The sequence below is a fragment of the Grampus griseus genome, assembly GCF_964374135.1.
Source record: "Grampus griseus genome assembly, chromosome: 7".
Lineage (NCBI taxonomy): Eukaryota > Metazoa > Chordata > Mammalia > Artiodactyla > Delphinidae > Grampus > Grampus griseus.
In genome coordinates, this window is record NC_139001.1 from 40312370 (window position 1) to 40384458 (window position 72089).

General features: G+C 33.5%; 1 pseudogene across 1 annotated transcript; it reads left to right on the top strand.

The window, feature by feature from the left end:
* Nucleotides 1-4469: 4469 nt before the first annotated feature.
* Nucleotides 4470-54603, top strand: LOC309825356 (3-ketoacyl-CoA thiolase, mitochondrial-like; annotated as a pseudogene). Its single transcript has 3 exons — nt 4470-4640; nt 7021-7190; nt 53595-54603. The product of its transcript is annotated as a 3-ketoacyl-CoA thiolase, mitochondrial-like (transcript).
* Nucleotides 54604-72089: the final 17486 nt, after the last annotated feature.

Consider the following 72089-nt stretch of genomic DNA (forward strand, 5'->3'; position numbering starts at 1 on the left):
TATAAGGTATCCCAAGCAGTCAGATTCATAGAATCAAAAAGTAGAACGGTGGTTGCCAGGGGCTACGGGGAGTAGGAGAGGGGAGCTAGTAATCCCTGGGTATAAAGTTTCAGTTAAGCAAGATGAATAAATTCTAGCAATTTTTATACAACATTGTACTATAGTCAACAATAATGAACTGCACACTTAAAAATTTAAGAGAGTACATCTCATGTTCTTATCACACAAAAAAAGACTATTTAGAGATTCACTTTTTTTTAGTATTAAGTTGTAAATTATTAAAATTATAGCAAAAACATTTTAAGCCTTGAAGTTAAGCATACAGATTTTATTTTGTTTATACGTTTAGAAAGTATTAATAATTACTTTTTGTAAGCTTTGAGCAATGTCTGATCCCATTTACAAACTTAATTAAATATCTTCATTTTTTTTTTTTAAAGAAGATGTTGGGGGTAGGAGTTTATTAATAATTTATTTATTTTTGCTGTGTTGGGTCTTCGTTTCTGTGTGAGGGCTTTCTCTAGTTGTGGCAAGCGGGGGCCACTCTTCATCGCGGTGCGTGGGCCTCTCACTATTGCAGCCTTTCTTGTTGTGGAGCACAGGCTCCAGATGCGCAGGCTCAGTAGTTGTGGCTCACGGGACTAGTTGCTCCGTGGCATGTGGGATCCTCCCAGACCAGGGCTCGAACCCGTGTCCCCTTCATTAGCAGGCAGATTCTCAACCACTGCACCACCAGGGAAGCCCCAAATATTTTAACTGCATTTTAAAATGGAATATATTTGATTCCCTTCATAAGTACTTCAATTGTCTCACTTATCAAACAAAAGTTTTCTGAATATTAAATAGTCTTTAATGTTTGATAACTTAAATATGTAAATATGAGAGAATTAAAATTCTCAAATGCTCTAATACTGTACAAACTTTGTAGTATTTCAATTTGAAATTAAAAGCATGAATTACTTGATTACACTCTTTAAACTGAAGCTATAAGGTTGTCACTCCAATAGTCAAAATTCATTGCACACACATAAAAAACCACTAATTGCTTCTTAAGCAAAATATTAATGTTATGTTATTGATTTTTTAAAACTAAACTCTACACTGAATTATGAATTTTCCTCAGTGAAAAAATGTTTAGTTTACCATCTTTATTATCTAAGGTTCCTGAAGACTAGATATTTTGGGCCTTGCATGAAACTTGAACCTGCAGACATCCAGAGCAACTTCTCTTACTGTCAATCAAGAAAGCTGTTATACCTGCCTGAGTAATTATGGGAGTGACTTTTTCAGTATGCTTGAAGTTAATACAGACCAGGGATGTTGACTGGGATGCTTACCAGAATTGTTAGGTGACATCATTTTATTTTATAAATAAAATCTTATTTATAGAGTTCCTTGTTAATTAATCCATAGCACAGAAGAGAGATTCACGTAGTTTAACTCCTGATATTCAGAATATACACATTACTTGATCCTTTTTTACCTGTAGAATCAGCTACTCCTACCAAATTTGATTATTAAACTGGAATTTGAAATTCTCTGGCTAAGATATATACATTCTTTTTTGCCTTCATATTCAAAAAGCATTTGAACTGGATGGTATCTTAATAAATGTAAGAATATTTTCTGTCCAATGATAAAGACTTTGAACTTTATATACTCTTGCATTCTTTCCTGTTCATTAGATACAACTATTACAGATATTTAAAAAGTAATCAGTTTGAGTTTTGGCTATCTTACATAGCTTTGTCAAACAGTGGTTCAATTTATAAAGATAATGCTACTAACACGAGGCATTATTTCTACAGATTATGAGAAAATTTTAAATTTCCATTGAATCTCAGAATATTGTTTGTTGTGAAAACATTGTCCTTGTATTTTGTATTTGAGCAGTGCCTATCTCTAGGCAATATTTTCAACAGTTTACTTTGAGGTCAAATGCATTCTCTTAAGTTTGTAACAATAACTTAGACTTTGGGATATTTTTCTGCGTTGCACTGATTTGATGCCAAATATGTGCTCCTCAATTGAATTTTTGTACTACAGTAATTCTCTAACTGCAAGAACTTTTGTATAAAATATCTTGAGATAAATCATGGAAACTTAGAATGAGAAGAAAGGGCTAGAGGAGAAAAGCGGAAAGTTGAAGGAATAGATATTTTTAAATAACATCTCCTGTATGGCATGCACTAAACTAGATTCTTAATAAATTTATCTCATTTAATTTTCATAGCAGTGCTTCATGGAGGTTATGATGATATGGATGATTCACATGAAAAAAACAAACAAACAACTTGAGTTAAGTTTGTCTCCAAGGAAAAGTGCTCCCCTACTGGAGCCAAACTTTTGCAGCACCACTTTAGAGATGATCTATAGTCCCAACTCTTTTTTTTTTTAATAGAGAATTGAACTTAGTCCCACAGAAGTAAACTGTCTTGTGCAGATTCATTTTCTATCAGGAGCACACCCCAGTGTTCTGGGAATCATGTAACACTTTTTGCTTTCTATCACATTGGCCCTTTCACCCCCTCAGTAAGTTTTTTGGGGTTTTTCTTAGTATTAAATTTAAAAAAGATTCACATAATGGGAGTCCCTGCCTTGATACATAGTTCAGCAAGTATTTAAACCTTTTCTTAAACAAGAACTCACTAAGCAAGAAAGCCTGTAATTGAACAATAGTAGCTTCTCCCACAATCTGAAACAAATAACTCCTAAAATTATTTTAATTTGGAGTAGAGATAGGTATACTTACTAGATTAAATATCAGCTATCCTTAATGAATATCCCAGGGAACTGAAGGGGAGTTAAAAACCTCTGATAACAGAGTCCTCTACACTAAATAAACTCTGCAATGAGGACAGTGAATGAAGGTTTATCTTAGCATTCTTTCAGGTGTGGTATCTTGGCATTTATGTTGTTGTTGTTTTCTGTAAAAAACGTGGAGCAGAAATGTTATCACTTGATTGTTTTAAAAGTCATCTATATTTTAGTAAATACTTCTTAGTGAAGCTTGCCCAAAAGTTTGAGCTGCCATTAAACAAAATTAAATGTATTTAAAATTAGTAACTTTTAATAAAATGAACATAGTGTTAAACTATGGTTTAGTCTGGTCAGTACTTTAGAATTCTGAGCATTTGAATTTTTAATAGTACATTTAATGAAATTGAGGTTGCTCATATAACATTCTTAAAATTTAGAAGTACTGTAGTTCCTGAAACTCGGGAGGGAGCGTAAATTTTTTGAAGCTGGCTTTGGGTAAATATTAAGTCATTAGACATCATCTATTAGAAATCCCTGAAATGGAGCACCATGGCATGCTGTTTCATAGCATACTGATAAATTTTATTAGCATCACACTAAAAACAACCCCCAGAAAAGCATTTCCTTAAGTCTCTAAGATAGTTATTTGCCTTTGACTTTTTTGTTTGTTTTGATATGAGAAAGGTTCAGCAACCATAATATTGCAGATCACCTTCTTAGGATTAACTTTTTTTTAGGAGGGTAATTTGTTTTGAGCATTTTACATAGTTGTGAAAAAAATACTGCTGTTCTCTGCATTCAAAACTCCAGCTGATGACAATGAAACTACTCATGTACATTGAGGACAGTATGTTTGATTGAGTATCTAAATTCTTTATATCCCTTATAAAATTTTTTTACTTATGAGTAACTGAAAAGTTACTGGAAAACCATTCACCATTGCTGAGCTGTCACTTGATTATCCTGAACTTAGTAATATTGTAAAAGAAGCATAAAATAGCAAGATGGGGGGGGGGGAAAGAGGTTAAAAAAAGAACAGTAGTAAAAACTGCAGTTCAGGGTATTAATCGTGTTGAATTTTGTGTTTCTGACAGCTAATAAACCAATAATAAATGTGCTCTCTAAAATTGCATGTGTATCATGATCTGAACCCTCAGTCTAATTCAGGGTCATTGGATTTTACAATCTCATAAGCTTCCAGGACTTTGCCTAGCACATCAAAACAATTGCTTAATGTGTAATATATTCTACAGCTAGCCATCTGCTTACCCTCTTGACCTTTCAAATTTTATAAAAATCCAAGCCCATAATTTCTCACTTCATGAACCACCAGATTTTTGGAATATGTTATATTCCAGGGTTACTTTATCTTTTTATGAAGCCAAAGAGACTTAATATATTGGATAATATTTGGCAGCAACATGCCTTTTCCATTGAAACGGTTATGAGAGCAATCACTAGAGTTAATAAGATTTAGGCTATTTTTATGCACTATGTAGTGAGAGATGCTCATTTAAACAAGTGTCCTAATTGCAGGATTCTTAAACTAAACAGTAGTACAGACTACAGTAATGATGCTAAAAATAGTTGAGAAACAAGAAAAAATGATTCCAAAATATTTATTTTCATTGATAATATGACTTTATATTTACATGAAGAGAATATTATTTTTATATTTGTGGTTTAGTCCGTGAACAATTTACTTAATCATGTCCTCATCACCCCGCACCGCCGCACAGCAGGAGGTGAGCAGCAGCGAGCAAACTTTCATCTGCCGCTCCCCATGCCCCCGTCGCTGGCATTACCACCTGAACCATCCCCCACCACCCCTGTCCGTGGAGAAATTATCTTCCAGGAAACCAGTCCCTGGTGCCAGAAAGGTTGGGGACCGTTGATTTAACTCATTCACATGAGTGACAGAGCTGGGGGAGATCCCAGAGCTTCTAATTCCTTGTTCAAAACTCCTAGTGTGTACTGACCATGACCTAGCTCTTAGTCTTGAGAAGACAGTGGGGAGGGGGCAGACAAATGTCTAATTAACAGAAATCTTGGTGTTAAGGGATCTTTAATCTTTAGTGATTTCCCCAAGAATCCTCTTTCATCACTTATGACAGTCATATATTTTGATAGAAGATTTGGGGGTCCTAGAAGGATCAAGAAATAACGAGGACTTGCTCACTTCCCTGCCCAGCTTCTTTCTCTCCTCTCTCTCATCTTCTTTTCCCAGAAGAGCCACGGCACTTCTCCCATTACATTAAACAATGTAGTTCTCTCACATTCTAGTCCCCTCCAAATTTATTTTTTTCTTTATGTAAGCTTATAAGGAATTTCTTCTGACCAAATATAATATTTAGCTTCAAGGAAATGCCAGGAAGTGATCAAATCTGAGGGATCTGAAATCAGATAGCTTAGGTTCAAATCCCAGTTTCACCACTTGCTTGCTGTGTAATAAAAGAATACCTATATGGTGGCTTGCCCCTGCCCTCTGTGAAATACTGATAATAGTAGTATATAACCTTATATTATAAATCTTAAAATTTCATATTTTCCTGCTACCTCAACATCCCCCCAAACAAGTTGTGAGCACCCCGCCCAGGTGACAGGTACACCAGAATGATAAGGCTGGCCCCTGTCACAAGTTACCCTTCTTGCCCTCATCTGACTGTGACCTAGTGTCATTCAAATGCACCAATGAAATCTCCTCACATCTTTTGCTTGTGTTCTCCAACCTGACCTCTATTAAGGAACTTGCCCACAGGTTCTGAAGCCCACTCTTTGGTGTTCCCAGGGGGTCATGGGTGACTCTGTCTCCCTAGAATCTGTGAGCATAATAAACATTGTTTCCCTATGCTTCTCATGTGGCCCTTCTTGTGGCCACACTTAGCTGATCATTTCATGAAAGAATACTGAACACACTTCATAGGGACTTTGTAAAGATTATATCTCTCTCTCTTACTCTCTCTCCATATATATATATATATATATATATATATATATATATGGTGTAAAAACTGTCTTTACTTCATTATGAAACTGGTGACTTAACTCAAAGAATGTCAGATAAATAAAATGGATAGAAACCATTTATTGAATGACTACTAAGTATTTTATATGATAGTTTATGTGAATTATTTCACTTAAATTTCACAACTGTTAAAATATTGTTCTTCTGACATTTTCCAAGTATGGATGCATTGTCACCAATGAATTATATATATCAAAGAATAGGTCAACTTATGTAAAACATCTGTATATTATTTTATTATCTGGCTTTGGAAATCAAATATAGAGACTGAGGTTGATAATTAGAGAGAGACTTCAAATTGGTCTAGGCTGATGCATGAAGGGCAGGTAAGACATATCCCATCAATTTTCCACTTACTACTTTATGGTCTATCTGTATTCTGGATTGAAAAGTCTCCACTGAGATTTGCAAAGACATGATCATGACTCTGCCCATTCCAAAATTGAGAATTATAAGATGTGGTCTTCTTTACTTCCTTTCTTCCTTCCTCTTTCATTCTCTCCTTTACTCTTTCCCTCTTTACATTAATCCAAATTGCTTTTCTCAAGAAAAGCATTGAACAAATTTTGGGAGGTTGAGAAATAACATAAAATTCTTTCTCAAGCAATTCCAATTCTGTCAACCATTACACTATTTCAATCATTTAAAAGAAAATTCTTTAAACACTTAGTAAGCATAAAAGTGAACAACCTCTAGGGAACTTCAAATATTCAATCTATTATCATGATAGTCTCATAGAATTATAAGATCTGATACCTATTCTGAATTGACATGGTGTATTATTTATCCTTTTTTAAAAAAGTGTCTTCTTTACAAAGCTATCTGTCAATTGTAGTTGGCTCTGGCCTCTAAAGTATGAAAAATTCTATAATTGCAAAGCACTTACAAAGATTTAGAATGATTTCTCACAGCAAAGGGAAGCAGCATTTAACTGAAGCAGTGGAGCAAAACTGAGAAAATCATTCATATTTCAGCAACTGAAAAACAGGATTAAAATAGTGCTTATTACCATTTCTAACTAGCATTTTCTAACTCACACATACACACACACATGCGTGCACACACTCATACAGGGAATACGTGGAGACATGTAGACCTAGCACTGCTTTCTGTTTTTGTTAAACTCATATTCCAAAGAATAAAGAACTGGATATTACTTGTCAATGTGCTTGGAGGAATACTGTACATCATATTACTGCTCTCCTGTTTTAGTATTTTTTTTCATTTGTTTAAAGATTCCCACTACTTCCATGTATTGTATTGACACAAGGCTAAGAGAACTACAAACCCAATTATTCTTGACAGGATTTGTAGTGACCAGGAAATACATCCACTGTGTATTTGCCAGATGTCAAGTTGCAACTCAGAAAATACATCTTCTGAGAAAAGGGAGTCCTGAGCTGAGGTACAGCATCCAGTTGTGTTCAGAGAGATGCATAAGCCATCACTGAAAATAGCCTTCCTTCATCCTCATGTAAATGAACATGTTCTACTTCTGATTACCTTAATATTCCACAATTACAGTGAAACCATGGAGAGAAGGCACAGCATTGATCTTCAGCCAGGCATAAAATTATTCATTTTCTAATCAAGCTATACAAGACAGGAAAGTAAAAGGAGATAAACACATATTCTTCTATTGTTTTTTTGTGTATCAGTGAGGAATAAAATATAAGATAAACCCATTTTCAAATAAATAACCCACATTTACTCATAACATCTCCCAAATGCAGTAATGAAACCTAAACATAAAGAGGAATTACTTTCCTCTAATATGCCATCATATAAATAAGCCTTACATGATGTCACCAGATGGTAAAACAGTAAGATTTATAAATAATTCCCCTTTGCAAGACAAACGTATCCAAATGTTTGAACGCAATACTATATATAGCGTATTAGAATTCGGTGCACTACACTTTAATTTTGCCATTTTACATCTTTCTAAATCATGCTTTTAAAAAGTATATTTTGCTTTTTGCCTTCCTAATGCCAGAAATATTTGAGGTAGTTGATGCCTGTTAGTTTCATTCATTCATCTATTTATTCATTTAAATTTCCACATTATGCGCAAGGAAGAGCAAGAACTATTTCAAACAATTTCAATGTAATTATACATTATTTTTGTCTTTCTATTGTTTTGAATAGCCTCATCAGAGCTCTTCTAAAATCCATAATAATCATAGTCTAGTAGTTTTCCCCAACTTTAAAGTTTAAATGAGAACATAATGAACAAAGCGAAGAAAACAAAATGTTTTACATGGAACACTATGCTATGTGTTTTAATATGTCATTTCATATAAACATGCCAGCAAACTCACTAATTAAGAGTTTTTATTTTTAAATAAAAAAACTGAACCACCAAAAAATAAAGTAATTTGCACAAATTTACTATTACTATTTCAGGTACTGTTGTTTGTCCACCACTAAGTTCCAAAATGTAGTGGTTCAGGAGGGTTTTTGAACATACTGTTCCTTCAGATTAGAACAGTCTTTCTCCAGATCGTCCTAAGGTTGATGCTCTCATTTCTTTTTTAAAAAATTTTATTAAAATATAGTTGATATACAATGTTGTATTGGTTTCAAGTTTACAGCAGAATGATTCAGTTATACATATACATATATATCTATTCTTTTTTAGATTCTGTTCCATTATAGGTTATTACAGGATGTTGAGTATAGTTCTCTGTGCTATATAGTAGGTCCTTGTTTTTTATCTATTTTATATACAGTAGTGTATATATTTTAATCCAAAATTCCTAATTTTTCCCTCCCCACCTTTCCCATTTGGTTACCATAAGTTTGTTTTCTATGTCTGTGAGTCAATTTCTGTTTTGTAAATAAGTTCATTTGTATCATTTTTTTCTAGATTCCACATATAAGCCATACCATATGAGATTTATTTTTCTCTGTCTGACTTACTTCACTTAGTGCAATAATCTCCAGGTCTATCCATGTTGCTGCAAATGGCATTATTTCATTCTTTTTTATGGCTGAGTAATATTCCATTGTGTACATATACCACATCTTCTTTATCCATTCATCTGTTGATGGACACTTAGGTTGCTTCCATGCCTTGGCATAATAGTGCTGCTATGAACATTGGGGTACATGTATCTTTTTTTTTTTTTCTTTTTTTGCGGTATGCAGGCCTCTCACTGTTGTGGTCTCTCTTGTTGTGGAGCACAGGCTCCGGATGCGCAGGCTCAGTGGCCATGGCTCACGGGCCCAGCCGCTCTGTGGCATGTGGGATCTTCCCGGACCGGGGCACGAACCCGTGTCCCCTGCATTGGCAGGTGAACTCTCAACCACTGTGCCACCAGGGAAGCCCTACATGTATCTTTTTGAATTAGAGTTTTCTCCAGATATATGCCCAGGAGTGGGATCCCTGGATCATATGGTAACTCTAATTTTAGTTTTTTAAGGAACCTCTGTACTATTCTCCATAATGGCTGCACCAATTTACATTCCCACCAACAGTGTAGGAGGGTTCCCTTTTCTTCACATTCTCTCAAGCATTTATTATTTGTAGACTTTTTGATGATGGCCATTCTGACCAGTGTGAGGTAATACCTCACTGTAGTTTTGATTTGCATTTCTCTAATAATTAGCCATGTTGAGCACCTTTTCATGTACTTCTTGGCTATCTGTATGTCTTCTTTGGAGAAGTGTCTATTTAGATCTTCTTCCCATTTTCGTATTGGGTTGTTTGTGTTTTTAACATTGAACTGTATGAGCTGTTTGTATATTTTGGAAATTAATCCGCTGTCAGTTGCATCCTTTGCAAATATTTTCTCCCAGTCTGTAGGTTTTCTTTACATTTTGTTTATGGCTTCCTTTGCTGTGCAAAAGCTTTTAAGTTTAATTAGATCCCATTTGTTTAGTTTTGCTTTTATTTCTGTTACTCTAGGGGATGGATCCTAAAAGATATTGCTGCAATTTATGTCAAAATGTGTTCTGCCTAAGTTTTCTTCTAGGAGTTTTATAGTATCGCGTCTTACATTTAAGTTTTTAATCCATTTTGAGTTTATTTTTGTGTATATTGTTGAGAATGTTGTAATTTCATTCTTTTACATGTAGCTGTCCAGTTTTACCAGTACCACTTGTTGAAGAGACTGTCTTTTCTCCGTTTTATATTCTTGCCTCCTTTGTCATAGATTAATTGACCATCAGTGTGTGGGTTTATTTCTGGGCTTTCTATCCTGTTACATTGATCTATATTTCTGTTTTTGTGCCAGTACCATATTGTTTTCATTATTGTAGTTTTGTAGTATAGTCTGAAGTCAGGGACTCTGATTCCTCCAGCTCAATTTTTCTTTTTCAAGATTGCTTTGGCTCTTCAGAGTCATTTGTGTCTCCATACAAATTAAAAAAATTTTTTGTTCTAGTTCTGTGAAAAATTGGTAATTTGAAGGGGATTGCATTGAATCTGTAGATTGTCTTGGATAGTATAAGTCATTTTGAGAATATTGATTCTTCCAGTCCAAGAATATTGTATATTTTCCAACTGTTTGTGTCATCTTCAATTTCTTTCATCAGCATCTTATAGTTTTCAGAGTACAGGTCTTTTGCCTCCTTAGGTAGGTTTATTCTGAAATATTTTATTCTTTTTGATGCTATGGTAAATGGGATTGTTTCTCTAATTTCTCTTTCTGCTATTTCATTGTTAGTGTATAGAAATGCAACAGATCTCTGTATATTAATTTTTTATACTGCAACTTTACTGAGTTCATTGATGAGGTCTAGTCATTTTTTGGTGGCATCTTTAGGATTTTCTATGTATAGTATCATGTCATCTGCAAAAAGTGACAGTTTTACTACTTCTTTTTCAAATTGGATTCCTTTTATTTTTTTTTTCTTCTCTGATTGCTGTGGCTAGGGACTTCCAAAACTATGTTGAATAAAAGTGGCGAGAGTTGGCATCCTTGTCTTGTATCTGATCTTAGAGGAAATCCTTTCAGCTTTTCACTGTTGAGTATGATGCTAGCTGTGGGTTTGTCATTTATGGCCTTTATTATGTTGAGGTGTATTCCCTCTATGCCCACTTTCTGGAGAGTTTTTATCATAAATGGATGTTGAATTTTATCAAAAGCTTTTTTTGCATCTGTTGAAATGACCATGTGGTTTTTATTCTTCTGTTTGTTAATGTGGTGTATCACATTGATTGATTTATGGATATTGGAAAGTCCTCACATCCCTGGGATAAATCCCTCTTGATCATGGTGTATGATTGTTTTAATGTATTGTTGGATTGGGTTTGATAGTATTTTTTGAGGATTTTTGCATCTATGTTCATCAGTGATGTTGGCCTGTTGTTTTCTTTTTTTGTGATTTTTGTTTAGTTTTGGTATCAGGTTGATGGTGACCTCATAGAATGAATTTGGGAGCATTCCTTCATCTGAAATTTTTTGGAATAGTTTCAGAAGGATAGGTGTTAACTCTTCTCTAAATGTTTCGTAGAATTCACCTGTGGAGCAGTCTGGTCCTGGACTTTCGTTTGTTGGGAGTTTTTAAATTACTGATTCAATTTCAGTACTGGTAACTGGTATGTTCATATTCTCTATTTCTTCCTGGTTCAGTCTTGGGAGATTGTACTTTTCTAAGAATTTGTCCATTTCTTCTAAGTTGTCCATTTTACTGGCATATAGTTGTTCGTAGCAATCTCTCATAATCCTTTGTATTTCTGTGGTGTCAGTTGTAACTTCTCCTTTTTCATTTCTGCTGTTATTGATTTGGGCCCTCTCATTTTTTTCTTGGTGAGTCTGGTTACTGAGGCTTGCTTTGTGGCCCAGCATGTGATCTATCCTGGAGAATAGAAAAAAAAATCAATGAAAGTAAAAGTTGGTACAAAATTGATGTAAATTTTTGATGTACAAAATTTACATCAATTTTGTACCAACTTTTACTTTCATTGATTTCTTTTTTTTTTAGTCTGTATTTCATTTATTTCTGCACTGATCTTTATGATTTCTTTCCTTTTACTAACTTTGAGTTTTGTTTGTTCTTCTTTCTCTAGTTGCTTTAGGTGTAAAGTTAGTTTGTTTATCTGAGATTTTTCTTGTTTCCTGATGTAAGCTTCTGTCACTATAAGCTTCACTCTTAGAACTGCTCTTTACTGCTTCCCATAAGTTTTGGATCGTCATGTTTTTGTTTTCATTTGTCTCTAGGTATTTTTTTATTTCCCGTTTGATTTCTTCAGTGATCCATTGGTTGTTTAGTAGCATATTGTTTAGCCTCCAGGTGTTGTGTTTTTGCAGTTTTTTTCTTGTAGTTGAATTCTAATCTCATAGTGTTGTGGTTGGAAAACATACTTGATATGATTTCAATTTTCTTAAAGTTACTGAGGCTTGCTTTGTGGCCCAGCATGTGATCTATCCTGGAGAATAGAAAAGAATGTGTATTCTGCTGCTTTCAAATGGAATTCTCTAAAATTTCAGTTAAGTCCATCTGCTCTAATGTGTCATTTAAGACCTCTATTTCTTTATTAATTTTCTGTCTGGATGATCTGAACATTAGTGTAAGTAGGGTGTTAAGGTCCCCCACTATTATTTTGTTACTGTCAGTTTCTCCTTTTATGTCTGTTAACATTTGCCTTATATATTGAGGTGCTCCTATGTTGGATGCATATATATTTACAATTTCTTATTCTCATTTCTTATTTCATTTAAATCTGAGAAAATGTCATCTCTTTTCTGAACATCCTATCTGGACTAGCATGTCAGCTCAACTTCCTCACTTTCTGTATTATTATTTTGATCTTTTTCTCCATAGGACTTATAACTACGTTAACTTATAGCATATGCTTGTTTTCTTATTACTATCAGTCTTTCTTGCTAGAACACAAGTTAAAGAAGAGTAGAACTATGTGACTTTTTCTGAAGGCTCTTCAGTGCCTTGAATAGGATGGAGCATATCAAAGTGCAAAATTCATATTAAATATTTGTTGAATAAATGAACAAATCGATAAAGCAATGTTTAGATTAAATAATAATACCAAAAATGTGGGGAGAAGATAATTATTTGGAAATATACATAGAGAAAAGTTAAATAATCCAGATTTAGGAAATAAAAACTAGACAGCAAATGCACAGACCCCTTTCTCCAGCCCTCCTCTTTCTGAGGCCACAAGATGGCTTCTTTCTCCCTACTTGAGATTTCAAATTCCTATTAGAGAGAAACTGATTGGCTCAACCTTAGATCAGGTAACTATACCTGGATGAGACCACTCTAGCCAGCATGGCACAGTCACACAATATGAGCACTGTCACTGATAATACAGTTTCATATACTGTTGCTATTCCCAGGGATGAGAAAGTTTTGAGCTCAGCAGATAACTAAGGAGACAACTACCACTTAATGCTAATCATAAGAAATAAATGGACTCTTAAAATTCCTGTATTTACAGTAGTTTTCATGTTCTAGTGATGAAGTACTTTATCTTTCAGTTTGATATGATTTTAACAATTTCTCTATTAATATATATTCTGGAAGATTTTAAGATCAGTCATTTATTGCTTAGTCACGATTTATTTGGATTAATTGAGATTGTCTTATTACATCAAAAATTTAAGGGAAGTGAATATTGTTAAAAAAGAATTGATTGTATATTTTAGTATACCTTGTTGTTGTAAAGACAAAGAGAGAAAGCAGCTTTAGATAATAGAGGGTAATATGAGAAGTTCAACATCAAATGTATTTCATAAGTTAGAAGAACTATGTGAAGGTTTTTTTGTTTTTAAGTTTATTCAACTGAAATAGTTCACACACTCTTGACAGCAATGTTTGAGAGTATTAGTTTCTCCATATCCTTCCCAGCATAGCTACATAAAGTTTAGTGTACAATAGAGGAAAAACTACTTACTTTAAATTTTGCAATAGCTCAACCAGTTTAGTTTTACTGTATGGCTCAAGCTCTAGTTTTACTGTAAAATTGTAGAAAGTATAAAATGACTATGGAAATATTGATGAAAATTCACAAAGGCAAGGCACAATGTTATGTTGAAATGGTAGTTGAACGGGATAGAAATTGGACAGAAATGGGTTTTAATTTCTGACCTATCCATGTGAGACTGAGCTTGGAAAATACTTATGAGTCTTGAAATACTTATGTGTAAAGTGAGAATAATTAGTCCACAATGATATTTAAAATCATATGAGGTAATATATTAAAAATACCACAATTTTTTTTTTTTGTAAAAGGCAGTTTAAATAAATGACAAAATTAGCTTTGGAATAATACATGAGAAATTGATGTTGCTGGATGCCTCTGGGGAGAAGAACTGAATGAATTTTCCAAGAATGAGAAAAAGAATTTTTTGTATACCTTTGTATACTCTTTTGGTAATGAACCATGGGAATGTATAGCCAATACAAAGACGAATAAATGATGTTGAAAGCCAAATAAAATGTCCCCTTCTCTATCCTTCCTGATTCTTTAGAGAGACCACAAGTAAAAGAAATTTGACACATAGGTAAAATGTCTTAGCAGTTAAGACATTATGTTTTAAATATGTAAGCATTGAATAAAGTTAAATCATTTAGATTATAAAAATATTTTTTCATCTCCTCTATTTAGTCCCTTTTATTTGGGTTTCGGATTAAAGTATTAAGACTGATTGTTAGTAGAAACCATAGTCAACTGAAAATTGCCTATTTTTCACTTTTAATATATGTTAGACTACCTGAAAAGCATAAAAATACTAGGCAAAAGTATTTTTACTATATAAAATGTGCTTATTATATAAAATAGTAACTACCTGCTTTGTTCTTTATGTTTAATGAGTCTTGTGTTTAACCTATTTTTGTCTAATCTTTAGCACAAATATTCATTCAGCATTCAATGTTTTTCTAACAGTTTAGAAAATTAAGAAAAACAAATATTAAACATGTTCATGTTTATTCAGCAGCAGACACCCAGTGCTCTATTCCTGTTAAATGGCTTATCCGTGTAGTAATCAGATTGCTTTTGAAAGGTAAAAGTGCCAGATACTCAGGTTAGTCTTCGTATGTTAAATAATGTGTTCTAGCCTGCAAACTATTTCTTCCTATGCCAAATAACTCAAAAACAATTATTCACAATGATTATGCAGGGAAATTATTTTAGGATATTGTTAACTGAAGCTCAATAATACTTTTAGTTATAAAATAACCTCTCATACCTGTGCAGTGCTTTACACTTTCACATGTTATCATCTGATTTGATGTGATTATCTTTAAATGGCATATGGCTCTTTAACAAAGACAATAGTGATTCAGTTTCTTCCCAGGGCTGAACATGGCATAAGATAAAAATAAAATTTGACGTGAACAAAACATGTAATCCAGCAGGATATGGAGTTTAAAACAGATCTTTTTTTTCCCATTGAAAATCAAATTTGCCACAGACATCGTAATGCCCAAAGGATAATGCTAGAAATGCTATGCAGAGTTAAAAATTTTGTCTGTGTTTTGCTGGCACTTATGTTCAAGTATAGTTGTCTCATCACATTTTAAAACGGGCAAAATTCCATTTCGACAGATGGACAAAAGCAGTAAATGCCAACTTTCAGTGTGTCAGAATCATGTACAAAAGGCTTGCTTAGAAGGCCAAGAGAATGAAAATGTTCTAAAATTCATCTATTCTGCTATTAAAAATAAAACATTGCTACTTCAGTTAAGTCTTGTGGCATTTAGGATTACCAGTTAATCACACCTTCAACATTATGGCAATTATGAATAACCACAATAACAAAAATTGCATTGATTTGATAAATCCAGGGATGGCGTAAGATGCTGCAGAAAGTAGAGAGCATTACAAAGGAAAGTCTAGAAACAAATTGAAAGGGATGCTGAGAAAGGGATAAAAGCATTAAAGGTATTGTTAGAGACCTTGGCCTTTAAAGACTTATTCAGTCTTGAGATTCAGAGACTATATTACTTTTTTCTCCTGTGCAGTTTTGTAGACACTAAGTAGAGCAAAATGATACTACATACAATCCCTAAAATTATTTTGTATTGTAAAAATGCAAATGGCAATTTCAATTTATTTTAGGCTTTTATTCAAAAAATAGGCATCAGCTGATTTTTATATTAAGAATATATATTCCTTGGGGGGATTTTTAAAATGGATAAATTAATGCATAAAAAAGTCAAAAGTTGGGTTAATGTTAGGTTGTAGCATTTTTGACTAAAATTTTTTTTGACTAAATTGCAAGCTATTTGATTAAGAACAGTAAATCAAGCATTTCACCATCCCAGGTGTGTTAGTTTTTGTTTTTGTTTTTTCTCCCTATGGCTGAAATAACAAGTCACTACAAACAAGGGTTGAAAATAACAGAAATTTATTATCTTACAGTTCTGAAGGTTAGATGTTACACACAGATCTCACTGGGCTAAAATCAAAATATTGGCGGAGTTGCGTTCGTTCCTGGGAGCTCTAGGAAAGAATCAATTTCCTTGCTTTTTCCAGCTTCTAGAGATTGCTCCAATTAGTTAAATCGTGCCCCCAACTCCATCTTCAAAGCCAGCAACTTTACATCTCTCTTATTGTTCTTCTATAGTCACATGTGCCTCTGACTCTCTTTTTCTGCTTCCCTCTTATAGTTTTAAGTATCCTGTGATTACATTGAACCTTCCTAGATAATCCAAGAAAATGTCTCTAATTTAAAGCCAGCTGATTAGCAACCTTATGTCCATCTTCAATCTTAATTCCTCTTTACTGTGTAATTTAGCATATTCATATATTCCATGGATTAGTATGTGAACATTTTTTGTAAAGGTAGTTACTATTGTACCTATCACAGTGTGCCCTCTAGGCTGCAAAAATGCATGTCTATCCTACATGAAAAATACATTCACCTCTCATCAAGATCTCCAAAAAGTCTCAACCCATTAGAGCATCAACTCAAAGTGCAAAATCTCAATTTAATCACAGCAGTTAAAAAAGTCCCAAATTTTATCAGCTGAATCATCTGAATTAGATAGATTTGGATGAGGCTTTGTGTGTAATTCATTCTGGAGCAAAATTCTTTTCCATCTGTGGACCTGGGAAACAAGAAAATAAGCTATCTATTCCTAGAATACAATAGTAAGAAAGAAATAGGAGTAATGGTAGATATTTCTGTTCAAAAAAAGGTGAAAATGGGGTTTCCCTGGTGGCTCAGTGGTTGAGAGTCCACCTGCCGATGCAGGGGACGTGGGTTCGTGCCCCGGTCCAGGGGGATCCCACATGCCGTGGAGCGGCTGGGCCCGTGAGCCATGGCTGCTGAGCCCGTGCATCCGGGGGCTGTGCTCCGCAAGGGGAGAGACCGCAACAGTGAGAGGCCTGCGTACCGCAAAAAAAAATAATAATAATAATTTAAAAAGGTGAAAATGGAAGGAAAAAAGGAAACATTAGTGCCAAGCATTATCAAAATCAAGTTGGGTAAACTCCATTAGGTTTTAAGGCCTGTGAATAGCTGGTGCCACTCTGCACTCCAGGCCCATGACTCCACTCACTGAGTCATCCTTTTATTTTCATTAAAGATCACATGTTTGCAGCTGAGTAGTTTTATCAGACTTGCCTTTAGACATCTGAAAGTACAACAGCCTTTTTTTCTTTTTTTAATAAATGTATTTATTTATTTATTGTTGGCTGAGTTGGGTCTTCATTGCTGTGCATAGGCTTTATCTAGTTGTGGTGAGTGGGGGCTACTCTTTGTTGTGGTGCGCGGGCTTCTCATTGCGGTGGCTTCTCTTGTTGCAGAGCACAGGCTCTAGGCGCATGGGCTTCAGTAGTTGCATCACGCAGGCTCAGTAGTTGTGACTTGCAGGCTCTAGAGCACAGGCTCAGTAGTTGTGGCACACGGGCTTAGTTGCCTCGCAGCATGTGTGATCTTCCCGGACCAGGGATTGAACCCGTGTCCCCTGCATTGGCAGGTGGATTCTTAACCACTGTGCCACCAGGGAAGTCCTCAACAGCCTTTTTTTTTTTATTTCACATACTCTCTCTGTCCTTTCATGTCCAAAATGCAGTGTTTCTTCTAGTTTAAAATTCTCAAGAATTTTGTGGGTCTCCTGTGTATGTCAGAGAAATTCACTCCATTGGGGAAGAGATCCCTCCACAGATTTTTCTTAAATAACCTCATATCTATTTTTGTCTTCTGCTGAGATGGCTCAGGGGATCTATTCATAACATACTTAATATCTTCTGATTGCTTTTTCTGCAACTAAATACTCTGACCTTTTGTTCTTTCTGAAGTGCTAAATTTGAAAAAGATTGTGAGGAATTTGGCTACAAGCTGAAAACCTATTGGGATCTTTTGGGTTCAACTATAGACAATTACAGGGCAGGCTTCATGAGAATAATCTGTTCCCCACACACCAGATTTGGTACACATCCAAGGCCTTGCAGTTTTCTAGACTTTCATTCAAAGGCTCAGCACCGCTCGCTTCCATAGGTCAGCCATGTTCATATGCATAGCTGCATTCCTAACCCAGGGGCCTCTATTCTGACACCTTTTAATCAGAGGCCTCAGTTGAGAAAATTCCCAGGCTCCTACACTAAAACCTCATTATTGGAGGCTTTGGCTATCTCCCTACTTCCTAGCTCAAGGTTTCATAAATAGACAGAAGCCTATATTTATCAGGGCTCTTTGACAGTGACGTGATTCTCTTTGTCTGCCCTGTATCCACTTGACTTTCCTGGTGCTCTTTCATGGGGAAAAATGGAACATAAGTGAGCGAGTGCTTCTTTTTGCCCCTTGAGCTCACTGTTGCTGTAAGTAAGTGAAGGCTTATTTGCTACTTTCCGTTTAGCTTGTTGTTCTAATTGACTACCTCAACTCCTGAGTCCTTAGCATTTTCTCTAGGAAGAGTGAATCTCTTAACTGTAGAGTCCTTTGCTACCTAGGAAGGCTGAAAAATTTCTGAATCATCAAGTTCCGCTTTCATTTTTGTTTAATAGTTCTTCCATTAATCCATCTCTTTCCTCTCTCATTTTACTGTGAGCAGTAAGAAGAAACCAGGTCATACCTTTAACACTATGCTTGAAATCCTTTCAGATAAATGTCCATTTTCTCCATTTACAAGTTCTGCTTTCCATATAATAGTGGGACCTCATTCCACTAAGCTTTCTTTCACTGTACAGCAAGGAGCCTCTTTCCCAGACTTCCAATAGCACTTCTCCATTTCCTTCTGAACTTTTACCAGCAGTGCCTTTAGTGTTCATATTTCTATAGTCTATTCAGAACAGTAGGTATTCTCTAAGGCAATACATGTTTTTTCTACCATGCTCCTGACTTTGTTTTTGTTTTTTTAATTTTTAAATTTAATTTAATTTTTATTTTTAGCTGTGTTGGGTCTTCATTGCTGTGCACAGGCTTTCTCTAGTTGCAGCGAGTGGGGGCTACTCTTTGTTGTGGTGCGCAGGGCTTCTCACCGTGGTGGCTTCTCTTGTTGCAGAGCACGGGCTCTAGGCGTGCAGGCTCAATAGTTGTGGCTCATGGGCTTAGTTGCTCCGCAGCATGTGGGATCTTCCCGGACCAGGGCTCGAACCCTTGTCCCCTGCATTGGTGGGGGGATTCTTAACCACTGCACCACCAGGGAAGCCCCTGACTTTGTTTTGAGCCCTCCCTAGCACAGCTGTTAACATCCATATTACTACTAACAGTTTATTCAAGGAAATCTAGATGTTTTCTATCAAAACCCTTGAAATTCTTTGATCTATAATATTTTTCTATAGCCTTGTAACAATTTACCAAAATTTAGTGGCTTAAACCAACACGAATTTATCATCTTACATTTCTGTAGGTCAGAAGTCTGATTTGGTTCTCACTGGATTAAATTCAAGGTGTTGACAGGACTTCATTGCCTTTTGAAGGCTCTGGTTAGGTGAGGGAAGGGAATCCATTTCCTCATCTTGTCAAGCTTCTACAATCCACCTGCATTTATTGGATCATGACCCCCTTCCTCCATCTTCAAAGTGTGCAATATTGTATTTCTCTGACCATTCTTGCACAATCACATCTCCCTCTGATTCTCTTCTTCTACCTTCCACATATACTTTTAAGGACTTTTGTGATTACATTGGATCCACCTAGATAATCCAGGATAACGTCCTCATTTTAAGGTCACTTGATTAGCAACCATAACTTCATCTGCAACCTTAATTCCCCTTTGCTGTATAATCTAACATATGCACAGGTTTCAGGAATGGACATCTGTGAAAGGCTATTATTCTCCCTACTACATTAAGTTTAAGGTAGACATTATAGTTGAAGGTATATTGACTACAGAAAGTAGCAAATCCACTTACTAAATATCTCATGGCATTTCTGCAAAATGGTATCACATGTAGAAATTTTTTCAAATGCCAACACAGAGATTCCCATTCTGTAACTTTAGGGCATGGCAAGTAAACTGGTATTAAAAATATATATTTCAGCCAAGTTTGCAATAAAAAATTTAACAAGGTCTCAATTGTTCTGAGATATATTGTGATGTATCCTTCCATAGAACTTGTAACAGTTGCAAGAAAAAATGTGCAAAGATAATCTGAGCATTACTCATGATACCTAGGTTTCAGGTTGTTTTCTGCCATCAGAGGTCTGTATAGGACCTTGATTTCTCTAACATAAATTTTACTTTCTGGGATGTGGAGAATCTTTGGAAATATGATGAGACAACTATATTGGAAGTGTTTTGTTAACTTAAGTGTGCTAAATTTTTATTATTATATTTTCCTATCTTTAAGCAACCGAAGTTCAAAATTTAACAGCATGGACTTTTTTTTCAAAAATGATTGCCATGGTGTTTATTTAGATCTTCCAACATGTCCACAAAGATGCTGAGATAGTTTTAAGTCTAACTTTTATAAACTAGACACTGCTTCATTGTCCTTATTAAGTTTTTTGGCATTTTGGTAAAGATATTTAAACTATGCTTTAAATATCCCCTTTTCTCAGCCATAACAATACCTCAACTTAATTATGGTGTCAATATCTTAGATCTAAGGGCATTCAATTTCAGGACAATACATTGAAATTCATTACTTTAAAGCTTTCTTGCATTAAATGAGTAATAAGGGAAAGTTTGTTTGTTCACTTGCTTATTTTTGATTCAGTGTCCATGTACTTGCTTAAAACTTGTCACAGTATCACCAATTGCTATTTTCTGTTATTAAAACCTATGACCAAATATATTATATACAGATGTAAAAAATGTTCTTTCTACCCCAAATACATTTTCATCAAAAGGAAAAAAGAAATCCTGAGTAGCAATAAGTTAAACTACAAAACTAGCACAAGTTTTTTGGTAGCATTAACCTAATCAGGTGATTACATATTTAGATATTTACCAGGAGTTACAGAGACAAAAATGTCACCGAATAAGTAAGAAAGCCAGCAAACTCACTTTACCTACAGATTCTCTGATCAGCATATCTTGTATTTCACTGTGGGTGCTAAAGGCTTGCACTATCCACCTCCCTTCCTCGATTAATATTTGAACTGATGCTTGTCCTAGAAGAAAGAAATGTCAAGAAGCGAGACACCTTCAAATTCAGTCTTCATAATTATTGTAGCCAAATTTGGAGGGGATAAGATTTCTTTTAGTATCTTCCCAGGGCCAAATATGGTGTGAAACTTAAAATGCCAATACTATAATACAATTACTACACTATTTACTTCTGGATTTATATTACAGACATTGAAACACGTTTTGAAAAGAGGTGCGAATATTAATGTATTTATGTTGTTATTCCCCTAGTATCAGTGAAAAGATCATGTGCAAAGGGATTAGATGACTTCCAAGATCCCAGAGTGACACTGCACTGAAAGTAGCTCAGTCAGTTCAAAACTATGTTTATTAAAGATCTCCAATACTTGCCTTAAAAAAAAAAATTAATCAAATAGTCAAATCTTATAATAAGACACACAAAAAACCCTTAAAATTTGTGAAATGAGTTCAGGAATTGTAAGAAAAGTAATTGGTATCTTCAAAACTTCCTTTCAAGCATCACAGGACTAAAACATAATAAGAGAGAATGAACTGTGTTTGAACTCTGCAGACTAACACTTTTCATCATTGTTAATATGTTTCACTTACATTAACAGTTCTCTGTGAGTTCCCTCTTGTGGCTAATCTAAAATATAAAAAGACGTTTTCTTCATTTACCTATGATGGTACTGCATTAGGGAGATACACTATAACTGCCAGCTGTATGAGAGATCTCTGTTTCAAATTCTTTTCTGGAGTAGTTTCTTAAATCTGTTGGTGATTAACATATGTATTTTATGCCACTGTTATAGAAAGAAATATATTTTGCCAATTATTTTTCCTAGTTATTTCCAAACATATCAAAAGAATTGTAAAATAAATTATAACTCAAATATTGTCCTAGGAAATAGTAAAAGGTTTTCTATTTACGTGTAATATAGAAGCATATGAAGCTTTTTTTTTTTTTTTTTTTTTTGGGCTCAGAGGAGAAATACTGTTACAACTGTTTTGGAATATTTTGGGGACTTAAGACAATCTATATTTTATGCTTTAGAGCTGTGCTACTATGTGTCCTCATCCTACAACCATTTTATCTCTACCATTCATATCGCATGATTTCCTGTATTAGGATACAATCATTTAGGTTCATATATAGTTTATATTCTTAATAAATTATAATCATCATGCAAGATTCATATGGGATTGAACTCTACACATTCCCCAAACTCTTGGTTCAGTGCCCTAATATATGGTCAGTAAATAATATGAATTCAATTATGAATTCTCATAATCATGAAATTTTATTGGATATATATTATATTTAGATAAATATGAATAATGCAAAATATTTAATTTCAATAAAAAGATGGTCTATCTATATTTAAAAAATAATATGATAAAATATTTTTGTTTACTTTTCATTCACAGTTGTAATTGGTGATTTGTTATCATATGCATAGAAACTTCATGGTAAATTATCTGCACTCGACTAACTACTGGGCTTTCTTACAATAAAACCAATTATGTATCATGACTTCTAAGAATGACAATCAAATAGGATATTAGCAAAGGCTATATTGATTAGATATTAGTGTAGATTGAGTTGTAAATGCACAAAAGAGATTAATTAATAAACATATTATCAATTAACATAAGAGATTAATTAATAAACATATTATCAATTAACATAAGAGATTAATTAATAAACATATTATCAATTAACACAACAAAAGAGCGCATAGAACTTACAGAGTGAAGAGTGGCTCCAAAGGAGGCAATAAGGGCAGAGTACTCATCTCTGACTGAACACAATGATTGCCTGGAGAGCCCCCCTGCTCAGAGATCCTATTTAAGTGACCTGGGGGGTGGCCCTGACATCAATAGTTTTTAAAAGCGTCTGTTCTATACAAACAAAGCTGAAGGCCACTGGTGTAGATTTCAGCATGATGCAGATGATGCAGTGACTTGTCAGTGTTACTAAGGATTTGAAATTCATCCTCAGGCAATGGAAAGTTACTATGGGGTTTTAAGCAGGGCAGCCATAAATTCTCATTTGGTTATTGTAGGGAGAGTAAATTATACAGAAGAAAAGACAGAAATGGAAAAACTAGTTAGAGATCTGGTCCAAAAGAGGGAAAACAGTGGTCTAGAGTAGTATGATGGCAAAGAACAAAAAGAGAAGTATAAGTAATTGACACAGTGGTTAAAGGTACAGACTTGAGTAATTCTTTCTCCATCCTTCTTAGCAGTGTGACCTCAAGTGGTTACCTTCCTCTTTAGCCTCTGCTTTCACTATCTATAAAATAAGAATGATAATGTTAAATTAAATGTGTAGCTATAAGGATTATATGAGCTAACTTAGTAAGATGTTTTGCAATATAGAGTAAACACTTATTTTATATCAGCTATATAATTTTGTTTAAGTGGCTTGGCTTAAAAGATAATTTGAATAACAATGATTCATTGAGATATTCATTCATCTATTAAGAAGAATATTGCATGTACAAAAGAGAATAGATATAAAGCTTTCTCCTTTCTAAGAGGAAGTATATTGGAGGTCTTATTTTGCTGGTCAATATTGATAATGAAAAGTGAGAGAAGCAAAGTTAGGAAAAGATACCAAAATAGTAATTCGAGAAAGACCCCTCATGTAACAACCATTAAGGATTTTGGAATTCAATAATGTAAAATCCCATTACATTACAAATTTATTCCTGACTTGATATTTCTTTCACTTTGACTTATATAAGTTGAATCTATTTTTAAAAGAGCACATCAAAATAATTTATTATAAGATTAAAGAGGTATTTTATTTCTAGAGCATATTATTGTGTGTGATCTATTTTCAAAAGATTTTAAGAAATAATTCAAATTATTTCTTATAATAATGGTTACTTTGAGATCAGAAAGAAATGCTAAAGAATGATAGGAGGGAGTGGCCAATCAGTTAAGAGGGAAATTACAAACATTAAAAGGCAGGAAATCTGGAGTGATATCCTTAAATAGGTAAGAGGAGGAAAAGATCTACTACAGAATAGAGGGACTGGCTTTCTCCAGAACCGCGGACACCTTGTGCACAGGAACAAGTACAAAGCAGAGGACATGCCACAGATGCAAGTAGTTAAGATGTGTGTGTGGACAGGGGAGAGGAAGCTAGTTGTATAAGTTTACTTCTGATTACTTCCATTTTTATCAATGCAATATACACATAAGACCATCAGTAAAGATGGGGGAAGAGGTGTTGGAAGTTTAAAGAAGGCATAGAAACAAATATATGTCTGAATTCTCATTTTCAAAGCAAACTTATTTTAACTACATTTTATATACACTTTATTTTTGATGATTTTTTCTTATTACACAAATGTTGAGCATATTTAAGTGCAATATATATTTTAAGAAGTTTTTAATTAAGTAAAATGATTTTATTACTGAAAATATATGTTTATAAAATAAAAAGTACTAGATATTTAGATCTTAGCTTCTTTGACTTTTCCTCAGCTTTCCAGAAAAATCTAAATTGACATTTCTGTGATGTCCTATTAACCTTTTGTGTTTTGAAGAATATATTTGTAGTCCAGAGATTTAAAAACTGCACTGATGTAGCACTAGGTAATGGTCATCAACAGGAAAATCATATAGTGTCCCTTAGTATCCATGAGAGATTGGTTCCAGGAGCTCCCATGAGTATCAAAATCTAGGGATGCTCGGGTCCCTCATATGAAATGGTACAGGAGAGTCAGCCTTCCTTATCCGTGAATGCTCTGCATATACTGAGGGCCGACTGCACTATATTCTCCAAATCAGGAAATATTTGAGTGAAAGGAGGCACTGGTAATAATTGAGCTGGAGCAACAGGTATAAATTTGGGCTGTCCTAGGCTAACCAGAATCTACATTCAAGAGCAAGTTTTAAAAGGTATGGGGTTAGAGATGATCTCTGATACTTAGTTATGAAGCTTTATGGAGAGAAAAACAATGTTTTGATTTGGTAAGACTCATTAGTACTGCACTGTACCATGAAGAAGGCTATATTTTTTCAAGATTTTTATAAATTCTCACAGCGACATATACTACAGTAAAGAACTAGGCTTCCTTTAGGCAGTAACAAAAAGGGAGGCAATAGATCTAAATCAACAAATTCTCTCCAGCCTATAATAAAATGGATATCCCAGAATAGCATTCTCTTACGATGGCAAAAACTAAGCTGTGGCAAAATTATGTTTTCAGAGTCCTTTTCTGTTTTCTTTATGTTATCTTAGTGTAAAAAATTAATTTATTAAATGTTCAAAGTGGAATTGTACTCTTCTTCTTCTTTTTTGATTATAAAGATTTATATTCTGATGTCTTGGCTAGTTAACCCCACTATTGAAAGGATTCTATTAATTGCCCAGAGTAATCACATTCTCTGTACGCTGCAAGGGCCTTTTAGAAAAACTGTAATACAAGTTTAGCATCAATAAATTATTATAGAAATAGCTTTTTTTCATGTTATGAGTGCATGTCCTAAATCAATGATAGATCAATATTAGTTCCAATGGTTCATAATACAATTAACATATTATCATCATCAATCATCATCACGTAACATAGAAAGTAATTTTTGATAAGTGTGTATAGAAGCTTAACACTGGTGCTTCTACATGCTATTACTATTGTATGCAGTATGTCACCAAAAGTTACCACTATCTCCTCACTGATGCTTAACTCCTTTATCTCTCTTCAACCTCATACCTAGCCAGTTAGCAAGATTGTTTAATTGGCCAACAAACCTTTCTGTAATCCACCTAATGATCTTCTTTCCGTTGGCCCTAACTCTAGATCACTGCCATCCCTTTTCTATATTAGAGACCATTACATTTCCTCCCTGGCTTCTGTCTTATTCACAGCTGCTTCTAAGGGAAATTGTCCCGCTCTTTGGCTTTATTCATGTTGCAAATATGTGTCCATAAATGTTTACCCTCTAGATAGTTATAGTTTATCTAATAGGAATAACCATTGATTTGAAAGCAATTAAGCTATAATTTTTGTTGTCATTAAAAGGCAAGTTAGATTTAGCAATCTCTCTTTCTCAACGTCTGTTTATCCTTCTCTCTCTCTCTCTGTGGACTCTAATCTGGGAAATACTTAGATCAGTTAATCCTGGGACCTGAAACTGAAATATGCATAAATAGAAGGAAGCTATAAGATACACTAGGAGACACAAAAAGATCCCGATTAAAGCAATGGCATAAAATCAGAAGCTACGTGCAAAAAGAAATGATAGTATAGAAAAGACATAGGGTATTAAAACAATCATCCAGCAAATTAAAAAGGAAACGAGGGTAAAGAAAATTAGTGTACTGGGGAAGATCTGTATTCTCTTTCTACTGAGCTTTTTAGAGTTACCCATCTTCTGCAGCCTCCATAAGACCTTCCTTCATTACTGTTCTCATTTAGGGTTACTCATGAGACTTTCTCCCTTTACAGCTGGATATTTAGCTTTGCAGGTACCAAGATAACTCCCTTCCCTTGCTTGAGTTAGTCTAAGGGACTTTCTATTCCTTGCAAACAAGAAAACCTAGCTAGAACACCATAATCCATACTGCAGCCAGAGCCACCCTCTTTTAATACCGATCTCATCATGCGTGTTACGATAATACGATTTATAAACGCTTCATGATACGACACAGATTACGTATCAAACCTCACTCTTTATACAAGAGTCACACTATATTTCCTCACCGCCCTCTTTTATCTGCTATACTCTCATTCATTTTTCAGGTATCAAATTATGTGATATCATCTCTGGGAATTTCTACTCGATTCATGACAAAAATCTGCGTGTGTGCTTCTGTTATGCATTCATGTAGGTTCCAGTGGTTTCCCCCTTAAAATTTATCACTTTTTTATTGCAGTCTACTGTTGACATGCCTGTGTAAGGATTTACAGAGTTTTGCATGAGAATTCTAGTAAGGCTGTTAATCAGACTCAGGCAAAACCTATAATCAGAACTGACATTATACTACACTGTCCTCAAGGTTATGTGAGCTGACAGCTCCCCATCTCAGGATGGGACTTTTGGAAAGGAATAATGAGTGAATAGAGCAGGAGAAGGAAGAATTAGAGTCAGCATGGCATTCAGGGGTCTATGTGCAGATAAATGGGAAAGGTTTGAGCAGCTGCTAAAACACGCATTTTATTAGTAAATAATTGTGATTATTTAATGACATAATTTTGTTTTATATTCTGTGTTCAGTTTTTCTCAAATGACTACTAAGTTGTTAGAACATAAATCCTGATGAAGTTGTTTGTACTTAACTATTTAATAATGCAACATGGATACTGTGTATTTATTTTGTTTTAGGAACATAAGGAAAAAAATCTTACCCAGACACTAAGGATAACATGAAATAAGAAAGTTTAAAAACTGTTTTTATCTGCTTATGAAGGATCCAGGGATTCAGCTTATTTTTACTTCCTTATGTCTTGGCTTCCTCCTTTCCATTTCCTTTTCTTTTCTTTTTTTCTTTTTTTTTTTTTTTTTTGCGGTACGCGGGCCTCTCACTGCTGTGGCCTCTCCCGTTGCGGAGCACAGGCTCTGGACGCACAGGCTCAGCGTCCATGGCTCACGGGCCCAGCCGCTCCGTGGCATGTGGGATCTTCCCAAACCGGGGCATGAACCCGTGTCCCCTGCATAGGCAGGCGGACTCTCAACCACTGCGCCACTAGGGAAACGCCCTCCTTTCCATTTCCTTATCTCTATTTCACCTAATTTTATCTTATATACAACTATTTATTTCTTCTTTTGTTTGGCAAGGTACGGGACATTTGACAAGCCTGAGCCTCCATGTTTTGAGAGATCTTTGTCACTTGTCTCACATGCTTTATTATTCAAATGTGTTCTGACTTGGTCTCACTGAAACTTTGGACTTGTTACAATAAAATGTATCAGAGAGGAAAATCCACTCAACACAAAGCTCTATTAAATGCAACATAAAGAACCATGATTGTATCCTAGTATCCTATGTTTAGCCATACTGGCTTTCATTTTGAGTTCTGCTGCTACAAGATTTTTTTTTCCTATCAAAAAAAAAAAAAGAGTAAGAAGGAAATGCATCAGTCTAGACTATTTATGTAGAAAAGGCTTGAATTTTTAACAAATTACAACTGATTTTCTGAACAGCACTTATTTGAAAAGCATGCACACTTTATTGAACTATTATAATGAGTCCACTTAAGCACACTCTCCCTCTTTGTTCCTTTATTTTATGATCTACGTCACACCACACACTGTGGAACACATTTTCTGAACTAATTTACATTGCCAAGAAATTGGAGACAGCAGTTTATAGGAAGCAAAGCATATTCTATCAGATGCTTTTTTATTAAAGTACATTGTCTTCTAATACTGTTACTCTTGCTTGATATTCTGTGTCATAGAATCTCAATCTGTGTATTTTGTTGAGGGTGATTCATGCTGTAATTGCCTAACTTTTTGGTAAACTATGATTTCACATGCAAAAATTAAATATAAATTTATTTACAATTATTAAACCATAAATAACATTACTGCTACTTCTTGGAAACAGGCCTGAATTAAAAAGGTCTTTTAATGCATTTCTTCTCTATAACATTAATCTGTTTTAAAGCAATATGCTGACAATGTTGTCATAATAATGAAAGCATCTCCATTTGTGTTCAAATAATAAGGATTCCTAAGAATATCTTTAGACTCACCAAAATATGACTCATTCCTGAGGTCTAAAATGCCAAATATTAACTAGTCATGTGTTAATCTACTATTTCTATAAAAAAGATGTAATTTCTTTGATGACAATTTTTTGTTTAAATATATTGAAGTTAAATAATTTAAAGAGAAATACATGAAAAAATATTTATCCATGTAATTCACAGAAAATCAATTCTGTTTAATGGTCTCCTTTCAGTTAAAGTTAAACTTTATACTTAATTCCATGTGTGTTACTAAATTTGGGTGTCTACCTTTTAAAAAACTATCAGTTGTAAAATATTTACATTCTCATTCATTTTGACTTGAGAGATTCTAAAGCAGTTTACTACAAAATTTAATGACCATTTAAAGAAATAATTGTCCTTTCTAAAATAGCATGATTAGCATATTTGGAAAATGTGTTAAAGGAAGCACAACTTTGAAGTGGAAACCGTTTCTCATCACTGGGCATCTGGAGAAAAACCCTCACCTATCTCAATGGGGAACATCATGCCAGGACTACAACAAAAATAGGCCCTGCTGAAACCAGACATGATATTGTACTTCCATTGCAAATTCATTTATCCACATGCAGAGTTCACTTTTTCTCACTCTTCTCCTTTCTCTTCAAACCCCAAATAAAACATCCTCAGTCTTCACTGTTTCAAATAATAACCTGGGTTTCTACTTCACTGAGAAAATTGAAGCAATGATAAAAGGTAGATGTATTATTTATTCAGTACAATACTGAATGGTAGTAGTGAAACCAGGTGTCATCACTTGTCCCTAAACTCAGGGGGAAATAATTCAGTCCTTCACTATATAGTGTATTATTAGCCCTGGGATTTTCACAGATGCCCTTTACCAGATTGAGGAGGTTTCCTACTATTATTATTATACTGACAATTTTTTATCTTTAATAGGTGTTAAATGTTTTTAAAAGTTTTCAAGTCCTTTCTCTGCACCTACTGAAATGATAATACAATCCCTTCTCTATCCTGTTAATATAGTGAATTCTATTGGTTGTTTTTAAATGTTAATCCAATCTTGCAGTACTGGATAAATCCCCCTTGGCCTTGGCTTACACTTTTAAATATTATTGGATTTAATGTGTTAATATTATAATTAGGATTATGGTATCTATATTCATAAGGGAAATTGGTCTAGAATTTTTTTTGTAATGTCTTTACTAGATTTTTCTTAATTATAATAGCTTCATAATACAAGTTAGGCAATGCTCTCTCTTCCTCTATACACTGAAATAGTTTATGCAAATTGGGTCTGTTTGTTCTTTCAGGTTTGACAGAATTCACCAAACCATTTGGACCTGGGGTTTTCTTTTGGTGGGATTGATGACAAATTAAATTTCTTTATTCGGTATATGCTGTCTTCTATTTTTTCTTCTGTCAGTTTTGATCAGTTGCATTTTTTATGAAATTCACCCATTTTATTTAAATAATTAAATTTGTTGTTTTTGTTATTAATTTCTTTTTTTATTTTTTAAGTTTCATTGCCTTGTGATAAAAATATTGTTTGCATTATTTCTTTGCTGAATTTATTGATGCTTTCTTTATGTTCTAATGTGTGATCAATTTATGTGAGTCCTATGTTTACCTGAGATGAAATTATATTCTCTAATATGGGGTTTTAAGTGCTGATATATTTTTATAAGATCTATGATCTTTTTATAATACTGTTTAGGTATTTTATATTTTTGCCTACTCTTTTGCCACTTAACACTTCTTGAGCTGATAATGGTGTGTTAAGTTCTTCTTCTGTGAATAAATTTCTTTCTATTTTTTGGCTCTCATATAATATTTTATTTATAAAGTTGATTGCGCTCATTTCTTGCGTACATGGTCATAACTGTTATACATTTACTATGAGTGTGGCTCTTAGAATTTAAAGTTGTTCTTTATTGATTATATCTAATATTTGGTGTCTGAATTCTGCCTTCTCTAGTATCAGAATAGCAATACTTGATTTCTTTGTTTACTTTCTCTTGGATGGTATAGTTTTCTCATCCTTTAAATTTTAGTCTTTAGAGTCACTTTGCTTTGGGTATGCCTCTTGAATACAGTATTAAAATTAGTTTCACTTTATGAGCCAATTAAATTTTTTTGTATAATCAGTGTCAATTGCATTCACATTTATTTGATATAACAAATATGCTTGGCTTTGATTCTATCATGATATTTTTTGTTTATGTTATATATACTGTATTCCATTCCTCTATGCGTTTTTTCTTTCTTTGTCCAGTATTATTGCTCTGGCATTTATGAAGCTCATGTTTTTATTCTAATGGCTATGATTATACTAATAACATATGTAGTACTCTTATCCTTTTTTCCCCTGCTTAAACTTTTAATATGGGTGTTGTAGCTACCAAAAAATCTTTGGACTCTGCTATGGACTAAATTTCATCCTCCCCAAACTCATATACTAAAACCCTAAACCGCCGTGTAATGGTATTTGGAGATGAAGCTTTTGGGAAATAATTAGGTTTGGATGAGGTCATGACGGTGGGGTCTTCACGATAGGATTAGTACTCTTATAAGAAGAGACATCAGAGAGCTCTCTCTCTCTCTCCCCTGTGAGGACGTGCAAGAAGCAAGTATCTGCAAGCTAGGAAGAGAACTCTCACTAGAATCTGACTATGATGGCACTTTGATCTCATATTTCCAGACTCTGGAACCGTGAGAAAATGAATTTCTGTTACTTAAGCCACCCTGTCTATAGTATTTTGTTATGGCAGCCCAAGCTGACAGAAACAGATTCTCATATGACTATATAAAAATCTATGAGCTTAATTCTAACTTTTGCTGTCCCTCTCTTCTCCTTCCACATTTTTAGTTGTATTATTTATATCTTGTCAATATGTTTCTCAGTTTTATATTGGTTATAGACTTTGTTCCAAACTTCTACTCTTTGATCTATAATTAAATATTTTCAATGCATACATTTTATTAAAATGTTTATTATCATTTCTTGGTTGGAAGAAGCTCATTTTCTAGTAGATTTCTCAGGAGGATTCTAAGTGCTCCTTGTGTTTTTGCATGTTCAGTAGCTTCCTATAGACTTGATTCTTGAACGGCAACTTGGTTAGATGAAAAATCTTTGGATCATTTTTCTTTTCTGAATTCTTTGTTGAATTGTTGAATTTGTTTGAATCAAGAAGTCTGACACCAATCTGATTATTTGTCCTTTATTAGTAAACTTGGTCTTTTTGCCTGAAGGCCCTAAACATTTCTTCTTTTATCTTTATTGCCTGACAATTTTGATAGGACCCGTCTTGAAGTTTCTAGGTCAATGTTCACTGATACACAAGCCCTTTCAATATACAGATTCAGGTATACTTTTAGTTTTAGTATGTCTTCTTAGAGTATAGTGTACATGCTTTTCTGTTCCACTGTTTTATTTTATTTTATTTCTCACAGATGCCAAAATATACATAAATGTCTGTCTGTATATAGGGGTGTGTGTACATGTACATGTGTGTGTGTAGAGAGAGAGAGAGAGAACCAAAAGAACAAAAAATTTTAAAAAGAGAAGAAAAAATAATCCTAGAGAAAATGTTACATTAAAAAAGGTACTCAGTCGTTTGTATCATATTTGGAAATTTTTGCATAGGATACTATACTAATAAATACTAAATTTGTATTTTAGTATTTAAGATAAATACTAAGTCTTATTTTCATTTTGGAAGGTTATTTTTGCTTTGTGGTTGCTTTTTTTGGGGGGGGGAGAATGGATTTTTATCATCTGATTTTTTTTTAAATTACGTGTTCTACAATTCCAATCCAACATTCCAAGTTTCATTCCATCTTTCCTTATTTGTAACTTCTTTTCCCAATCATGAAAATACTGGTTTTCATTATTTGCAATATATTTACTAATTGGTTCAACCTTAGTATACATATTAATCATGTATTAGAAATACCAAACACTGATGCAGAAACTAGGCTGGTATTTTCAGGAGGCAGAGAGAAGCAAATAGGCCAGAGCAGGATGAGCAGGTCAGAGAGAGGTGAGAGTTTAGCTTGGAAAATTAGTCTAGGGTTTAGATTCAATTATGAGCAATAAGCTGGGTACAGAAATATTTTAAAGATATCAGCCATGCTTTGCTTACCAGGATTGGAGCAGTTATGAACAAAAGCATGTATAATAAGAATTTGATTCTATGTTTACTTTCAAATATTATCTAGCTTGATTGTGATCCATTTCCTCTTAGGAAAAAGAAGACCCAAAGTGTGTTTGGGCTTTGTTCCTGGGAGTTAAAATTTGCATTCACTTCCTTTACATGTTCACATATGGCAGAGTTTCCTAAAATCATTTTCAGAGAACGTACTTTTTTTGGTTAGCTTTATTTTGTATTGTTTTTGAAAATTCTTTATGCGAGTAAATAAATGTGATTAAGAAAACATTTAACTTCTCTTCAGCTCTACATTTCTGCAATTTATTTGACCATCATTTTTCTTTATGTAAATCCTTTTAATGCTTCAGATCAGTTCCATGAAGTACACTTAGGGAAACAATTAGGCAAATTCCAAGTCAATAAGAAATTGCAGACATATTGTAACCCCTTTTCAAGGGATAAGAAATATAAAAGGCTTGTTGAGGAGAACAATACTGTTAGCACCAGGTTTGAATAGGAAAAAACCTTCCTAAGTGGGCTTAGCATAGATGCATTCCCCGGTAAAACGTTTCCTCTTTAATGAGGAAACATAGACTCAGAATTTGAAGAAATTAATCACTCTCATACCTAAAAGCCAACTTTTTAAAAGGGTATTCATTTTCATGACTGTGGTATAATGTTTCCAAAGATGGAATTTATCTAGAATAATATAAGGTCTGAGTCTCTCCAACGAATCAAAGTTATCAAAGCAACTGCATTCAGCAACTTGATTATAGAGGATAGAGTAGATCTGAAACACATCATTAGATTGCTTTGCTTCCAACAGAATTTTAAAACCAAAATAAAAGGTAGCATTATGAAGTCTGTAAAACTTCCTTTGAGATAAAACAAGAGTCATGATTTTAGAAAGAATATCAAATACATTATCAAAAGAAAATGGAAATTCCAATTTGGTCAGACCACTCTTTTTGCCCACTGCTCTACAGATTTCAGAGTCTTAATTCTGACTCTAAAATGCATTAGTAAGTATTCATTTGCAGAATTATGTGTTAATGCAGTGAATTGTTATATAGAAGATGCACTCTTCAAAGTTGCCTTATTTTGTATGCAAATATTAAATGACTTTCTGTGACTTAATTTATTTATCAAATGAATGTCAGTAACATATGTCCTTATATATAAATCTAGACTTACATAGATTCAAAAGTAAATTATACATGTTCCATTGATTTTATAGAAAAAAACAGATATATAAATATATACCCAAAATGGTGGCTTAGTAATTGTCACATAAATTGGGTATTTGACAGAAACAGAACTAGGAGAGAGTTTCATATGCCAAGGCACTGCACAGCACTGTTATGCTTGAGAAACACCAAAGCAACTTAATTCTAGCCACATACCACTGCATCATACATCTTAATCATTTAAAAACTCCTGTTTACCCTTATATAGTAAAGATTCAAAGCCTGATGTAAACATAAGTAAGAATCAATGAAATTTCATTATTTACTTCTTGTTTGCTTTCAGTGAGTCCACATGATTAAATGAGTGGAAAGGCAAATAACTAATACAAATATATAATAACTGTAGTAATATTACTAGAGCCTTCCTCTATCTATGTAAAATTCCAATCTTAAGATGTGTGTGTGTGTGTCTGTGTGAGTTTGAACATGCATGTATACAGATATTAAGTTTTGCAGGGAGAGAGACCTGGAGTTTGAATCCTTTCTGTCCCATTCTAGCTGCATGCATTTGGTAAATTCAACAATACTGAAAACCACAATTTCCACATCTTTAAAAAAGGATGATGATCGTTACTTCAAAGCATTGCAGAATATCCTCCCAACAAACATATTTTGTACTGGAACCAGCTCACACTGGCATGCAAAAGCCACACATATGCATCTTTTTTCAACTCCTGTTCAGTGACATCACATTGACAGCTTGAAAGCAGACTTGGTGGTAGTATTCACACCATGAAAACCACCAAGACATATCACCTCCCTCTGCCTAGAAGCAGTTTTCATGGCACACAACTGAATGGCATATTATATGTACACAATGAATAGTAGTTCTGTAATCATTATTAAACCATTTAATTCTGGGTTAATTTATAAATTATAAATATATATGAACATCTAAGAGACTTTGAGGGAAAGTAGCCCTAATTTAAGGTTTGAAGACCAGTAATATATAGCAATAATGATAACAACAAAAATTTAGAAATCCTAAATTTCTAAATTAAATAACCTTCAGTGGCTCTCTCAACATACAGACATATTTATGTAGAATTAGACAATTTTCCTAGAACTTTGTGATTAATATAATTTATTGCATTGTTGCCACTGGTTTACTGTATCTATCTATGCTTTCTTTTGGAATTCAGAGAGCTGTTTGTGCTTTCGTCTTTCATGTATAGTTTGTTAGGTGTATGCATCTGCCCTTGTAGTCCACGACTTATGCTACCCTAAAAATAAAATTCTCTAAGTTCTTAAAACACAAAATAAAGTGTAATTTAATGTCACATTAGACTGATTTTTCTTCTGGACAAGAATGCAAAGTGAATCAATTTCTGTTGTTGACATTGACAGGGCAATACCCTAGATTCCCAGTAAGTCCAATCCTATAATGGTGGTAACAATTTTTTTTAGCTTTGCTTTTTATCATGCTGTGAATTTCAATAGAAATACTGATTCAAAATTTCCTTAATGGATTTTTTTCCTACAGTATGTGCTTTTACTTATGAGTGGGTAACTATATACTAGCTTGCAAAAATGGATAAAATATTGTAGATTGTTGTTATTATTTCCATGAAGAATTGTATGAATTGTTCTTGGAGGTAGAATCAGAAGTGCAGTGAAAGTGCACAAAAGAACAAATAAATCAAGGAGAATATATAGGACTGTGGAAAGTAACATCCATTCTTATGAAAAGAAATGCATACCTTTCTCTGGTGATTCTTCTCTGTTGTTAAAAAAGTACGTTGCTGATATCCATGCATGCTTACCATAAGATGTCTTTCTTATACATACTCTTTCCTTGGGCACTTTTGTTGTTTTTCTATATTCTCCACAATGTGGGAATCAGTTGTTAGCTTTAAATGAAAAGTTTAAAATGGCAACGTTAATTTGTGTGTCTATATATGTAAGAGCTTGGATCTGCAATAAAAATTGCTGTTATGGCAAATAGGTGGTACAATATAAGGGAACATTTTAATCTAAAAAATTAATTACAAAACATTTTGGAAAAATTTTAAATTATATTTTGATAACCACATTTGACCTTCTGATCATAAAACTTCAGAGTAGGAGAATACCTCTATCTCAGTGAAAACTACTGAAATAAATGTCAAGCTGAATTCAGGCTTTGAGACCATTTCATTTGCTGTGAGTTAATTAATCTAGTTAATTGTCAAGTAAAGGAGTTATTATATGTTTCAGTGTTTGATCTTGAAGTAAGAATCATATAAACATTTCTGCTTCCATACTGGTAGAGAAACTAACACTGGATTAGCCCTTCCACCATAAACAACTAAAAAATGGACAAAATATACAAAAAGTACTAATTTTATACATTGCCTAAAAGGGAGCACAGGTTTGAAATTTTAATGTGTAATATGGAAAGCAGATCACTGTTTGCCAATAGCTAGAGGAGAGGGAGAGGATTGGCTTCATAGGGATACAAGAGAATTTTGTAGGGAGATGAACATGTTCTGTGTCACTTTGTTGGTTGTTGTACAACTGTTTACATTAGCTACAACTGAACAAATTATACACACAAAACTGGTGAATTTTATTTCATGTAAATTACACCTTGACAAAATAATTAAAAGAATTGATCATAGACCTAAAAATAAAAAGTCAAACCTATATCATATCTAGAATAATTTTTTTGAATATATCATACTGGTTCTTCAATAACAGAGTTTTGTTAGATATCACAAATAGACACAAATGCACTCTAGGTAAAAAGAAAAAAATAAGCAGAATCTCATCAAAAATAGTGGAAATATTTTCCACTATTCCAAATATATATATATTTTTATTTTTCTACTTTTATTTTTTTGTTGTTTTTGTGGTTTTTTCTTGTTTTTGTTCTTTATTTATTTTTTGATTATTTTTATGTGTATATTTTAAGCATGTGATAAAAAGAATATTGCAACAAAATACATCATAATTTAATTTCTTAAATTATTTAGAGAAAATCTTAAAAAACAGCTAAAGTAAATTAAATATTTCACAGAGAAAAGCAAAGAACAATTACAGAAGACTTTTCATCAAAAACTGCAAAAGACAGTTACAAATTTAAATTACCAAAAGGAAAAACAAACAGAGAGGGACAGCCTTATCACTGTTAAATTCTATAGCTAGCAAAAATACCTTTAAAAAGTGATGGAAAAATAGACTTTTTCAGACATATATAAAGTGAAACAATTAATCACCAGAAGACCTGAACTACAAGAGATGTTAAAGAAAGTCCTCAGTAGAAAGAAAAACTCACTCAGATGGAAGCCTGAATCTACATAAAGGAGTAAAACTCACTGAGAAAAGGTAAATATGTGGACAAGTATAAATGACTTGTCATTTTGAACATTATCTTCAGGGACTTCCCTGACAGTCTAGTGGTTAAGACTCCATGCTTCCACTGCAGTGAGCGTGGGTTCAATCCGTGGTTGGGGAACTAAGGTCCCAAATGCTGCATGGTGCAGCCAAAACAAAAATAAATAAAAAAGACAACAATCTTCAAAGTCAACAATTAAAAAACAAATATTAACAATATATTGGGAGGTTTATAACATATGTAGAAGTAAAACATCTGACAACAATAGCAAAAAAGCTACTAGGGCAAAATAAATGTCCTATAAGAACAGAACATAAGGTTCTTACAGCATATGTAATATATTAGTTGAAAACAGAGTGTGATAAGTTAAAGTCATATAAATGTCAACTCTAAAACAACTATTGTTTTCAATAATTAAAAACCAACAAAGGAAGATGACAGAAATATATGGAAAAGAGAAAAAGAACAGATGGAATAAGAGAAAACAAATAATAAATGATAAATTTAAGCTCAATTATATATTATATATGAGATATATAAAATTACATAATTCTATGAAATGTAAATTATCTAAACACCCCAATTAAATGGCAAAGATTTTCAGAGTATACATAAAAAAGCGAGACTCCATGATATACTACCTATACATAATCCACTTTAAACATAAATATACAAATAAGATACATACATAAGGATAAATATGATACAGCATTCTAACACTAAACAAAATGCTAAAATGAATATATTAATATTAGACAAAAAGCCAAAACACATTAGCTGGGATAAAAATGGAAATTTTATGCTGATAAAATGTCAATTCTTTATGGTGACGTAACAATCCTAAATGTTTTTACACCAAATTAAAGAAATCCACAATACATGAAACAAAAACTGATAGAACTACAAGAAGAAATAGACTCATTCACAACTTTAGTCAGAGGTTTCAACATTCCTCTCTGTTTCTATTTTTATCGCATGTGCATTAATTTTTAAAACTATTTCATGGGCAAAAGAGAAATAAGGTTACCTGTTAGAAATTATCTGTTATGTTATACATAATATCTATAAAATTTGATGTTTATATTATTTAACTTATCTATATTTTCTTTATTGTTGTCTTTTCTGCCGAATTTGGAAGAAGAATATTAAAATTTAGACATATAATTATAGTTAATTTTAGCAAATTCTATTAAGCTCATTCTAAATTATTAGAATCTTCATGTTTGCAATATTATGAAACAGTTGAGAAATAAGTGACACGCCACATGAAGCTAGTACATATAATACACTGCTTTTATTACTGTTGAAGCGCTAAGGTAAGAGTAGATCTTGGTGAGAAAGCCAAATTGGACTGTTTACAGAGCTCCACAGAACAGCAGTGTCAGGCTAGGGAAGATGTCCCTCTACCAAAAAACAAATCTGCTCCTGGAGGGAAGAGAGCAAAATGTGGGTTTTCTGTGAGTAGATAGTCTCCACGAGGCATAAGAATAGAGCTGAGTGAGCAAGCTTGTTCTTCTATTGCCAAATTTGCAAGCCAGACAAGCCATAACACCTTTTCTAAAACAGAATTAAGAAAAGGGGCAGAAAGAGGTTGGAAGTGTTACACTAATTAGCTTCATCAGCATGAAGGAAAACATCAACAATAAGTGTGATGTACTTTCTATTTGAATGGATTTTTCAAAATGTCTACCATTAAAATATCACTCAAAATTGGAGCACTTTTCCATTATCAAAATATTTTAAAATATGATAATTAGTATTAGGAGTTAGCTAAATAACCCAAATCAGGTTGCCATACTCAATTTGTGTTTATACAATAAAATATTCCTCAAAAATTTCTGAATATATCTAATTCAAATAAACTGCTAGAAACACCATCTAAAAATACAGATGTCAATCACAGATGTTTTATTTTTCCATAAAATATTCAAAAAAAGGTACACGTGTTGAGTCAGTAAAATGTCTTTCAAACAAATTATCTACTGGGAGTTTTTGTAACAGTCTTTCTATAAACAGAGCATGCTTTGGAAAGTAATCATTTTAGTATATTAATCAGTAAAGTGTCTGTGACATTTTGACGAGATTAATTTGGAGTGTAATATGCATAATATCAGCAAGATTCCCCCAGACACACAGAAAAATATAGCAAATCAAATTTCCCTTTTAACCAAATGTATTGGAAAATAGTAGAGCATCAATTTGTAACCTCCCTTGAAACCCAAGGTGAATATTTAAAAAACTAAAAGGGAAACATGAGGAAAACCATTGTGAAGACAGAAGCATCTTAGCATGATCATTCTATGAAAAACTGAACTAAAGACAAAACATAGGTTCCAAAGATTCCTATGAAATCCTGGAGGGTTGCCTTTTACATACTATCAGTCATTGGCATTTGCCCTCTCATCATTGTCTGGTCTGTATTCCACAGTGGGGCAGTGGCCATTCTTTGAAACACTCAACCCACCAAAATAACCCAATGCCTTATGTTTTTACTGTGTTACCATCAGTTTTCAAAGATGATATTTAACTATGTTAAGGGTCAAACTAAGCAGACAAAAAACGCCTGGCAGTTTTGTTGAAAATAATTGAAATGGAAAAAGATAGAGATGGAAATGAACCAAGTATTCAAAACTGATAAGGCTAAATGGGAAACACAATAAAAATCATAGAGAACAAAAAAAGTAAATGCGCTCTTTTAATATGTGAGGCATAAAAAGGTTGCTTGTGAATTATTTAAAGATAAAGTTGAGAAGGTTAAAACATGACAAACCTGATATACAGGGAACATAATCACCGACTTTTTATTCAATTGAGAAAAATAAAGAATTCTGTGATTAACTTTTCTTTTTGTCATAAGACTATACACCCACACCCACATACACACACATATACATACATATTATATGTATGTGTGTGTAGATATATAGTATATGTGTGTACACACATTCATCTTTGCCCAAATTTTATTAACCGTTGATTTTACTTGAAAGAGCAGAATTCTTTATATATCCTGGCAATTTAATAAACTATTGAATTTTTTAAATCGACAGTGATATCAAAATATTTGGTAATGTAATTCCTTTTAAAATGGAAACCTCACTCCTCCTCAGCTGGAACTGGAACCCAGCCACACCTCAGATTGGACTTGAACCCACAATCCCTGACTTAGGAAGGGACTGGAACCCACTGTCTTTTAATTAAAACTGCTCACCTGGTGTCAGGACTTACTGAAGCTCAAGTTCTTTTGTCTCAGCACAAACAGAATTCAGTGTGAGATAAAGTGATAAGCAAAGAGTGAATTTATTAGCATAGGAAGCTTGTAAGAGATACAAGCAGGCAGACAAGGGAGCAAAGCCCTGAGAACAAAGAGAGCTACATTTGTATAATTAAAGAAAAAGTGGGGAGGGGAGAAGACCACCTTCTTCCTCCCTCTTAGGTAGACGTCAGGGCTTACATCATTAGTTCCTCCTTTAACTCTATATAGTCGAATAGGGACTGTTATGGCACTATTTAAATCATATGTGTATTAGTAAAAGGTGGTAGCATATACTAAAATATGGTAATTCATCTGAAGTTTCAGCATAATGGACCCTTTCACCTAGTTTCTTTCCCCTTTTACCTATTATCCTGTTTTGGCTACATGCAAGAATGCAATTTTTTTTAGGGTCTGTTATCTTATAGACCCGCCAAGGCCAAATGCAGTTCTTGTATCTATTTTTCTGCAGTAGTAGGCTAAGTAAGTGTGTTTAGTTTCAGAGTATTCTGATTGTTGCTTAGCTGCCAGATGTTCTGGGCATTTTCTGGTTGGTGTCTAGCTTATGGTCATCTCCTGAAGTCCCTCTCTATCTATCTCCCCCTCGTGGAGTTTCTAGCTGTGTAACTATCTTATTCTATCTCTATCAAAATCATCTTTCTATTAAGAAATTACTATATAAATATAAAAAATGTCCCATTAAAATATTTTAATGCATTTATTTCCATCAGGATATCAATTGCAATTAGATAACAGTATTATTGACTGAATAGTATAGATTGAGCAAAAAGTGTTCAATCATTTCTTTTGCCATCACAGGTAACTTTAAACATAATGTTATATTTTGAAGCCAGACCAAAGTGGGTGAGGCAATATTTACTTGATTTCTCACAATTGAAACAATATGAATTCTTGAGCCCAGCACTAGTTTGAATGATACTGGGGGCCACCTTTCAAAGTTTTGATTATAGTTTGAAGGAGCCATCTCCATGCTGGAGTTAGGTTCTAGGCAAAGGAACTGCATATTATTCATTATGTATTTATTCTCAGACCTTTAGCTGTACAATAAATAGAACTTTTATTCATTGAAACATAAATTCAGTTTTGCCATTTTGGCCACTATTGCTTAATCGTGGTCCAAATAATCAATCATATACCAATCATTAATAATATTTAATACCTGTTATGCACTGAATTATGTCCCTCCAAAATGTGTATGCAGGAGCCCTAACCCTCAATGTGATTGTATTTGTAAATAGGACCTTTAAAAATTTCAATACAGTTAAATGAAGTCATAGGATGTCCTTAGAAGAAGAGGGAGAAACACTAGGGATGCTCACACATAGAGAAAAGGCTGTGTGAGTACTCAGTGAGAACATGGCATCTTCAAGCTAAGGAGAGAGGCCTTAGGAGAAACCAAATCTGCTGACATCTTGATCTTAAACTTTCAGCCTCCAGAACTGTGAGAAAATTAATTTCTGTTGTTTAAACCTCCTAGTCTGTGGTATTTTGTATGGCAGCCCTAGCAAACTAATGCAATAATACCTACAGGTACATTTATCTTGATTAATTGATTTAATCTTCAGTGCATTCATATTAATGGATGTACTAAAATTAATCACAGATAAAATTATCTATTACATAGATAAGTAAAACAAGACAGAAATGTTAAGTAAATCCCCCCAGTGCATGCTGGTAGTAAACGACTTACGTAGTACTTGAATGCAAATGCTTGGACTCCAGGACGCTTGAGATTACCATTTCACTATGACTTTTCTCTGGAGCTAGCAATCTAGCTATCTATGTATATTTCAATTAATCTAATATCCATTCATTCATCTATCCATTCATCAACCTACCTATTCACCTACATTTTTAATCTGAATATTCAAAACATTCTATATTTCATTTTGGAATTTTTGGGTATTTAAACTGCATGCCATGTATAAATAGGTAAAATTCAATAATGCAATTTTTGAGAAAGAACTATGACATAAATAAATTCTTTTTTTATTTGAATTTTATTTTATTTATTTTTATACAGCAGGTTCTTATTAGTTATCTATTTTATACATATTAGTGTATATATGTCAATCCCAATCTCCCAATTCATCCCACCACCACCACCCCCCTCACTTTCCCCCCTTGGTGTCCATACGTTTGTTCTCTACATCTGTGTCTCTATTTCTGCCTTGCAAACCAGTTCATCTGTACCATTTTTCTAGATTCCACATGTATGCGTTAATATATGATATTTGTTTTTCTCTTTCTGACTTACTTCACTCTGTATGACAGTCTCTAGGTCCATCCATGTCTCTACAAATGACCCAATTTCATTCCTTCTTATGGCTGAGTAATATTCCATTGTATATATGTACCACATCTTCTTTATCCATTCGTCTGTCGATGGGCATTTAGGTTGCTTCCATGACCTGGCTATTGTGAATAGTGCTGCAATGAACATTGGGGTGCATGTGTGACATAAATAAATTCTTATTTAAAAAATCAGTTGAAATCTTTTATCCTTATGTGGTGCTTTTGGGTTATGCATAATTATGGCACAATCAGAAATTCATATTTTTGAAGCATATTAATTGAAAAACCCTGCAAATAGTCATGCAACTAGAAATAGGAATTGTGTTCTCAGTGGTTCAAGGGATGTGAAACCCTGAAAGATAGTTACCCTGATGAATGTTTACATAATCATTCACAGTTACCATCCCTGTGGATTTAACTCCTGATGGATTTTGAAAATTATTTTCAAGTTCTTTTGGATGACCAATGCTCCAAATATTCTGTCATTGTCTGCACTTGTGTCATTCTGTATTGAAACTTGATGAAAACCAATTATCTAGACAAGTTGGTACCTGTTCAATAACTTTTCGTTGATTCCTTATAACAGATGTCATCTTTTGATCATATTTAAATGTGTTTCTTCAAAATAACCATTTTAAGATTCAATCTATGTATATTTCCAATATTCAATTAGAATATTAGGATATCATTAATAGATTGCAAAATAGTGCAAAGGGAAATTTGTATAAGATCATCTAACCCTTGTCATGGTTCTGAGCATTTTAAAGCATGATTGAATTTAAATAAAACATTAGTAAATTTTGATTTAGATATGTAAATTGACTTAGCTCTAAAACAGTCTATATAATAAAATGCATAGATTCTACATTTTACAAATATTCACACAATATGTAAATTATAACTGGCCTATTTAAGCTTAAGTGAACCACAGAAAATATATTGAAATAGAAATACTTCCATTATTTTCTGTTATAAGAACCAAAAGATCATATTTTGACATATTCTTTAGAAAAATAAGGTGAAAGGAGTTTTCTCCCTTGGATAATAAAATAATGTTTATACATCGAACTCAGTAAACGTAAGAAGTTAGGCCTGATAAGTTCGGGGTGAACAAAAAAGGGATATCCAAAAAAGTAATCGTGACAATAGGCAGATATCTATAATTTTTTTTTTTTTTTTTTTTTTTTTTTTTTGCGGTACGTGGGCCTCCCACTGTTGTGGCCTCTCCCGTTGCGGAGCACAGGCTCCGGACGCGCAGGCTCAGTGGCCATGGCTCACGGGCCTAGCCGCTCCGCGGCATGTGGGATCTTCCCGGACCGGAGCACGAACCCGTGTCCCCTGCATTAGGCAGGCGGACTCTCAACCACTGCACCACCAGGGAAGCCCTGTATCTATAATTTTAACTGAAGCTCTAAATACTATAAGAGAGTCGCTGAAGTTCTTTAAGATGTAACAGAAATGAAGGCCGTGAAATTAAGTTGGAGTAAATATTTTTTCAAATGTGGTCACATATAGAGTCCATCCAATTAACAGAGGCAGTAATTTAGGTAGATACTCAAGCTCCAAGAGTCAAAGTGAAGACCTATAATCTGGTAATTGAGTCCTGCAAAATCGTTCTGTACTCTAGATCATCAGAAAGATAATAGATGACTTCGGTTTTCCAAAATTAGAAACAAGCTGAATATCTGGTAAGCTTGGTGTCAGAAGAAATAAAAGGCTCAAGTAGGTGACAGCAATGAGGGAACAGAAATTCAAGATCTTCTGTCATTAAGACAACACAACAACCATTAGAAATACCAGTGTGAGCCTACTGTCAGTCCAGGACTTGTTGACCCTCTGGGCACATGTATACTTTCTGTAACCCCATTTTCTCTAGCCTTTGCCAATTCTATCATTCTATCATGCTTATATTAAAAATATTAAGAAAAATGTCACTAGCTCACGCCCTTGTATGCATAATTCAAGACTTGAGCCCACTGGAAAAACCCTCTTTTTCTCAGCCCACATTTTCAGGTTACATGTATTTTCTAACATGCTCACTTTCTTCTTTGCAAACACCTCTTCACGTTTCTTGCTCTCTGCTCCTGGAAAAATTTCATAAAGGCAATACTTCCCAATTGCATCTGCTGCTGCCCTTTCCTGGTGTACCCATTTCTGCAAATCTTGTAAGTCCAAGTGGTGCTGAAATTCTCCTTTATCCCCCTTGTGTCATAGTTTTTCACTCTTACACGCTACAACCTATTTCTTTCTTCTCTTAATTCAAGAGTAACACTTTTGCTCTTTCTTCAAGTCTTACTCTCTACCATGTAAGAGGTTATATGAGTACCTTTTAACTTTTTATTTTTTAATTCTAACATCATTTCAGATATACAGAAAATTGCAAGAATAAATACAAAAATTCTCGTATAGTCTTCACCCAGATTCTTCCCTCATCTCTCCCTCTCTCTCTCTTTCTCATGAGAATAAGTTACTGATATTATGTCCCTTTCTCTGTAAATATTTCATTGAATATAGCACACTTAACAACACTAGGAAATTAACACTGATACAGCATTATTCTCTAATTTGAAGACATTATTCAGATTTTAACAATTTTCCCAATAATGCAATTTATATGACAGAAAATGCCGAAAATCCTGGATCATGCCTTGCATTCAGTTGTCACGTCTCTTGAGTCTCTTTTATTTTGGGAGATTAACTTTTTCTTTTTAATTTTATTTTTTAGAGAATAGTAATTTTGCATAAAATGCATCTATCTTTGGAATTTCTGGTATGTCCAGGTTATAGATGTTTTTATTTGTCAGGAACACCACAGAAGCAATATCATGCTATTCTCAATGTCTTATGTCAGTTAGCATATGTTATTGAAATGTTTCATGATTCATTATGTTAACTTGATCACTTTATGAAGTTGTTCCTGTCAATTTTTTTCACTATCTTGTAAGGAGTTATATTGAGATCGTATAAATATTTTGTGACACCTCAAAATATCACTCACTTCTTTTAGTATCCATTGATGGGTCTTGCCTCAATTAATGTTGATAGTTGTTAAATGGTGATTTTTTGGATCTCTTCATTCCTTTCTTATTTATTACTTGAGTCTCTACTATAAGAAAGGGCTTTCCATATAAATATAGATATATAAACTATTAAATATGGCATAATAGTAAGTTAATTCATTTAAGAAGCTATAATGCTTTACTATCATTATTTAATTCGATGCTGAATTGCATCATATTTAGCCATGGGAGTTCCTCAAGTTGGCTTCTGTGTCCTTTTTGTGTGTCTCAATTTTGAGTACTTACTTCCAGAAAACAAGTTCATCTTGTCCTGTTCCTGCTCCAGCCTGGAATCAGACATTTCTCCAAATAATTCTAGTTCCTATTAGTGGAGAGAGAGTATTTAGAAACCAGGATCTGGCTCTGGGTTTGTGATTGTTACTTGATTGCCTTGTCTTCTAGCACCTCTCAGACAACAGAACGAGAAGTAAGATCTCATGAACTTCAGCAAATCCAATTATAAATTGGATTTTCTTTGTCACTCTTCCATATCAACCACTTTTCCTTGGGCACCTTTTACTTCTTTACTTTATTTCTATTCTCTTCTTAATATTCCTGCTTTTCTTTAAGACCCTTTAAAAGTTTCCATTCCAATTTTTTCTTCCTTGACATATTATCTTCATTCCTGATACAGGTAAGATAAAGCAGAGCCTAAATACCCAGGTATATTTGCAAAAGCTTAGAACATGAAGAAATTATATGATTTCTTCATGAATGATAGGGGATGGATTTAAACCCAGGCATGATGACCCACAGTTAAGCATTTTCTCAGTCTGCTTTAAGAAAAACATTTCAAAACCCAGTCACTCCTATGGGTTTAATAACAAAAAGATGTTGGAGTCCTAAATCCCAGTGCTTGTGAATGTGGCCTTATTTATAAATAGGGTCCTTGAAGATGATCAAGTTAAGACGAGTTCAACAGGGGGAGTTCTAATCCTATATGATTGCATCCTGAAAATAAGGAGGGGATTTGGACATGGAGACAGACATACACACACACAGACACACACAGACACACACACACACACACACACCTCCATATGAAGATGAAGGCAGAGGCCAGGTTGATGCACATACAAGCCAGGAAACACCAAAGAGTGCATGCAAATCACCAGAAACAGATTCTCCCTCACAGGCCTCAGTAGGAACTAAACCTGCAGACACCTTGATCTTGGACTTCTACTCTCCAGAACTGTGAAACAATATCTTTCTGTTGTTTAAGCCACACAGTTTTTGATGCTTTGTTACGGCAGCCCGGCAAATTAATAGAATCACAAAAGTAAGGTGTTATTAAATTTCTACATTATGCTATATTTCTATATAGATCATAAATAGTGTTAAATTTTTCTCTTCCTATTTAACTCATTTGTGAAAGTTAAAAAAAAAAGTTGTGTAATTCATTATGTACTTAATGGTCCAGACATTTAAAATACCAAACATTAATACCATGTATTAGAATAAAAGCAAAGTACATCATAAACTAAATAAGAGATTAGAACAGTAGGTCATTATGAGAAATCAGAACATGTTGGACTTAGGTAAAAATAACAACCTCTGGGTTGAACAATTTATACTAAGTAAAGAAGAAGGATTTTAATGACATAATGTAAAAGCTTGTCTAATGGGAAAAACTTGGCAAGCAAAGGGTTTAGAGAGAAGTGCACACCTCAGTTATTTTGAAGGTAAGTGTTTCTAAAGTTATTCTAAAATTTAATTTGGTTTAATTAAGTGAAAGGACTCTTTTGGCTCTGTGTGCATACAGGTGGGAATCAGTGAAAGCTGTTTATTCTTTGGTTCTACACATAAAATTTTCATGGTGAGGTTACTTCTATATTTTAAAGAGGAACACTAAAAGTAGAAACTGCCATACTGTATAAAAGGGGAATAAAAATGTTCTTTAATTCCTAAGGGAATTGCTTTCCTATTCTTTTATTTTTTTTCCAGTTTCAATAAAATATAACACTTTTGGCTTCCAGGATTTAAATCAAAGTTTTTTATGTAGAAAATAAGAAATATTTTCTTAAATTCACTTATAAAAACTGACCTTTGTAAATTTATTTCAATCTTAGAAATCCTAGAGTGCCAATGAATTTGCTGAAAATCTACCAAGGAATGGATTCTGAAAAGATGCGATATATTTATTAACTAAAATGCCTCTCAGTATTATTCTTAGTCATTTCACCTTGGTGAAAATAAGTCTTAGAAAGATTTAATATTTTCATGACAAAATTAACCTAAAGTTATTAAGCCATTTTAGACCCCATGATTCCATGTCTTTCATTCCCTTACTCAAGACTAAACTCTTTTTTTTCTTAGTTACTTGCCAAATATATATTATTCCACTGTTATACAGCTCAAATTTCACTTCTTTTTTTAAGCTTTTCTGGTTACTTTTTCTCCCACCTCCCCAAACAGAGTTCAGTACTCAATCTGAGTGCTTATTTTATCCCTGCCAATACCTTATGTTTGTGTCATAACTATCTGCAAATATGTCTTTCTCCATTGATAAACACGTGTTATTTTAGGGTAAGAAATTTTATTCTGGTTATCTTTTTATTCTTATGATGTATCATAGTGCTGCATGATAGTCTACACAACGATGTTTACTAAGTGAATTAATAAAGTCATGTTTTCGTTACATATTAGCCAAAGGTCACAGGTCATTGTACATACCTCACCCATGAGTTTTGTTATTCCCTGTAGCTAGATGATTTGTACATCTTGGGTTTCCCAGGACAGTCCTGTGCTTTTTGTTTTTAATTAAGACATAGTTGATGTATAATATTACATAAGTTACAGGTGTACAACATAGTGATTCACAATTTTTAAAGGTTATACTCCATTTGTATTATTATAAAATATTGGCTATGTTCCCTGTGTTGTACAATACATCCTTGAGGCTTATTTTATACATAATAGTTTGTACCTCCTTAATCCCCTACCCCTGTCTTTTCCCTCACCCCCTTCCCTCTCCCCACTGGTAATCACTAGTTTGTTCTCTATATCTGTATGTTTCCTTTTTGTTATATTCACTAGTTCTACTTTTTTAGAATCTGCATACAAGTGATATCATACAGTATTTGGCTTTCTCTGTCTGACTTATTTCACTTAGCCTAATATCCTCCAAGTCCATTCATGTTGTTGCAAATGGCAAAATTTCATTCTTTTTTTATGTCTAAGTAGTATTCATTGTATACATATATACCACATCTTATTTATCCATTTATCTGTTGACACTTAGGTTGCTTCCATACCTTGGTGATTGTAAACAATGCTGCTATGAACACTGGGATGAATGTACGTTTTCAGATTACTGTTTTTGTATTTTTCAAATATATACCCAGAAGTGGAATTGCTGGGTCATGTGGTAGTTCTATTCTGAGTTTTTTGAGAAACTGCCATACTGTTTTTCACAGTGGCTATGCCAATTTACATTCCCGCCAACAATGTACAAGTGTTTTCTCCACATCCTTTCCAACATTTGTTATTTGTGGTCTTTTTGATGATTGCCATTCTGACAGGTGTGAGGTGATATCTCATTGTGGTTTTAATTTTCATTTCTCTGATTAGTAACAATGTGGAGCATCTTTTCATGTGCCTGTTGGCCATCTGTATGTTTTCTTTGAAAAAATGTCAATTCAGGACTTTTGCCCATTTTTTAATCGAGTTGATTGGGTTTTCTTGATGTTGACTTGTATGAGTTGTTCATATATTTTGGATATCAACCCTTCATTGGTCATATCATTAGCAAACATTTTCTCCCATTCAGTAGGTTGTCTTTTTTGTTTTGTTGATAATTTCCTTTGCAGGACAGTGCTGGTTTATACCTATTATCCTGGCATCCTGTCTGGCTTAGGCTTTTTCCAGATTTATCATTTTTAAAGGGATTATTAATAATTACTTTAAAGTAAATTGGATAGATTGGGTGGGCCTTCAGTTTGTCTTTCTGCTTTAAGCCATAGTTTTATCCAGTTTGAGCCACTCATAGCGTGTGAGACATATTGCAGTGAATCGTGTCCTTATGTTAACCGGTTATTATATCTGAAAGATGAGCAGCAATTACTCATTTCTCTCTTTCCATCTTCTTCTAAAGAAAACAACTGACACTTCCCTTTCAAGAACAACATGCTGATAAAATCTTGTGTACTCTAACAGAGGCAAGTTGGGAGAGCTAACTTTCTCTGCTATGTGGGGAGTAGGAAGTGTTGGGTGCTGTTGCTTCTGCTGGCCACGTAGTTTACAAATATGTGCAGTTGGCTGTGCTGTGGCTTTCATATCCAGTGCTTGATCCTTTGAAAAGTCCGTGGATAGAAGTGACTTCTGATCAAGCTTGATGCAGTGGCTTAAACAATATTCTAGGTCTTGGTTTTTCTCTGATCTTATCTTGACTTTGTTTTCAGTGAGTAGGAACAACTACCCTCAGACTCTCTTTCTGGTAGCAAGATGGCAGTAGCTCCTAAATTTCTAGTTCAGGAGAAAAAAGAACTACCACTTATAAATTCTCCAAATTTTCTGACATTCATTCAATAGACAGATTCTGAATTTTCACCATTCAATATTTGCTTGATTTGTCTCATGCATGCTCCTCTTCTGAAAGAACCCAAGGACAAATTCCCATGGAGACTCTAAAACTGACCTCAAATAATATCTAGAAGGAGAATGGATATAAGATAGCAAATAAAACTATCTGTGACTCTGAGACCCTGGAATGTACTAGGTGTTCTATAATTATTAGTTTTCCTCTTTTTGCCATAAGTAAGGCCAACTGTGTAGGTATGCTCCCCAAAATCTGCTTACAAAATCAGTTTTAATCTTTCTGAGGTCAAATTTTCAAAAGGGTTTAATTGAAGATCTGAATCCAGGCTTATCCTGTTCACCAGATCTAGCATCTAGCTGCCCTTCTGGGTTTCCACAGGCATTATAACAATGCACTACTGTTCACATTTGGAAAAACAGTGTGGCTTTCTTACAAGCTCTTTGATCTTTATTAAAAAAAAACTTTGGCATATTTCATCATCTATTAAATAAATATTACATTTTTATATGAGAATTTGTTAAAAGATTAGGGATAACTAGTTGGAAAAGAGGAGAAAAGAAAAAGAAAAATACTGTATTATAAAGTAATGTCTTATTTTACCCAAGAATGGCAGTTAAATACCTGAATGAAAAAAATGGAAGAAGCTTATTACCTGTAGTGTTTTTGCTTTTCTGGAGACAGATTCAACTGAGAATGATAACCTCAGAAGGATGGTCTGCTGACCCCTAAGTCGAGGCCTGACTTCATTTAAAGTTAGAGAAAACAAGAGTTTGCTGGGAAATGATGGGAGAATGCTACTAGTTTTCTTTCCATAGTTTCCTTTTTATATACTTTTCTTTAATCTTTGGAGAGACATTTTACAGTTCTGCTGCCCGTAAAAGTGATGTTTGAATGTATTCTACAAAAGTTGCAAAGCTGGTAACTCATAAAATATTCCTGAGGTTGGCAAGTTTCACAAGATGAAAGGTTCACACAGCTCTAACAAGTAACTAAAAAGGAGACTGGTGTAGTGGGCACCAGCACAGCCGTTTAAAGTCCCATGTTGGATACTGGACTGCAGTTTGAATTCTTGTCATGGGCCCAAGAAGATAAATATTATCCCCAACATGCTTATCCTTCATTGGTGTGTTTAAGCTTAATTGACCTTACTACAAAATAATTGAAAATATGAATAAAACAACCCTGTTTTTTGTCCTTTTTTTTTTTCCTCAAAAGAAGATGAAAATTCTACAATGAAGAGGATTTTCACATTTATATTTAGCTCGTTTTGCTTAAGCTTGAAAAACACGTCTCTAGTTTCTGCCAGCACTTGTAACCAAGGAGAATGATTACCACATGCAGGTGTCACTGATTGGCTGGAATTGAAAGCTACAGATTGTCCTGGAGGCCTGAACTGATCTCTCTATCCCCTAATCTCCATTTACTTCTGCCAAATGCCATTACAGAGCAGTCAGATCTGTTTTGACTGACAGCATAGCTAACAAGTAGGATCGATGTCAACATATAATTGGTGTTTATGGGGGAAATATATATATATATATATATATATATAATAGATGAACATTGTCTGAAAATTATATTTCTACAAGTATATATTTTAAAAGATTAGTTATAAACATATTTTAACCAACTAAATGGACCTGCTGTTGAGAATTCTGCTTTCTATTCTAAATTTCCCAAAATACTTTGCAGTGGTACCTTAAGTAAGGAAAGGGGACATATATACACATATATATATAAACAAACAACAACAACAGAAACCCACCTAATGGATAGACACTAAGATTTATGACATAAGGCTATAAAATACTTAAAAATAATTATAAGCCCTTGCAGATAATATATAAAAGCCTTATTCATTAAGTGGACTGTATCCACTTTATTTATAGAACATACAGAAACTCTCTTAATATGTCTTCATATAATCTTTGAGATTAATTGAAGGTTTCAATTCCCTTTTGAAAATATACCAACTGAATAACTGTGGCTAATAAGTGCCTCTCTTTTGCTCCACACCTTCTGCCCTTCTTACTTTACCTAATGAAACCATTGCTAGTTGTTGTGTGAGGCCTTAGGATGTCTTTTATGCAAAATGTGGAAAATAAATCAGTAAACTAACTTTCAAAGAAAGGCTTTGTCCCTACATCATAAGGTGCATGCGTATGTTTTAACTTGAAATAAAATTTTTAAGGTATGCATACATTTTTTGTTTGTATATGGTTCCTACTTTAACCTACTTTTCAATTAACTTACCAAATAATTGTTCCAATCGAGTAAGATAAGATGGCTCTTAAACTATATACTATAGAAGTATTATGAATGCAGCATAAGACATAGAACTTTTAAAATATAATATAGTGATGGCACTGAAAATTATAATTTTATATTTTAAACATGTGTCTTCAATTCCTCTCATTCAGGATTCCTTTAACTTAGAAACTAAATATAAAGAAAATCTCAAGTGCAAATACTAGGAGGGCAGGGGAGATTAACCTTATATTTGCCAAATTTTTAGAGGCAGATTAAAACTTCTACCTATAACTCCCATTGCATCAAATGATACTGTCCTCTCCAGAATTTGATTAACAAAAATTCTACTATTAAAAATGAATTCCATTGTTTTTGCAAATCCTTCTGTTATGAATGAAGAATAAACCCATCAGAGCTTCAAGTTGGTGAACAAATGAAAGTGCTGGGGCAGGTGGGTGCCCAGAGGGTGTGGAAGGTCCACACCCCACCTCCCCATATCTTGCGCTATGCATCTCTTCTATTTGTCTGTTCTTTAGTTGTATCCTTTATAATAAACTGGCAAATAGCTCTTCAGATGCTGCATACTTGGCAAGGCACATCAGTTTGATGTGGGAGTTCCGAAAGAGACCTCAGCTCTCACTGTTAATAGACTCTGTGGCTCTGGTTTCCAGTCCATTGTGAATGGATGTCAGGAAATGTGTGTTAAAGATGCTGAAGTTGTCTTGTGTGGAACAGCCAAAAATATGGCTCCTTACTGTGTCAGAAACGTGCATTTTAGAGCCAAGTTTTGATCAGATCTCAAGCTGGAAGATTCTTTGCAAGCAGCATTAACAGAGCAGCGTCTCCAACTCCCCATGGGAATTACTGCAAAGAATCTTGCTGCAAAACATAAAATTAGCAGAGAAAAATGTAACAAATACACCCTGTAGTCAGAGCAGAGATGGAAAGCTGCTAAAGATGCTGGCTACTTTAATAATGAGATGGTACCAGTTGAGGTAAAGACAAGGACAGGAAAACAATGCAAGTCATGAGCCAGTTTGGTCCCAACGAGCCTGGAGCAGTTAAATAAACTTCCTCCAATTTTCAAGGACGAAGGGACCATCAGTGTAAGGAATGTACCAGAAGTATCTGATGCTTTCATAGCTTGTAAAGATGCTGCTAAAAAGCATAACATTACACTGACAAGAATTGTGAGCTATTTTGTATCTAGATGTGATCTCTGTCATAGATATTGGTTTTGTCCCTACCTCCAATGGGGCACTAAAGAAAAGAAGACTGAGTCCTAAGGACGTGGATTTGGTAGAGGTAAATGGAGCTTTTCCTCCCCAGTACTTGGCAGTTGAGAAGAGCTTGGATCTCGACCCAGGTATAACCAATTTAAATGGAAGAGCCATTACTTGGGATCAGCCATTGGGAGGATCTGGATCAAGCATTATTGCACACATGGTTCATGAATTAAGATGTGGAGGTGGAAAATGTGCAGGGGCATAAGCGTGCATTGGAGTTGGCCAAGTTATGACACTCATCATGCATAGCCCAGCCTGAGAAGAGAAAGGAGCCCACCATGGCCCACAGTTACTTTACTTGGCCAGGCCACATTAGAACAGGGGACCTTTAGAGAAGCTGCTAAAACTGGCTATGCCCTGCCACTGAAACAGTGATTGAGTGTGATCAAGGGTTGATGAGGTAAAGATGTATTTATCATGAGTTAAGAGCTCAGGCCAGAAATAAGTTTTCTCAAATTTGCACTAAATATGATGTATTTCTGAACTGAAGTTTAATTATAGAAGGCCTTAAAAAAATCGTATTCTGGCCAATGACCACCACATATGCTTTAGATCATATGATTGCAAGGAAATTGAATGTGTTGCCTTAATTTCCAAAAATAAATAGATGAATGAATCCATGAATAAATACCTTTATGAGGAATTCTTAAATTTTCTTATGATTTTCTTTTTACATTTTATACTTTACAATGGAATATTCTATTAACATTCTTTAATAGAAACAAGTGAGAAAGAGCAAGCCCCTGACATGCAGGCTGTGGCCTCGTAACTCTCAGCCAGGCCTTAGTGTTGCTTCAAGCTGTCCTGGCACTCACAGCTAGGTTTCCGCGTCTCCTGCTGAAAATAAACTTTTTCACAGAACCTCAAATTCAGATAAGACCATTCTTTGATCTTTATGGATAAAGACAAAAACAAGACCATTCCTTAATCATGGCTGAGCATAGACAAAGCACTACCCAACCCACAGCTTCACAAGTATAACCCTTCCCTGGTTAATATGAGCAATGGCTGTTTCTTCAATAATTACAGGATTAGCCTCACTCTGGTGTATCATTGTCATGGATAAGATGTTTTGAGATACCCTATCATAGAATTGCTTCCTGCTCCTGATAGGATACAATCCAGTGCAAGCTACTGCTTCCTTAAACACTCCTCCAAACAACTCAACCAAAGCCTAACTTGTATAATAGGCTTCTTTTTAATACCCACTGTGATGGTATTAATTTTACATGTCAATTTGACTAGGCTAAGGGACGCCCAGTTAGCTGGTAAAACATTCTTCTGGGTGTGTCTGTGAGGGTGTTTCTGGAAGAGATTAGCATTTGAATTGGTGAACTGAATAAAGCAGATGGCCCTCCCCAATGTAGGAAGGCATTATCCAATCTTTTGAGGGCCCTGAACAGAACACAAAGGCAGAGGAAGAATGAATTTGCTCTCTTTCTGCTTGAGCTGGGACATCTCCTGTCCTCAGTCATCAAACCTCCTGGTTCTCAGATCTTTGGACTTGGACTGCATTACACCACTGGCTCTGCTGGTTCTCCAGCTTGCAGATGGTAGGTTGTAGGACGTCTTGGCCTCAAAACTTGCATGAGCCAGTTCCTATAATAAATATCTCCCTTTCTCTCTCCCTCTCTCTCATTCTCTTTCTCTGAAAGTAGAGTGTTCCTATGAAAACGTTTGTAAGTTGAAATGGCCTAAAGCAAAGAAGCAATTTTTTCCTAAAAGTGAAAAACCTCTTTAGATTTCTGTTGGTTAGTGAAAACAGGTACTAATACAGGTCTTTCATAAAAACAAAGTGGCATAAAGCAAACATTCAAAAAGCGAGGAATACCTGTGTATATATATATAGTCTTTTGGTTCTCTTTTCTCTGGAGAACTCTAATACACCTTCTTACCAAGACACCTCACATTTCACTGTATGTATGCCCTAATGCTGCAAACAAGAATAAACACAGCGGTGTTCCTGGCGGTTTTTGGAGGTAGGGTGCTAACACAAAGAACGGAAAATAGATTGCATGTGTATAAAGACTTAATTAAAATGGGAGATATATTACCTAAATCCTAGAGGAATGCAATACAGGAAGATGGAAGAAATAGGCAGCAAAGATCAAATTTCTCTGCTTCCAGAATTTTACATAGCACAGCACTAGAGAGTATTGTGACTTATTGATTAAATTATCCAATTCAATAAAACTATGGTGAATAGATGCAAGAAAGCTGTTTCTGCATTCTCTGTTTAAATTACAATTAAGTTTCCAGCTGGATATCTCCAAAACAGTGGAAACCTTGTAGTGATGGTATTTGCCTTGTTCTATTTTGGGATTCTTTAGCAACATCACCTTATAGCAACAGCTGTTCAGAGTGCTGGGATTGGTATGAATATTTCTTCTACTGCTGGCAAGTTGAAAGCTGTAAAATATTTTCAGTTCATTTCAGGTTCAGGTGTCCCTAGGAGCAATTGTCTTCATGTAGTAGAAGGGAAGGTACTAAGACTATAAAACAGAGATTCAGAAACTAAATACAAACTGCTGTTGGTTGAAAACTCCAACTGGGACTTTATTGCCAAACACCAGACATTAGAAGATCACTAGCTAAATTAGCCAGAGTAAACATCTTGAGGTACAAAACTAGTGCCAGCTCACTGAGCTAAGAATAAGACACATGGGTTGGCAGTAGGGCTGAGGAAAGACCTAAATAAATACGGATAAATGCAGTATCGGTTTCTGTATTGAAGGACACGATTTGAAAAAAAACAAAAAAATCAGAGAAATAAATTCAGCTATAAAGATGTAGAAGGGAATTTTTGGAAGGTTTATGCTCTTGATTAGAAAATAAATAGCTATATTAGGATTATATATTTTATGTGTAATTTAAGTGCTACTATAAGAACCTCATGATAATCATTAAGATAAATTAACCTTAAATTAACAATCATACATGGAAAATTTAGATCTTTCATGGGATTTTTAATTAAAATGAGAATATATTAATATATATTTTCTTTCATCCCTTTTCCCTCCTCTTTATTGTACCTTTTACCCTAAATCTCCAAACAGTTGTTAACATTTTTACTATAATTATATAATACCAAAAATTGCAAAAACCATAATTTTACACTTGATGGCTTTTCCCTAACTGAACTGACCTATATAGCCAGCACTCAGATCAAAAGATAGAACATGAAGAACCTAGGGACAGGACAGGAATAAAGATGCAGACATAGAGAATGGACTTGAGGACACGGGGAGAGGGAAGGGTAAGCTGGGATGAAGTGAGAGAGTGGCATGGACATATATATACTACCAAATGTAAAATAGATAGCTAGTGGGAAGCAGCTGCATAGCACAGGGAGATCAGCTCGGTGCTCTGTGACCACCTAGAGGGGTGGGATAGGGAGGATGGGAGGGAGACACAAGAGGGAGGAGATATGGGGATATATGTATATGTATAGCTGATTCACTTTGTTATAAAGCAGAAACTAACACACAATTATAAAGCAATTATACTCCAATAAAGCCATTAAAAAAAAGAAAAGATAGATAGAACATTACTAGTACCACAGTTCCCCATCTGGTGATTTTAATATCTATAATCCAATTACATTTTTTTTACAGAAATGGCACCCTCTACTGAAGCCAAGATGAATAACTATAATAATAATAATTATTATTATTATTTGTAGTAGTATGTAATTCTGTTCACTGATCATGTATAAATATAAGGCTTATAAGATAACTAAAATTTCAAGCATCTGAATTTTAATTTTTTAAAAACTGTGTTGACTTTTTTTTATTCAAAACTATAGGCAATGATAATGAATTGAACCTCATTCCACGTGCAATGAGAAGCCACTAAAGAAATTTTTGCAATGGGAGGGCATCAGTACAGTTTTTTTTTAAAGAAATTTTTGCAATGGGAGGGCATCAGTACAGTTTTTTTTTTAAAGAAAAAACAAGACTTTCTGGAATGTGAAAGATGAAATGATGAATTAATAAGAATCAAGTAGGAATCAGAAAAGAAATTTAGAAAATAAGGAATTAATCTACTAGATAAACTATAAAATTTTGAAGTATTATTTTAACAATAAATGAAAAGAAGAAAAATCATGTCCAAGTGGTTCATTTAATGAGGAGATTCTGGGAGACAAAAGAGTTAGTCTCCAGTTCTGGCTTGGTGGATGGTCATTATCATTAATGACAAAAAATATAGAAGTAATAGCTAATTGCATATATGTATATTTCATTGCAGAAGAAAATTTCTCCTTCATTCTTTCATGCTTTATTTATTTATTTATATTTATTTAAATATATAAAACTAACATGACGGGCACATTGCAAAATCCTTCACAACTGAAATATCTTATCAGGAAAATGTGCTTGAGACCCAAATGTGGACTCTGAGTCATTAAATTATTCAAGGATCTGATCTGTTTCTCACAAAACATGCACTTTTTACTTAAAGTTGCTTTACTTTTCGAAACTTTATATATTCTGCTTCCTAATGAGTCATTTAAATTTTCTTAAATGTTAACTATTTCAAACTGTTTTTTCTATTGGCTAAAACCAATTATGTTTATACCATACTACAGTAACTCACTTAATTGTTTCCTGGATATCTAGGACTCAATATTTCTAGATGACTTTTATTTTCCTCACTATAATTGCCTGTATTTCATTTTCTTTTATTGTCTCTCATTTTCTTCCATTATGTTCACATATTTGCTTCTTTTTCTTCTACCGTTTCCAGCCATTAGTGGCCATAGAAGGGCACTTTTTAACTTGTCTTATTAAATTATTTCCCTTAAAAGTTAATTTCATTTGCTTCAAAATTAGCACCATTTTCATATACTTGATAATATTCAGGACTATTTCTTTCTTTTTGATTGGAATAAACTCCATTGCCAATCATCTCTATCAAAGTTATAGGAGCTGGAATGGCATTTTCTTGTCATGTCTCTTCTATAACCTGGCACATTTCTTCAGCCTTTGTCTTTCCTGACTTGAATTTTTCTTTTTTTTTTTTAGAAATAAAGATCAGTTATTTTGCAGAATATTCCTCAATATGAGTTTCTCTGATATGATTTTTTTTTCATAATCAAATTCACTGTATACATTTGTGACAGAATACTCTGAGTGATTTTTTTTGTCTTTTATTCTCAATAAATGAAATCAAGAGGAAAATGATTCTTTTTTGTCTCAGTATTGGTGATATTAAATTTGGTCACATGGTTAAGGTGATGTCTACTAGGTTTCTTCACTATAAATTTACTATATTTTCCTATGTGATCAATTTAGGAATAGTAAGAAGATATTTTGAAACTATTTAAAAATCTTGATGCTCATCAAATCTTCAGTCACCAGTATTATCAACCATTGATGATTTTATAATTATATATGTATATATTTTTATAATACATTCATTACATATTATTATGTATATTATTTATATATATAATTATAACTACACATTATATATACAATACAATATATGATACTATATTATAATATATATACATATATGAACTAGCTTCCTATTGTAAGGAGAGCTCTCTCTTTACGCATTTGTTTATATCAGTATGGTTTCATAAATTATTATTTTATTCAGTGGGTTAAATGATTACTCCATTTATTTTACATTCAACTTGTCCATTTAATGTATCTGTCTACCCACAGTGATATATCTATCCAGGCCCAGTATCCCCTGGGAACAGAAGCCTGAATATTTTGCATTTAAGAAAGGTAATAAATTGCACATGTTATATCCATTGAGGAATCTGGTTGAGCACATATTTTGGCAGCAAAATATATGAATATTCAAACTAAGTGTGATTAATAAAGACTGCATATACAGCATCAGAGTCTGTTCATATCAGATTTTGCCATAAGTTAGAAAACATTTTGATTTTCAGTGATTTGGGAATTGCAGAATCTGAAATTCAGGCTAGTTGTAAAATCTAAAATTTGAATATTATTAGGAGATTTTCTTAGGATTTAGAGAAATTAGATTAATCTGGTTTATATATTAATATAAAATGCACATAGAGTCAAGTATTCAGAAAAATCTGTTAATAAGTATAAAGAATATTTAAGATAATATCTATGGAAGCCCAATAATATTATTTTTATATCCATGGCTATTTACTTCATGTATAAAAGGGTTATTCAGATTTATGTTGTCTAATCAGTTTTGCCATGATATATCAATAATACTAATACCATCCTGGGAAATTTCTGTCTTATATAAGAATATATAAACTTGTAAAACTTCACATAGTAATCTACTAAAAATTATCTGAAAGGTGGTACTGGTAGCAATAAAAAGCAAATTTGAGAATTTTAAATTAAAAACTTACTCTAAGAAATTCTTTCTCTGAAGATTTTGTAACAGGAAAAATATAATAAAAATATACAGGAACATATATTAGGTTATCTGTAACTAATGGCAGGACACTTTAAAGTAGGTTACTCCTTAGTTCAAAGATAACACTTGGTAGTTTCCTCACCATTGCCCTGCTTTTCAGTGAGGTGGTAGAATGTTGAATGAAACCACTGAAATCATAAGATGAATGGAAAATTTTGGTTGCCAAAACTCGGTGTTTTATGGTCCTCATGTAGGTGTCCCATTTATTCCCAAAGCAGCAGTCCCTTGATGCTGGAAAAAGAAAAAAAAAAAAAGATTGGAACTAAAATGCACTCATATACAATGGGAATATATTTCATATAAGATGCTAGCATCCTAAATCGATCTATTACTATTTTATAGTCTCTAGTAATATGTAGAGTAATTGTTATTAAAAGGAAAAATTAGATCATTTTATCTTTGAGTATATTATTTAACTTTATTGTTGCCCTAAAGGCTTCCATTAATGTGTCATGTCTTAAATGTAAGAAGTCTAAATTGGTAGAGAACTATGATGATTTCTACCTGTTCTGTTTTTAATGCCTTACTGTGCCAATTCATTACTTATAATAGTTCTTCTACATTACTTTTAATATATTCCCAGGAAAAAAAAGAACACCTACATAGTTTGTCTAAAAGTATTTTTCCCTGGGATTAAAAGGATTGCCATTTTTACATGCTGGCTCAAAGGGAAGAGGAATGAAAATGAGAGATATTTTCTTTTTCCAAATATGGCCTTTGAAGTTTTCAAAGTGAACCTTGATAGAGAATATGGCCAGATAAAAATGCTACTACCGCTTTGGCCTCAGGAAGAAAAAATTCAAAACAGCAATTTCTCATGGTGATTCCCTTTTGGAACACTGATCATTAAACCATCATACCGTTTGACATACTTTACAGAAGTATGATATTACTTCTATTGGAGCTTAATTTGGGGAATTACCTTAAATTTTTTTTTAATCCTGTAACTTTTGAAAGAATGAAATAAAGACATTCTTCCCATCATGATGAATGCACTTTCTACACCTAAAAAGGTTATTTTCTCTTAGATCCCAATGGACTAAATCTGGGTTTGAGACAACCAAGGAACTATATACTTGGATAGCAATGTCTTAGCCCCTGATAGAATTGCTCTCTGAATTGCACATAAGCATTTACCACCAGCTTTTGTTCTGGATGTTAAAAGAAACAATCAAAAGAAACTTGTTAGCTTTCCTTTTGTGTGAATGTTATTGAGGACATCAGTCAATATATGGAACAGCTTCTTCTTTACAGTATCCCAAAGGAGACATTTCTATTAGGCCTCTGTTATCAGTAGAAGGTATATCTCTTTCAAATACCGGCTCCCCTCTGTCCCTGCCTCTCTAATCTTATAGAGGCTATATCTCTGAATTTTATGCTGATTGCTTTGACCACCAGGAATTTTAGAGTCAACATTTTAGTACATCTCTACATCTACTCAGGACTTTACAGTGGGTATTTCTGGCTGCTAATCTTAACCCTGAGTATATTATTTCCTTTCTCATGATTTGCTTTCTTCTTTACTAAACTTTTTTTATATTGTAGCCATTTTAAATAGTAAACACATAAAGCAATTAGTGAGTAAGAAAGGGCATTTAAAAAGATGTTTTATCTTTTGGCATATAACTGAAACTCCAGTGCTTTCTCTACAATTCATGACTGCTTGAAATAACTGATCTAAACATTTTTTTCCTATCACAGACAGGGTGAAGGACTACTTGGTGGAGGAGGGTGGGGTGCTGATGGTGAGCTATTGAAGCCTTGACTAGACCCTTTAGCTTTAAGACTTCTTAATCTCCTTACTCCTTAAGGGGTGTCTTTATCTTAGTGGTTTCATATTCTTCTCAAGCTACGCTTTTCAGTGTTCCTATAAGTACCTATAAATTTCTTATTGTGTAGTTAAAATGTGAGGTTTTGAATAAAACCTGCCAAAATTTTAATTAAGGTAAATAAACTAATTAGATATGGTAATAAGTGAGCCTCTGAGAGGTGTTGCATCTCTGTGTCTAGGGGCAGAAGCAGTACACTATTGACAGTAACACAGAACCACTTACGGAATATATTTCTATCAAATGTTATTTCAACCCATTTTTTAATGCACAAGGGAGAGCCTCATTAGAAATCTCTAAATAACTGTATAATTAGTTGCACATATAAAATGAGAACAAGTGAAGAAAAGGCGTTGAGAAGGTGCTGACATTTATTGAATATTTACTCTATGCCAGTCACTGATTTATAATATTGAACTTTTAAAAATACTTTTCTTAGCCTTTGAAGAGCAATAAAATTATTGTCATACCTCTGTAATGTTCTCTGTTTTACTAGACATAGAAATTATCTGTGGGAGAATAATAAGATCTATAAAGTGGTACTTTTAGAAAAAAGCTGAAGCTAATAGCAGAGAATGCTCTTATTATTCTATTGTGAGAATGATAGAGCCTAAAACTTCCATTTACAGACTTCTTGAAAACTCAAAGGTTTCCTTTATGTCTAATTCAATGATTTTGCCTCAGGTACCTAGTTTTGCTATTGTTTACAACTCCCAATCTTTTATTATTCTTTCTGTTCTTTTCATCTCTTTAAAAATTGAACCCATGCTAATCATTGAGTCTGAGAGGGAGGCAAAATAATTATATAATTTGCATTTTGTTTGCTGTTTATTTATATTTTTAGGATTTACATAAAAAGAATGATATGGGGAATATCAATGTCTCTGGGTAAAGGATATCATCACTGTTAAATTGGAACTGGTGTTTTCTAACTCTGTTACTTTTGTTGCTTCAAACATTCAGGATACGCCTTGACTATCCTGTCATTTTTCTCTGTTTGTCTTCCAACTTCAAAAAGAGTTCATGACAGAATAACTTTTCTGTGGCTGAAAATTTTGGATTCCTTTCCAGAGTAGAAGAGGATTAATAGAGTTAATTGAAAAGAGATATGAACCTCTATGGTTTGACTAGAAGCCTAAAGCTCTGAAGTAATAAATTCAATGCAGAACCCCAGTAGCCATACCTTGCATGCATCATGACTTAGAGGTTTTATCTCTATTAGTAACTTATTTGATATTAAATATCACCTTTGAATATACATTGTACATGCTCTTACCTTAGGGTCCTTGCGCTAGTCCTTGTCTCTGCTTGGATTATTCTGTCCCTCACCTCTTCCACATTTTACTCAAGTACGACAATCCTGTGGAGGCCTATCATGATTATTTTAATTAACACTCTACTCTCCCTCAGCCATCATCTGCTTTATGTGGCTCTATCATTTCTATCACTCGTATTACTTTCTAAGGTAATATTTTGTTGTTGTTGTTGTTGTTTATGTCTCTCCATTAAGAAGTAAACTCCATGGGCTGTTTTGTTCATTAATTTATTGCAAAAGCTTAGCCTGACATTGTCATTGAGTTAGTGCATCTTTACGAGGAGTGAGATTAAAAACAATGTGGATAGTAAAGTCTATGGTAAGAAGATATTTTTTGCATGAGAGTTTAAACTAGCCAGTTTGATAAAAGGTGGACAGTATGATGAATAGTGAAAAGCAACTCCATGTATGTGTGGAATTATTATTGTCAAAATACAAATAAATTTAAATGGGTTGGTGTTGAAGTTGCAAAATAGTAAAGAAAAAAGAGCTAACGAGTAACTCAAAATATTGTTTTTAATTTTTTATTTAACTTTATTTTGGAGATGGCTTAATTTGACCAGTGGGTATATATATCAGGAAATTACATAAATATAAAACAAAAGCTAGGAAACACCTTTTTTGGTATTATTGGCTCTTATTTAGCCCAATTGTTATTAATTATTAGCTCAGTTAGCTATGAACTGACTTACACCATTAAATAAATTATGAAGTGTTATAGTGCCTAGCTTGTCATCCAGGCTATATGTAATCTAGCCCTCCTCTGAATTCACAGTTGTGCCTTTCTTTGTCAATCATTGAGCCATTTTGTAAAAATGTATGTGCAAAACTTGTAGAACTGAAGATCCTTATGACCTCTTCTGTGTCGAAATAATTTTTCTATTTCCAATTGGCCTATATGTGTGTCATCAAGAAATATTTGTCAAGTAAATAGGTGTATAATTACCAGTCAAGGATGAGGATTATACTTTTGGAGAAAAAGACCGCATTTTCCCTTTCTAAGAGGAAACTCTTCCAGCAAGGCTTCTTATTGACACAATTTTGAGAGGCTGCCATATCAGTTATAATCTTATTAGAAGCAAAAAGATAATCATAGCAAAATAACTCAGTGATAAGCATTTTTAAATTATTATCTCTTTAAGTCTGCCTCCAAATTATGGTACTAGACTCCAAAACATTTTTCTTGCATTCCATGAAAGTAATAATAATGAGAAACTGTTTCTAAATACTTGGATAGTTGCTGATATTATGTATGATAACTTTTTAATGATGATTTTTTAAAATTTATATATGTTACCTGACGTTATTAAAATTTTTTGCTAGCAGTAGAATGTTATCAGAAATGATTTTCTATAAATGGATGTAAACCCCTGCTTTATGTTAAAATTCTCTTGACTTAAAACTAGAGGATGTACCAGCTACCAAATTCTAAGCATGACAGAAGGGCACTGTCCAGGCAGATATGTTCATTTGGTGCTGTCATACACAAAAGCCAGGAAGACCAATAGAAGGCTGTTTTCCTGAGTTTACTTCCTCTTCTTTATAATAGATTTGAAACATACATATATAGTTTCCTTACTCTTAGTGAGACTATATATATATTTACTGAATAAAAAGAACCCTTAAAGGTAAGAAGAAAGTGTGAGGGAACTGATATTTGCTGCATGTGTACAATGTACAAACACATTAATAGGCAAGTTATACACATTTCTAATATATGTACTGATAATATATTTCCATATTTTAAAAATAAAGAATCTGAGACTAAGAGAGAAGAAATGGCTCTCACTAGGGTACACATCTATGAAAAGGTAGTTCAGGATTCAAAGAACCAGTATTAAAGTCCCCAAACTAATTTCTTTCTACTGCACCAAAGTTGCCCAATTTTAAAAATCATCCAGAGCGCTCATTGAAATCACTATCCTAAGCCTTCCCCTTCGAGATCCTATTCTCGTTGCCCAGGGTACTTTCCAGTAGTCTGAATTTTAACAAGGGCCTCATATAATTCTTATCATCAAGTAATTTTGGGAAACACTGCTCTACAACTTACTACTTTCTGTGTAGTTGAAAAATGCCTTCTTTGTATCTAAGGAACAGACAATTCTAACTAACTCTATGGATACAAAGATTTTTATATTTATGCTGTTTGTATACTCATATAAAGGTGAAACTATTTTTAACCTTTTGAAAATCCAAAGAAATTACTAAACTACGTGATAGAAGACCAAGGTTATGATGCGAGTACCTAGCAAAATATTTAGGTATATTTAATTTTTTAGAAGTTTTTCTTAAGGCATTGTACTTACTAGATCACAAGCCACTTCATGCAGATGGGCACATTTTCTTACACCTGGAATGATCCCAAAAGCATTATCTGTGGGAAGACCTTATTGTTCTAATTGTGCACTTATATTAATCTGTGTGGAATCTGGGCAGCAATGTTAAATTACATTTCTCGGTAGCTCCAAGTCTCTATATCTGTAATTAGTGGCTTCTGTTCTTTATTACATTGATCAGTAATGCAGCTCTATTCATCACCACAGTCTCAGTTAATTATCCTTGCTAATGACTTTCATGGTGTAAAGAATATACAGGACCCATTTGTAAAGATATCTTGCATTGAGATTATTGGAAGGTATGATACCACAGTGAGCTGATAAACTGTTGGAGGCATGTTACCGTAGGAAATGGTTACTCTCTTTCTGTTGTACTTGCTTTGATTGAGAAGAAGTTACAGAAGAGGAAATGTAATGCAATCTTGCATTTATAATACTCCAGGTGTGCAAGGAGGAGGGGAAGAAGTCAACCAGAATACAAAGAGAAAATTAAACTTCCTCTGCGTGCCTGAGCCAGTGGTAATACTAAGTTAGCAGCTGGTCTATCTAGTAATGAAACTGAAAGTGCATTTTATTTGATAAAATGAAATTGCCACTTCATTATGTGTTTAAATTTTAAAATATCTGATGTAGAGAAAATAAATCACACTTTGATTTTTCTCTTCATTTTGGATTATTAGTTGGAATTTTAGAATAAATTACAGGTCTCTAGTAGATATGATATAATAGCTTAGTAACTAAGAACTTTTTTTTTAAAGACTCAAATAGTTGTAAGCCTTACTTAAAGATACTTAATTTTAGAAAAAGTTTCTAAAGTTTTTAGCTTTATTATATATAATGAAATTAGGATTGATTAGAAATAATTTTTTAAGGTAATATGTATAATATTAGAGGAAATATAGTCCAAAAATTTTCAATTCTCTTTGTAAAAAAAAAAATCAAGTATATATCAAAGGATCATTTACATCCTTTTAGAAATTCTTTTTTTAAAATGAGAAATGGTTATTTGAAGAATCAAAGAATAAAATGCTAAAGTAAATTACTGAAGAATGTCATTGAGAGAATTATAGCTCTCCATCCATCAAAAAGTCAGATAATTTGTATTGGTTATTTTGTTTACTCAAAATAATTATTATTGTAAAAATCAAAAAATGTTTCTATTTGTCTTCAGAGTTAAATTCGTATTTTTCTTAATGAAGTTGTTTTCTTTTCATATACACCAAACTAATTTTATGAGTGCATTCAGAATATGGGTGATGAACACTGAATGAAGCCCCTGTAATTAGAGAGTAGACCTGATATTTGTTATCAGATTCTGAGCTAAAATAGATGTTACAAATGTTTTTGTGTCCATGTGAAAGGGAATGAAATTTAGTAGCAAGCGAAGTGAAATCATTTGGTTGTATGGATTAATAACCTCTATGGAAACCAATTCCAAAAGAATTTTTTAAAATAATATAAATTAAGTTAGTGTCACCTGTTAACACTTATGACAGCATTAAGACTGAGTACAATACCAAAACAAATAATCTTCTTGACAAATTTTTATGTACTTGCTTATTTATGCATTTTTTTTTTGATGGTTGTCATCTGGAAACATTAACTTAAATCGTTGTGAGAAAACACACAGTATATAATGATTCCCTAATGGCAGACTTCAATAAATCATTAAATTCCTGACTGCTAGAAATTTCCAAAGCATAGGAACTAGTTTCTTAAAATTTGAAGAGATATTTTGATATCAAAAAGAATCATAAGATATAGTAAAACAATTCAATATATCCCAGCCAGGAGAATTTCCCCACCAAACGTATAAATTGTTTCATATTAAAAAATCTATCTATATCTACCTATCATCAGTCTTTCTGTGGCTTCTGGTTATAAAGAGGGGCAAAATTTTTTGTCATATGCTTTGAAACGGGAGTCCAGGGAAAAGCAGTCCTAGAGGTTTCCAGAAATTGATGTGCTTCCTCCACCCAATTTCACCTCCCTCTCCAATAATGCACTTTGGGACCATGAATTTCAAGGATTAGTATCATAAAATAAATAAATAAATAAATATATATATATATATATATATATATATCACCAATATCTAAGGCTCACTGACCACTTCTAACCTAAAGATGTCTCAGAACCCTGGCCTGGCCTGGATGATCATGCATGAACTAACTGGAACATGCTGACTTTGAACAACTCAACCTCTCTGTGACTCATTTTACTGAAATGTAAACTGGGTTTTATAAACATTAACTGAACCCAACCAGATAAACTTTACATGATAAGGAGAGAATACAAGGATTGACTTTCATTCACATCCCCATCACTTTGATATCTATTTAATATATTTTTCTCATTTTTTCCTACCACCTATTTCTTTCACTGAATTATTTGTAAATGAAGGATATTAGTCACATACTACCTGTGCTGCATTCATTTTTTCCCATTATGTCATTCATCTTTTGCTTTTGTTATGGCAAAGATTTCCTTAGTGGATTTAAAAATAATATATAACTAGTCATATTAACTTTCATATATTGTTTCTGGCTTTGGTCCTGTTTAATAAAAGCTTTTGCCTAATCTAAGATTATAATTTGGGGAATAAGAAGGAGAAAGGAATATATTCTCAATATATTCAACAGCTGTGAAATAGCACAAATGAAGGTGGGAAAACCTCTTGAGATGAAATTGATTAAACCTTTATATGAGGACATTATGGTCTCATATGTGGCAGTAGTATTGACAATGAAGAGGAGAACTGTTTGAAAAATATATTGAAGCAAAACTAGTAGGACTTTGTACTTATGTTGTAGGTCAGAAAATAGTAACTGGCTCAAACTTAGCCACTAATTACTTTGTGACCTGTGGCAATTCAGTTAACCTCTCCAGATCTTAGTTTTCTCATCTATACTATAAAAATGTTGGATTCAATTATATATTAAGTCCATTTCATGTCTGAAATACTATGATTTAAAAAAAAATTCTTTGATGTCCCAAAGTGATAAATGCTATCTTTCCCTATCTATTAAAAAGAAAAAAAATTAGCAAATAAGCAAATACCAAGAAAAATGTGCACATAAATCAATAACAGTACATTAGCTAATTGAAAACTCAGCTCACTAGAATACAGGTAAAATTATAATTGAAAGAAAAGTAAGTCTGCGCAGCCAAAATATATATTCTAATGTACACTGTATAACACCCACAGTGGATAACAAATAATTAGTTGAGTAAGATGAAGCATTTCCTGTGAGTCAAAAGCTTTTAATCTCTGCTGTACCAGTGAACAGCTTGAAATGAAAATGCAGGGTTTGGTTTTCTGAGGGGTGAGATTACCTCATCTTTATGGTGCTCAGAAAGCTAGTTTCTCCAGGGACATACAATTTTTTTGAAAAATTTTAAATTAGAGCTCCCCAGTAAATTAGAGAGCCATCTCCCATTCAGCAAGCAGTGGCAGACAGTATGTCAAGAAAAGAGAGTCAAATTCATCCCCCTCACCAAATACTCAGATTTATTAATCTATCCATAATCTTCTATTTTATATTCTAAAGATTGTTTGTTTTCAAGATATATTGGAATGAGATGCTATACCAACTGTTCATATGCCTTACTATAAAAATCAAGTCATGAATATATAAATGATTTTAGGATGACTTCTCTATAGTTACTCCAATGAAACCAAACTGCATAAAAGTAGATATGCGATATTTTCTAAAAATAAAATTATCCTATCAATGCCTTCATAAAATGAGAGACACTTGTATTTTGTACTGTAAGAGTTAGGTTGCAAGCTGAAACTGTGAAAGCTAAAATGTGTGCTGGAGATTATGCTAAGTACTTTATAGACATTATCTCATTTAACACGCACAGAAATTCAATGAAACACTAGGTAAGGTTATTAATACCCATCTGCAGATGGTGAAACCATCAGTGTAATGGAATAAAGAATTAAACTTCAGAGTAACAATTTTTATAAATTCATAGGTGGGTGATAGCTCTCAAGAATTCAATTAATTGTAAAGCAAAACTCAGGAATCTTCCATAGTGACTGTGCTTTCATTCTAGTTTTCTTTTCTTTTCTTTTCTTTTTTATTTCAACAATGATTTCTCTTAGCGGTACTGTGCAAACTTATGTCAACTTTGAAGCAAACCTGACCAAGCATCGTGCTTGTCAAATAAAAAAGAATCTATGTAAATATCCAAAACCCAAATTGCTCTACTTTTAAAACATCCATTTGATTGTGATCAAATATCTATTTTCTTCAGAGAAACATTCAGCATCTCTACTCATTGTTGGAAAAAAGTCATTTTTGTTGTCACAGATCTCTTCAAAAATATTTTGATATTTGAAGATATATTTTTCAAACATCTTGTTAGTTTTCATGAAGAAATAGAATGGATACATATATATGATGAAAGTATGTTTTTTCATAAAATAATGAAGTCTCAAATATACCTAATAAAAAGTCACACTTTATGATAACTTTAAACTATTAAAGGATATCTGGTAAGTCTGTGAGTAATGAAAGGTACTGAATGGAATTACAAAATTAAACATTTTATTTTCATCAGTGTTCATAATTTGGAGGAATAAGATGTATTTCATTTTTAGCAATTGCTTCTTTTTATTGTTTTGGATTATTTTATGCAAGTAATATAATATTCTAAATATTATAGTGTCCTATTTTAGAGTACCATAACTTACTAAAACTCTATGTGGCAGAAACCTACATGGAAGGGTGCATTAAAGCATTTTCTGAAACTTTAAAAATTAAAAACCCAATATATAGGAATATTTTAAAGACAATCGTTCTCAGTTGGGTTAATCCATTCTATATAGTGAAAATACTAGACTTGTGACACATGTATAGCACGAAGTATATGACAGTGTGTTCTTTAAATCTTTTTATGTTAACCTTTGCATAAGTGCCATAACAGGTTACTGATAAATATTTTGGTTGAAAACAAAATTTACTGTTTTGATGACCTTTAGTACTATCTCTAAGTCTTCAAATGACTGTAATAAGAACATACTAGGATTTAACATTCTATGTCAGAGCTTTCCAATAGAAATACAATATGAATCACATTTTAATTTAGATTTTCTACTAACTGCATTAGAAAAGTAAATGAAATTTAATAATATATTTTATTTTAACCCAATATCTAAAATATTATCATTTTAATATTTATTCAATATTAAATATTAGTGATATATTTATAATTTGGGGGGTGGCTAAGTCTTGATATCCAGTGAACATTGTATACTTACATCACACAGTTTGGACTAGTCACATTTCTGGAGCTCAGTAGTCACCTGTAGCTACTACCATAAAAGACCATCTAGTTCTAGCAGATAGTCTGCAGAACCGAAAACTCTTATTTACTTTTTTTTAGTAATAATTTTATCAGTGCTAATATTTTTCCTTTCTTAAAATTCTGCTTTATCATTTACTTTTCTTTATCATTAAGATAAAGAAAACTTTTCTTTATCATTAAGATTTTAGTAGCTTGATACAACAAAAATATCCTCAGAATGACATTAAAAGTAAAATGAATGAGACGTTTATTCTGTTAGGAAGGGGATATGATGAGAGAAAGTAGGAGATTTTGAAAGAGTGGGGTTGAGGCTGTTACTGGAGGACAATACAGAAAAGTAATTCTCAATTCACATTTTCAAGATTATTTAATATTAATACCAGATAGAGGAAAGAATGTTATGGGAATATCATCCATATATTTTATATTCAAGGACAATTTAGCCCAGAACTTAACTTCTTAACTATTTCATAAAGAAGTTGTTTAGTAGGGATAAAATTTGGATTTTCTTTTATTATTATATTAT